The sequence below is a fragment of the Equus quagga genome, chromosome 1 (genome assembly GCF_021613505.1).
Source record: "Equus quagga isolate Etosha38 chromosome 1, UCLA_HA_Equagga_1.0, whole genome shotgun sequence".
Classification (NCBI taxonomy): Eukaryota; Metazoa; Chordata; class Mammalia; order Perissodactyla; family Equidae; genus Equus; species Equus quagga.
This window is the reverse complement of record NC_060267.1, coordinates 53195205-53266675: the sequence shown is the minus strand read 5'-3', so window position 1 is coordinate 53266675 and position 71471 is coordinate 53195205. Positions and strand designations below refer to the sequence as shown.

Below are 71471 nucleotides of genomic sequence, written 5' to 3'. Positions count from 1 at the left end.
TTGACATGTGAGTGAATAATTATGATACCACCAAACTGGTGGCCTATAGGAGAAATATATAAATGCTAGGGACACACATATGTACCTTTACACCAACATGTGCAGAACCTATCCCTTGCCCTTTCTGAAAATATTCTCATGACAGACCTTTGCAAGTAATCTACTTCCACATATCAGTGAAGTTGTACATGTTCATAGTCATGATCTTGATTTCTCCTGTATGAACAGATCCCCACCACACAATCACGAACACATCCTGAGGACTTAAATTCTCCCCTTTACCTCTCCCAAATTCATGAGTGTAACACTAGGATTCAGAGATTTCTCAGAGCTGGAAGGCCTTAGAGATCTTCTTATCCACAACCTTCAGTTGCAGATGAGGGCACTGCAGCTCAGAGAGGGTAAGTGGTTTATCTGAAGCCATCCAGATAAAGTCTTATTAATTTAAATTTTCCTGTTGCTTTGACTAAGCACCTGCTCCCTAGTTTCCAAAACACCGAGGGACGTGGGTGATTCTGGCTCTTGGAAGATATTTCCCTTCTTAGTTGAGAAAGGTCCAAGTTCTGTTCTGCTAACTCCAAGATAGAATTAAATCTGGCTAAGCCAAGAGGAGAACCAGATCTGGCCAGGAAGAGGCAGAGTGGACACAAAGTCTTCTCTGATTGATGGAGACACATCAGGGGACAGAAATGAAACTTCTTCTGAACTAAAGCTGCTGCTCAGCTGCATTCAAGAATCATGAAATATACAAACTGGAAGGGACCTTCAGGCCACTTTGTTCAACCTCTTACTTTATAGGTTCCCACATGTGCAGAAAACCAGAGGTGGTAGCAGGACTGGGACTAGAATTCAAGTTTCCCAAAGATAATCCAATGTTCCTTGCACTGCGTGACACAGATGGAGCCTGTGGGATTTTCCCTGGTACCACATGGGTGGCCTGGGATTCAGGCAATAGTCTAACCATTGTAGTAGTAATGAGATGAGGGTGGGAGTTGAGCAAGTGCCCGGTGCAGTCCAGAAAGTTCTCCCCAGGAGTCAGCCGTGAGCTGGGAATGGGTATCCTGGGGCCCCAGTGTCAGGGAAGCTCCAGAGCCCATAGCTCTGCTCCTTACTCCTGGCCTGGCTTCTGCAGGTCCTGCATGACCACATTGCCTACCGCTACGAGGTTCTGGAGATGATCGGGAAAGGGTCCTTTGGACAGGTGGCCAAGTGCTTGGATCACAAAAATAATGAGTTGGTGGCCTTGAAAATCATCAGGAACAAGAAGAGGTGTGGCTTAGCAGATGGCATAGACTATAGAGGAGGGACCACACGACTCTGGCCCCTTCGTAATGCCTCCCCTTCCTGAGTCTGCCTCTTCCTCTGATCTTCTTCTTCTTTTTCCTCTTTCCCTCTCTCTGTCTGATTCAATGACAGAACAAAGAGGAAGCAAGAGTATGGAATGTTTAGTGCTTTCTGCCACCCTAGACAGTCTTGGGGTCATGGGGAGGGGCTGAGGAAATGGGCTAACTGCTGCAGCACGACATGGCACCCTTGTCTTCTGTCCTCATTTCCTGTCTTCCTTGCCATTCTCCAATCACTTCAGATTTCACCACCAGGCCCTGATGGAGCTGAAGATCTTGGAAGCTCTCCGAAGGAAGGACAAAGACAACGCCTACAATGTGGTACACATGAAGGACTTTTTCTACTTCCGCAATCACCTCTGCATCACCTTTGAACTCCTGGGGTCAGCTGCTTTTTCTTTTTAATTCATTTTCTTCGGGAAAGTTGCTTAAGTGACAGGAGAGAATCCTGGAGGCAAGAACACTAGATTTTTCTGGATGTGAACGTTTAATGACTAGAATGGATACACAGCCACCTAGTTATCTAGAAAGCCCAAGAATAATGAGGCTGGGACCAAGAGCTGCCCACCTCACCCATGTGTCAGTCACGCCTGTCCTCTGCCGGCATACAGGATGTGCTGCCTAGGTTCCGGGTGCTGAACTGGCTGACATAACAAAACCAAGGCCTCTGCCCTTGAGAGCTAAACTGAAATATGTTGAAAATGGGTTTCCTTTGCTACCATGTCCCACTCGCTGGCTTTACAACTGTATGATGCAGAGGCTGGAACCCAAGGGAACAGGCAGCTGGCTGCTCAGAGAGAGAAAGGGCTTTGATTTTGAGCAAATAAGGACAGGAACAGGTATTTTTGGTAAGAGAGCAGAACCTGACTGAAATAGATTGGCATCACCTGTTTAAACGTTGGAGCTGAAAGAGCATGCTAATTTGATGCAATTAAATAAAATTTTCTGTCTGAGAAGACCATCTGATGCAATTTAAATAAAACTAGAAACCCAGAATGCATTTAGCAAAAGCGAATAATCAGGGATGAGCTCTCAGAAACCCAGTGTTGTTGGCTTCACTGAGCTGGTAGCTTGGTGCTCTCATGACACCATCGCTGATGGTGAAATTCTAAGAACTGGCTAAATTTGAATCAGAAAGTTAACATCCTCCTCACTATCTCTGATGATTGCAAAATGTGGTTAATTTTCCAATATGTGGAGGTGAATTATCTTTCTTGCAGCAAGATGGACATCCCAGGCTGCCTTTCTTGGCCATTAATCTTAGTGCAGTTAGGCTGTCACTGTATTAAAAGAGCTTTGAGAGGTCAGGAGAGGCAAGTGTGTGGAGGGAGAATTCAAAGGCAGAGAAGCTGGGAAGTTGTCCAGGGTCACACAGCTAGTCAGGATGAGGCCAGAGCCACGTCTCACATCTCCACTGTATCCCTCAAGAGTGAATGGCTTCCTCAATAATGCCAGAGCTAGAGAAAGCTCAGCAATGGAAGAATAGGAGGGATGGGGAAGAGACTGATGCGCAGTTGCTCCTGGATTGTGCCCTTCCTTCCTCTCCCCATTTCACAGAAGCCACAGGCTAGCAGCCCCTGGATAAGTTTTCCTTTTTAAAATGCTTTGCATTAGTTTCCAACATCTGTAAGTCATCAGATTTCACATAAGATAGCTGGCTTTTATATATTGCAGGCTTTTAGGATGATCTGGCAAGAGCAAGCCCTCATCCCTGCAAGATGACAGTTAGGTGGGACCAAGAGCCAGGTTGGATTTAGATAGGGTAGGGCTTCTCCATTTGCCTCAGTCCCATCTGTCCATTGTCTTGCTCCCTTACCCATCAGTAACTTGATATCTTTAGACAGCCTCCTCAGGCCTGGGTGGGAGTGGCTGCTTGGTGGAGTGACTGGTGGACTTCTGTAGCCTTCCCTAGGGCTTGAAGAACTATGAATATTCTGGAAGTCTGGTCCAACTTCTTAACACCCACATGCATAATGAAGTGATTAAATGACCCTGTCACATAGGAAACGAGGGGACATCTGAGAGGCCAACACAGTTGGGCTTCACCCTGGGTCCGCCATGAATCAATGGGAAAGTTGAGTTGATAGGACACAGAAGCCCTGCCTCCTGATCTGACACTTGCCTACTACCACCTCGGGGAAACCAGGTGGTATGGGAGTGTTTGCAGGTTCAAACTCAGCTTTACACTTTTTACATGATACACATCACTCTCTCTCTCTTTCCTAGAATCAATTTGTACGAGTTGATGAAGAATAACAGATTTCAAGGCTTCAGTCTGTCAGTGGTTCGGCGCTTCACCCTCTCTGTTTTGAAGTGTTTACAAATGCTTTATGTAGAGAAAATCATTCACTGCGACCTCAAGCCTGTGAGTACAACCTCTGTCCTGCCAGGAGAGCTGTTCCCCACCTGCAAAAACTGTTTGCCTCGTTCCATTCCCCAGTGGTAACTGGGCAGCCATCATGGCCCAGGCTCCAGGGTGAAACCAAACAGTCATGTTTATAGGTTGTGTAAAGCAAGTGAGGTACAGGAAAGACTAAGGCAGGGATATTGGGGCAATAACCAGTGATGTGGTGTCATTGAGGCAGACAGAAACAGGAAGGTTTGAGGGCTTTCCTATGCGGGGTGAGTGGTTGGGGTCTTGAGCATCAAGATGTGTAGTGAGAAGTCCTGGGCATGTAGGTTTGCCCTTTTTGCCATCTCAGTGAGAAAATCAACAGTAGCTGTAGTCCATAGGAGTTCAACATTGGGGCCGACATTCTCCCCTTTCTGCTCTGCAGAGACATGTGTCTTGCAGGGGGATGGAGCACTATTGTGCTAAGTCCTCATTATATCTACTGTACTCTGAGTTGGTCCTAGGGCACAGCAAGTCCATGACCACTTCCTCTACTCCAAATATATGTACCCTTCCTACCTGTCCTGCTAGTATTCTGAATGTAGCTCCATTATTGCACTGATTGCTTTGTGTAGGAATTGTTTCTTTATCTGTATCCACCACTGGACTACAAGCTTCCTTGAGATTAGGAACCATGTCCTCTCACCATTTTATTCCCAGGACCTAACATGGTACCTGGCAATATTTATGGGAGGCAATAAGTAAATGCTTGTTAGATGAGTTAATGATTGCAAATGTGAGGAATACAGAGAGGTAGCTAGGGAAAAAGTATAAGGGTATGAAGATATGGAGCCAGGAGCTGGTTCCAAAAACAACCCTCACAGATATGTAAATATCCCTTAACTTTTCCTCATTCCCTTCTCCTCACTCCCCAAAATGGATATAACAAATTTTTTTCAAAAACATGCAACTTATTAGGTAAATTTGGGATATTTTTGCAATGAAAGATTATCAAGATAAAGATGTTCTCTCAGGGCTGACTAGTAGAGCCTCACAAGGATAGTGGTACATTGATTTAGTCTCCACATTCAAGTTCCTAATCCTGTTTTGCAGCCACAAAGGGTCAACACCATGGTCTTTGGGCTTCAGGGACTGACTCTCATCAAGGAAATCCATAAGATACTTGGTAGCCAAAATATCAGGTGATAGATTTCCTTGAGAAATAGATCAAGTAGACTGGAATAGACACACAACCGGGAGAGTGTTCGGTGAGTCTGTGTTCAAGAACCAGGGAGTTATTCTTATGGATTTTAACGGTTAGTATCCACGAGCTGTGATGGTCTGATGCATCCATCCCTCTGTAGAGCTATTTCTGCCAATACGATGGGAAGGCCTTTCCACTGGGCTAGGGACACACTAGAAAGTCTTACTCTTTTAAGACTTTTGCTGATCATACTCTTTCAGTAAACACAAATATTCTTTAGAAAAGGTGCTATGGACTAAATTTGTACTTTCTTAGTTTGTGGTGCCAGAGGCTTTACATCAGGACTGCTATGCCATATCTAGAATATTCAGGGATTCAGTAAGCAATCAATTTGTCTGATATTCATAATAAGTAATTCATCTGATAGCGAGATTCTTGAAAACATGATTAGGACTTTAATCTTCCAGCCCTGGGAAGTACACTCTCATGCTCTGAGAGGAGCGTTCAGGAGGTCTTCCTTCTTATCATGACTCTACTGGAACACCTGGTTTCACGTTTTCCCTAAAGTCAGCATAAGGATCACAAACTCCAATCAAATCATTGCCTCTTTTGGGTCCTCTACTGTCATAGCAGTCTGTTGGTGAGGCATTTAATGGCAACATCAAATTCAGTCAATAATCTTTCTAAGGCCTTATGCAAGCAAGGCATAGAACCAGGTGCCAAGGAAGATAAAAAGAACCCACAATCTTCAGGAGTTACACAATCTATGTGGGGAAAGAGATAAAATCTGCAAAAGAATTACTGCAAAGCAGCAAATATTGGGTCCAAACAATAGGGACAGACCACAAGTCAAATGGGAAGTCAGAGGATGGGGAGAACAATGGGGTTTGGAGAAGAAGTGGGAGGAGTCCACCTGCAGGTGATTGCTTTTTGAACTGGGTCCTGGAGAATGGCAGCATTTAGGTAAATAGAGAGCCTAGGGCAACATTATTAAAACTTGACATATATCTTTCTTCTTCTCTCTAGGAGAATATAGTGTTATACCAAAAGGGCCAAGTCTCTGTTAAAGTTATTGACTTTGGATCAAGCTGTTATGAACACCAGAAAGGTAGGCCCCGTTCCAATCCCTTTGTCTGAATTTTCCTGCTGCGATTTCTTTCCCTTACTGAAACAAATGCTTCACACATAGGTCACCTGGGTTCTAGCCTGGCCTCAGTGACAATAATGGCTGTGGATTTGAACAAGTGTGACTTTGAATAAAGTTCTTAACTTCTCTGAGCCTAAGTTTCCTCATCTACAAAATGAGAAAGTCGGACTCAAATACCGTTAAGGGTTCTTTGCAGCTCTCATATTCTGTGGATTTGGAATTTCCCAAGAGCACTGGGTCCCCAAACTAACTAGATGGGCGTCAGAATCACTTGAGGCCTCTGAAGTTGTAGCTTCCAGGGCCTCTTCTCAGATGTACCAAATTTAAATTTCTGGGGGAGTACCCAGGAGTCTGCACTTTAGAAAACATAGCCATTCTATGGTTTGGAATTCACTGCCCTAGCTTCTCTAGGTTTTATACTTTGTTCAGGCTACAATCTAGAAAGCAGCCCTGGGGTACATTTGCACAACCTGCAATGAACTTGATTTAATAGGCTCTTCTTTTGGCTTTTATCATTTGGTGTTGAGAACATGTACCGTTCAATAAACATTTATTGAGTATTTGCTTTGTGTCAATCATTATCCTGGGTTCCAGGAACAAAAAATGAACACTTTTTGTCCTCAGATTGCCTATAGTCCAATGGAAGAGACAGAAAAATAAAAATATACCATGATAGATACAATGATTAGAGATATATACAGCTTGTGTTACGGGACCGTCCTTCATGTTGGCAGGGGGTGTCACAGGAAGCCTCCTGAGGCTGAAGAAAAGACTACTACATGGATCTTTCCAAATATTCTGCAGCACCGCTTTTGAAGACATATGTCCTTTATCTTTTATGTCTGGATCCCGTAAGAAATTCCAGCTAGGATATAATGTGCCTCCCCCAAAGAACTCATACATTTGCTCTTCTCAGATAGGAAAGGTGTGTAACTTGTAACCTATTAATTAGCATTTATCTTGGCTGCTGGGATGCTCAGAACTGAATTTTTAATTATCTTATTCTTGTTTCTGATCGCCATTTCCCCATTTATATATATTTTGACCTCCCTCTGTCTTTACTTTAATCATGAGACAATATAGAGTATGGATACTAGTCACAAACTGCTTGGCTTCAAAGCCCAGCTCTGCCGCTTATAGCTGAGTGACCTTGACAATTTATTTAATCTCTGTATGCCTCAGTTTCCTCATTTTAAAACGGGGACAATAATAATAGCTGCTTCATAGCGTTGTTGTAGGGAGTGAAAGAGTTCATCTGTGTAAAGCACTTGGAATTCTGCCTGGTGCATGTTAAGCATTATGTAAGTATTGGTCAAATCCATCTTTTAAAACTACCGTGTGTATATGTTCTTCGATTGGAAAGTGGCTAAAATCCATTTTAGAAGCAGGCAGGTATAAAAGTCATTTTTATTAACACTTTATTTTGTTTTAAATCACAAAATTATTACATCCTACTGTAACCAATTCAAACAACAGAGAAGTGATTATGGAAGCCTTGCCCCACCCCCATAGAGGGAAGCACCAATAGCAGCATGTGGAAATAACTATAATATCCCATTTCTCCAAACTTAGCCTCCTCATGTTGTAAAATCTAGGCTCCTTGCAATACTACCTTCTACATATCCTCTTCTGCTTAGATTCCTTGAGCTTTTCTTCCTATATATTATACAATTCACATAATATATTGAATATACCTTTTTAAATTATGCGTTTTGCCTGCTTCTTTTCCCATTTTGATACTCCTCCTTTCCCAAATCATGATACTTTCAGAAAATGTCTACCCAAAATTAATCTGACAGTTTGAAAACTTAACTTTATATTAGTCTTATTTTTTTTTTTAAGTTAGCTGACTTAAATTTATTTCCCTAGAACAATGCCTGCTTTAGAGTTCTTGGTCAGTAAAGTGAGGATAATAACACCTCCATGGTAATCAGGTTGCGGTGAGGATTTGATGAGATTAGATATGTAATGTGATTCATAAGTACTGGTCAGTTGTCTCTCCTGCCAAGCAGAGTGAGGATGTGTGGGAGAGTCTCGATTACCGTCCACCCTCACCTGAGAAGGTGTCCTGGAGCAGGCTGCTCTGGAGGGGAGAAGGGCTTCCTACGTGAGCTTTCTCTTTCTTTCCCTGCAGTGTACACCTACATCCAAAGCCGCTTCTACCGATCTCCGGAGGTGATTCTGGGCCACCCCTACAACATGGCCATTGATATGTGGAGCCTGGGCTGCATCATGGCGGAGTTGTACATGGGCTACCCCCTGTTTCCTGGGGAGGATGAAGTGGAGCAGCTGGCCTGCATCATGGAGGTGAGGGAGGGCCTGGCGTGCCGCTGAGGTGCTGCAGGAGAGCGAGCTTGCACTCTCCAACGGGGGGCTGCCTCAGACTCGCCGTAGGGCAGTGGCCTGTACACTTTTTTTTGGGTGGGCAGTTCCCTAAAAGTATTTTTGAAATTTTGTACCCTCTTGTACACTTTGAGTTGACGTCTAGCATTTTTATCATAAATTTAAATAGCTGCAAAGAATGGAATTTCTAGCATAATGTAAATAGTGAAATCTTAAAATAAAACTGTTATATCAGAATTTCAAATATATTCAAAAGAATCTAAAAGCCAGAGTGACACAACACTCACTGACGCTGTGTATTGCTTGGTCATTACCTACTATCTTAACTTTCTGGGAAAAACATCAATATCTCCCTTTAACAAGGCTTTACCAGGACTCATCACATGATTATTTATTATATATATTATTATTTTACTTAAAGGCATCTTGTTATGGAGCTAAATTAGACAAAATAGGAGAAAATAACCACCCCAAAAATTGGAAATTTCACATTTTAGGATTTTCCCAGTGAACAAAGACATTTTGACTGTGAACAAAGATCTATCTGTATTATCTATCTACCTATCTATCTATCTATATCGATCTATCTATCCCAAATTTCTGTTTTCTATATTGTCTCAGAGTTATAGATGGTCATAGAGATATGCATACTCTTGAGAATTATTAAATATGGATAGTTTCATTTCACGATTGAAACTGATAATAAAGTGTTAAAATAATTTAGGTAATAATAGCTATACATGGTAGCTATGGTGGAAGGAACATTGGCCTGGGAATCGGTAAACCGGGAATCTAGTCCTGGCTCTTTCTCCTTGGCACATCCCTTCCCTGCTCCAGAGCTCTGTAAGATGAGGGGATCAGAGTACATGGCTTCTAAGGTTGATGATGACGGATGATTTAATGAAGCATCTCTGAACTACTCCTGCTTCCAGTACCAAGGAGAATGGGGAGTACGGGATCTGAGTTGTGATTCCTACTATCCCAGAACTGATTCAGCTTCCTCCTGATCTTGGTGTCAATGGGGTTGAGGAGGAGGAGGATCCTGAGGAGTAGGAGAGCCAGCCTGTACATGGATATGGCTGGGAACCCAGCTGCAAGGATAGGTGACCCAGGGCTGAGGGTTAGGCCTATAGTTTCTCTATCTCTGTGCACCCCTCTAGGTTGCAGTGGGGAAAGGCAAACAAATAAGTTGTGTGCTTTTCTTTCAAGAAGGCATTTTGTCATGTGGTGGTCTAATGGTGTCCATCTGGTGATTTCCATCTTTTTCCTTTCCTCCCTTCCCAGTGTTCCGAACTGGGGTATGTCGTTCCTTAGGTCAGGGGTGGTCAGCATGTACACTGGTTTGCTCACTCTGACAGTGAGATCTGGCTGCCATAAAGGGTGGCCTACCTCTAGTTTGTCCTGATGCCTATGTAGAATAGCGTGGCCGGTATTGATGCTCAGGATGCTGAAATAGTCCTGAACTAGGAGTCATAAGACCCAGGCTCTGGGCCTGCTCTGCTACTGGCTTGATATTGTCACTTAATATTCCTGGGTCCTTATCTATAGCAGGCAAAGTTTGTCCCACCCAGCTGTAACAATCTTTGAATATGTGACTCCATGAGTGAACCAACTGCATTGTACTTGTTGAAGGTCCTGGGCCTGCCGCCAGCCCGCTTCATTCAGAAAGCCTCCAGGAGACAGACATTCTTTGGTAAGTCCCCAGGTCTAACTCCTTTTTTCCCATTGTGGCTGATGATGTGTCACAGGCCTTGAAGACATCTCCCATACCTTAAATCCCGTTATGCTCTTCCCCTGACCCCATCCCAAAGGGCAAGCTGTGATTAGGAGTTTCTTTCAGGAAAGTACAAAGATGCTGAGAAGCGGTACCAGGTGGCATGAGGGAGAGAAGATGGGAGAGTCACATTGGGAATGAGGTCTTTTAGTGAAAATGTGCAGGAACATGAGAATGACCAGTTTCCTGCCCAGATCTGTCAGCCGATCTTGAAACCTTAAAACATTATAACTATACCCTCTCCTGTAAGTTCTCCCCAACTCCCAAGCAGCTTGCGCCCTCACACAATGCACTGTGGAGGGAATTCAAAGAGCAGAAGCTTTTTTCAAGAATAGTGGAAAATTCCATTGCTACATTCTATCATTAGTGGAGCATCATTCTTTCCTGCTCAAATTTTCTTAATCTTCCAGACGCTTACTATCCCAGGTTCATTGCAACTTTGGTATAAAATAGGTAAGCAAAGACTGTCAGAACAGTTGTGCTGTAGATGTGTTGTAGCTTGCCGATTATGTGTAGGATATCTGCCAAATTGCAGGGATTAAGCCTCATCCATGGCCCCAAGCTGCCCCCACATCGCAGTTCCCAGGCTCTGGGTTTTATGATCCTCTGCCTTTCTAGTCGAGTGGTGCTATACAAGATGGACAGGTGGATCAACAAGATCCAGATGAGACAGCATTTCCAGGGCATTATGCACTAAAAAGATGAAGTCAATCCCAGATCTAAAATCCCTCTGAAGAACCACAAGAAGCTAAGAGATTCTCATGCAGAAAAAGCCATAGTGGCCCAAAGATCAGCCAAGTGGAGGAAAACTAGATATAAGGGAAAGGGGACTCCACAGATAGGGACTCCATGCCATCTGAAATGACATTTCTGACTAGCCATTGCCATCAGCTTAGTTGTAGGCTAATACTGGCTATAGCATCCCAATCATTCCTAGCCCTCCCACCTCTTATTTTCACCCAAGAATGTCCTCAAAATGGGTAGGCAAATCACTTAATTTCTCTCCATAACTTGCCTAATCAATAGGAGTGTCAAAAATACCCTCATGGGGCCTCCTACTCAACAAAAGGGAGTCGTGTTGATGGTCAGTTGGTATGTGCTGGTTCAGCCATGTGGGGGTTAAAATGTAGTCTGCTCCTCTCCCATTGGTAAAATACCACAGCCCTGAGCCCCTGCCACAGCCACTGGTCCCTGGCCCCTCTCCCAGGGCTCTTCGGACTCCTCATGCTCCAGAAACTGAAAGTTTAAGGTCTGGCTAGCAGAGGTCCTCCATGATCCTACTTCAGTGTCAAGGTTCTCATACATTCTGACCGTCCCATGCATTTCCAATGGTTAAATCTTTTAAATGTCACCTTATAGTCATGGCTGGAGCTTTGAAGACCTTGCCTCTGAGCAGGGCAGTGTTCTGGTTGCCTTAGAACAGCGCCCACACACTAACACTTCTTCCAGAGCAGTCTGACAGCAGGCAGAGGATCTTGCTGACCTGCTGGTATAACTTGTACATGGGGCAATGGAACTGGCCTTTTGACCCCAAATATACTTTTCCCGTCCACCAACTATAATTCATCCTTTTGGATTGCAAAGGATTTGGGGAAAGAAAGGTAAGGATATTGGTGTTCCCTCCTGCAAGACAAAGACACTGTGGGAAGAGTTACTTCTTAAGCCTATAACGTTGAATTCAAGAGATAGTATGTGGGTGGGGAGTAAAAGGAAGGAAATATAGGGCATCTTGGTGAGAGGGTACCAAATACATACACATATCCATTTCAAGGAGAACCTGATTTTTACCATCAGCACTAGACTTTAGATTGGTGCTGTGGTTTTGGTAGCAACATCCACATGTCTTCACTTCTACATGAGGAAGGACTTTATTGGGAGCTGCATCTCTTCAGTGTTTCCCGAACTTTATCTGATTATAAGAATAATTTCGCTGCTTAGCAAAAATGTTAAATCCCATGATCCCCCGTATAACCTATGATATAGTAGGTTTGTGGTGGGACTCATGATTCTATGTTTTTTTTTTTTCAAATTTTTATTGAGTTAATGATAAGTTACAATCTTGTGAAATTTCAGTTGTACATTATTGTTTGTCAGTCGTGTTGTAGGTGCACCCCTTCACCCTTTGTACCCACCCCCCATGATTCTATGTTTTTAGCAAAAGCTCCTTGTGATTCTTATGATTAGGTGAGTTTGGGAAATACTGTGTCCACCTAAATTATTGGCTCTCCCTTCCCCAGCTTTGGGCTGCCAACAGCACCTCAACCCCAGCCACTCCTAGTTAACACCCGTAATTGGAGCAAAGTGATGTTTCCTCAAGGTAGTAAGATACTATGTGCTCTAGGCAGCAAGAAAGAGATGGAGAGAATAATTAGATATTGGGGAGGGCCAGAGGGGTGAGAAAAACTTGTACAAGAAAAACAATTACATAACAATGACTTTAGGAGCTATGTTATTTATAAGCCTGTGAGCCAGATTCTTCTTTGGTGATTTGTTAAAAGAGAAGTAGGATAAGGTGGGAGCACTGGTGCCACAGTCGAAAAGGAAGTGAGGATTTGTATGAGTTCACAAGATGTATACTCTATGCAATACCCCAACCCATTTTTATCCATATAAATAAATAGATACCCACGTGTGTATACGCACATACACATATGCACATTCATGGTCTTGTCCAGGAATTCAGTAAGAACGCATGTTCTTTTGGAGGCCCTACAAATTATATTGATTACAAAAGTAACAGAAGCACTTCATTTGCACCTTCCAGAATGTCCATTACATGAACCCCACTGAGTATGGTGAGAATTCAGTTTAATGTGTAAACTTATACACACACACACCCATTTACTTGAACATTTACAAGGTGTGAGCATAAGTGATGAACTTTCCTGAACACACACACCAGAACCTAGGTGTCCAAATGAGTGGTCTCACCTTCAAAGCATCGCACGAAGCATGCTTGGCAAACCTTTGGAGCTGTCTTCAGGGCTTCTTTTCAGACATGGCAAGTCATGCATTTGGTGAGGGCTTTAATCAGTGGAAATGGCCGAAGAAAGTCATTTTCGAGCTGTGTCTTAAGCAAGCAATCAAATTTGATCATTTCAATTATGGAAAAAATTTTGATTTGATTATAAGGAAGTAATGAGATTAATTTGCTTTTGTGGCTTGTAAATGAGCTCTGAAAGCAAATCATTCTCTTAAAATGACTTTCTTGTTATACCCCATGGGTATCCCAAATTCTCACATTATTGAGATAGTGGGAAAGGAGCAAGGGCATAGATAATCCAACAATGGACCATATCCTTTTTGTTCAGAGCCGAATGTTTTCATCATGTCAGATTTATTACTATTAATTATTATTATTATCATTATCATTAACCTTATCATTTAACCTTAGTTAATGTTAAACCATTTAAACTATTTGATTGATTCAGGGAGGAGGTGGTGGGAAGGAGGCTCAGAACATACTGAATTAGGAGGGGAGATTGTTTATAAAAGTTAATTGCATCCATTGAACAATCTACATGTGGTTATTTCAACTGACTGGGGCTGTGGGTGTGTTCGTGGGTTTGGGAGGGGGCAGTGTGGACAGAGAGTGAGAGAGCTGCAAAGACCACTCCAAGAAGCAGCATGGTTGAGTGAACAGCTGTGATATGACCAGTGAACATTTACACCTGGAACTAAACACAGAATGTTGTATCTCTAAAGATTCCAAAGGTTTTCCTAAACATATAACCAACAACAGGGGGAAAAAAAGATACCCGGATTCCAAGGATCTTACGACGGTGCTGAAAACCTACGACACCACCTTCCTGGACTTTCTCAGAAGGTGTTTAGTGTGAGTTTGCTGGGGTGTCTTTGCCTCTGGATTTCCTCTTAAATACTGTAGTTTCTCACATGTGTGCTGGTGAAAGTCTGGGCCTGGGAGGCAGTTGTAAAAACAATAATTAATACTGAACATAGAGCTTTAGAGTCTACAAAATGCTTTCTCATCCCTTGCTTCATCAGCTTACCTGTGTTATTGGCAGGGCAGACGATTTGCTCCATTTTGAGTTATGGAGGCTGGGGCTAAAAGGGATTAAATGACTTGCCCTGGATTACAGTGTGTGGGTAGAGCTTGCTTTCTTCTTGGCCTCAACTTACCTGGCATTGAGGTTGTAGCAAGTCCTAAATGTCTTCTGCTTCCGTGAATTGAAGACAGTCTCTTTGATGTGCTTGTTGTAACTGTTTTCGTAGACATCCAGTGTAAGCTGGTTTCGGGGCCCTGCCTCATTCCCCTAGGTTGAGAGCCTAAATCCTCTTAGATTAGGGAATTAGGGAAAGGATGAGCTATAAACCATTTATTATGTACAACTTTTTAGAATCTATATGCTTATGTTGTAGAAATTAGGTTCCGTATTTCGGTCAAGTCATAGTGAAAAAAGAACAGCACATAAAGCACCCAGAACAGTGTGTAGTTTCGAAGGTGTTTAGAAAATGTGAGCTATTGTCACTGTTTTTAAAGAGGTTTGGTAAGTGGCAACTAGATTAGCCATGTGATATTTGGCAAGTCTCTCTCTGGGCCTCAGTTTTCTTTTCTGTAAAATGGGATATCCCTAAGGTCCCTTCTAGCTGTGTCAGTTAGATAATTGCTTCGTATTTTTTGAAGACCATATCTTTATATTCTCTGATTCTTCTGGTGGAATGGAGTAGCTTGAGCAAACTACTCTTGTGGCATTTGTGCACTCTGGAATATAGGTACTAGCTCCGAGGATAAACCATCAGGTACTGCTAAAAGTTTTCCCAGCTAGGAGGTCATGCTATTTGTCTGAAAAATGGAAATAGGGAAGGATCCTGTGCCCCATCCTTCCCCTCACCCCACCGCAGCCCTTGCTGAGGCTCTGGAAGGAATGCTCATTAACAAATGACAGAAACTCACTACCGAGACAGAGGTGAGTTATTCAGAAACCCCAACCATCCAGAATACAGCTCAGAACCAAGAAAAAATTATTTTCTTTTTTAGTGCAAAGAGCTAGTTGCTCACAACTTGCAAAAGGCAGTCAAGCTAATGGGGCCTGTTACCTCATCACTCCATATTTTGCTAACTAGCAAATCTCTGGACTGAGAGACTAAAAGTTTTGAGTCAGATTTAAGAGGGGTAAATGTCAAGCCCTGTGTCTAGGCTTTGTAGACTAACTCTAGAAGTTCAGGAGAGGGGAGATGTAGTTTAACAGCAGTTCATTTGACAAAGAACTGGGAGCTTGAGTTATTTATGGCCTTGATGAGTCTAGAATATCCATGCCATCTACCTGCATTTAGAAGCTAGTCCCAGCATGGACACCAGTTAGACAACAGCTGAAATGTCCTATCTTGGAAGGTGGCAACCATATGATCTGATCAATAGTTAGTAGTGATGTGAATGTTTTCAGGTAGTTAAAGGATTATGACATAAAAGGCGGATTAGTTGTCTCATCCTGTATAGTGCTAATGGGTAGAATTAAGACCTGGGTCAAAGTTACTAGATAAAAGTTCCTGGGAAGTGAATTTTGGCTCAATACAAATGAAGAACTTTTAAAGAATTGGGGTTTTTCAAAATTGGAATAGGTGGTTCTGTGAGTTAATGCCTTGTCGCTCAATCACTCAAGAATGGCAGAATGACTCCATGTTGGGGGTTCTATCAAATGTATTTTTTTACTGTGTTAAAAGTTTGGCTGGATTATATCTAAGTCCCCTTAGAATTTTAATATTCTAGCATTCTGTAATATTATTTGTGATATATTTGGAGGTCCAAATTCCGTAGTCTGGGAATTGAAATTAAGCATCTCTTTGTTTTGATGTTCTTAGTTTACTGAACTCGAAATACCATTGGTTAAGATTTTCTATAAAATTCTTGTAAGAGAATTTCTAGGAACTCTAGAAGACTTGGGCTCTAAGATATTCCTTGGCTTGTCATATACATTTTCTAAAAAGATTATTTCCAAAAGTTGCTTCCAGTTACTTTAAAATTATATGTCAAAATCTCTATTCTATGATATCTTTGAGTTATAACATGGCTTAAATGCATCTTTCAAAAATGAACCATTTTTGTTATACCTTACTAAGGTTCTTTGTTGGGATCTTTGAAAATGTTTTATTATTGAAAAGGGAAGTAAAACAATAACCCACGTGGGGCTTTGTTGGTATGTAGATGGGAGCCTTCTCTTCGCATGACCCCTGACCAGGCCGTCAAGCATGCTTGGATTCATGAGTCACGGAACCGCAAACCACGGGCCAGGCCCCAGACCCTGAGGAGACCAGGTCTCTATTTCCCCTTCCCCAGGAAGGACAAGGTTCAAGGGCATCATCACTTGGACAAAAAAGGTACAGCCCCTCAAATAACCTGTTCTAGTCCCATAGTCCAGAGGGTCAAGTATCTCTGGAGGATTGCATGTCAATTTCTGTGAACTCAACCTTGGATAACTCTTCCTGGCTACTTTGCTACTAGCCTACCATTTCTTACTTTGGGACTTTTCCTCTGTCAGGAAACTTGGTTCTAGCTGAATTCACCTCTTTTTTGCCCCCTTATCGCTAGGATTTTCCATTTTTTTCCTTTTTTCAACTCACTTTCTCCTCCTTTTCTTTCGCTGTGTCCTCCACTGCATGCCCTATAATTATCTCTTGAATTATTATCAGACAGAGTATGGCATTATGAAAATATCTTTTATATGCAATATAGCCTAGTGGTTATGTACATGGTCACTGGAGTCTTATTACTTGGGATTAAATTCTGGCTCTGCCATTTACCAGGTATGGGCCCTTGGGCAACTTAGTTAACCTCTCCGTGTCTCGGTTTCCCCATTTATGAGAATAAGAATGATGTCTTGTTCTCTATGGTTGCTGAAAGGATCAAATGAATTAGTAAAGTGCTTAGAATAATGCCTAGCACATAGAATGTGCTTTACAAATGAACTGGTTTTGTATCATTACAACCAGGATTTCCTCAAAATGATTTGCAGCCTGATGGACAGTTAGAATATAATTCACATTGAACACTTGTTCCTTCTGTCCCCTCTCTTCTTTGGCAGATGTGATCATCAAAGAAGGGACTATGGACAAAATAAAAGATGTCACCACTAGGCAGATTCAGAATTGGGGTGATCAGCAGGGTTCTCTCCAGCAAGGAGCTGAAGTTGTCCAGCTGCCTCATGTAGCAGAAGGTTCCAGAAAGCCAGAGGCAGTTCTTGGGCCAAAGGAGTCTAAGACTTCCACAGGACAACAAAGCAAAAACTCCTCCTCCAAGAACACGAACACTTTACCACCTATTGTATGACCTTCACTGAGGGTGTGTCCTGTTCCTTTCCACCAATGATTTGTATTAGAAACGGCACGTATATTGTACAATACTTCAGATTGTTGTTTTTTAATGCATAAAGGTTTGTTTTAAAAAAAAACTCTATTCACATGGCCAACTGGCATGATTCCTCTTATGAGGGATGGGGGAGGATGTCCTTGCACCTACACTGCCTCCTGGTGCCCTCAACCAGAGAAAACATGGGTGTGTGTATGTGGGGGGGGGGGGGTGGTGTGTTAAATACTCAGTGTTATAGCATCACTCATAGAACTCTAAATGAAAGAAAAAACTTTTTCTTCTTGCTCAAGACAGCTGATCTACGTTAGTCAAGATTCTTGTTTGAAAATGACAGAAGCTGAATTTAAACTAGTGTAAACAACAAGGGACATTTATTGGTTTACGTAATTAGAGACTCAAGAGGGGTATGTGAGTTTCAGGCACAGCAGGATCTAGGAATTCACACAAGTTCACAGGGCGCAGACTCCCTCTCCATCTATTAGCCTTGCTTCTTTTTATGGTTAATTTCATTTTGAAGCTAAGCTCTGCCCAGAAGTTAAGATGACCATTAAATCCAATCAAAAGATGCCATCTTCCTTGCTGGAAGGAAAGTCTCAGAAATGATTGGACTTGAACCAATCACTATGTTTGAGATATTGCCGTCCTCTGATTGGCCAGCGTGGGTCACAAGTCCACATTATGATGGTGGTGGTGGTAGCACCATAATTAATGCTTCTCTAGGACCACATGGAGTAGGGGATGCAGGGTTTCCCAAAAGAAAGGCAGTTGAGTAAACAGCAGGATGTGTTCACTCACGTCCATTTACTTAATTTACTTACTTGCCTTTCTCAGTCTTTATCTACATGAATATATAATATGGTTGTAATCATAGTACAGATAAAATTTTATAAGCCGCTTAAGATCATACATCATAAACGACAAGGAAAACATACGTGGCTTCATAGTTTTCATCTTAATCACTGTGTAATATTCCCTGAAGGAAGATACCAGCTAATGGGAACTATGGGTTTGGATGAGATCACCCAGGGAAGAGGATACAGAGTGAGAACAGAGGAGGGTCAAGAGAAAGTCCTAGGGAAGAAAAATTTGTAAGGGGTTGAGAGAGTTGAGCAGAGCCCTCAAGAAACATAGAAACCCAAGCAGGAGGAAGTTTCTAGAAGGAATAAAAGGATCAAGAATATAAAATTCCATGGAAAGGTCAGAATAAGGACAGAAAATGCTTCTTAAGTGGGTGATATGGACATTAAGTCAGAGCAGTGTCATAACAGGTGACTAGTCCCAGGTCCCATAGCTGGAAACGTTCAGAGCTGGCAACAGAACTTTTTTGACACCAACTGTCTTCAACCATGAATATGGTTGAGGTGGACAGAGACAGGACAAGGAGCCAAGTCCTTGATATCATAATTAGAATGATTCAGTTTGGATATTAGAAAATATTTCCTGATTTGCATGGTTATAAAAGGCTGCAGAGAATTCTTGATAAATTGTGGCTTATTTTTAGGGAACACTTTAAAGCAGGGGAGCTGTTAAATGTTGAATCGCTATGTTGTACATTCAGAACTAACGTATGTGTCAATTATATTTCAATAAAAAAATAATGAAGCAGGGGAGCTGCAAGTTGTGGCACAGGTAGGGGGACACATAGGGAACAGGCTGAATGACCTTTGTAGAGCCTCTCAGTCCAGCATTAGTTTTCTTCTGCTACCCATCTGATTATTTTTTCATTCCTGAGATTTCTTTATTTTACTGTCCCATTGAATCACAAGAAAACCAAACACATAGAGCCCTTTAATTGTAATTTTTTAATTTTAAGCCCTTGCTTGCATGGACAGGAAAATCTGCAAAATCCAGTGACTAGCATAAGATGACATGTCTTTGATGTGAGTCGTATGAAGATAATGTTAGGGCTCTGAGAGGATATGGACAGGGGAGCTGTGGAAGTGAGAAGGAAGGGAGGGGACAAGGTTTGGGCCTGTTGCTGGAAGAGGGGAAAGCAGTGGGTGGGCACTGATCACAGGTTCACCATCAGCCAGTCCAGCAGCTGCAGCCGTGTAACATTTCCCACCGCCTCATCCAGCTGTCGCTCCTTTTCGTAGCGCAGGACTGACTGCAGAACCTCACCTACGCTGCGTCCTTTGTCCACGGCGGCAGCCGAAAGCTGGAGTAGCTGTGGAAAGGAGAGAAAGCAGTAGTGGAGGAGCAGAGCATCGCATGGCAGGCTGGAGAGGGGCTGCCAAGGCTGCAAAGAGGCCAGGCGGACTTTGGTAAACTGTAGCAAGAGTGACTCAAGGTAGATGTTGAGAAGATTTCCATAAGTGTAAAGCTTGCTGGCTTGTTTGACAGAAGAAAGTAAGTTATATCACCCGCACTTTAAACAAGAGATGTTAACATCTACCTCTCCATGATACGGAAAATATGATTTCCCACTGACTAAAATTTTCCTGCTTCTGTGGGTGTTGGTCAATGATGTTCTTGCTCTGAGAATTGTAAAGTCTTTAACTTCACTGTAATATCATAAAACAGTCTCTATCATTGTCTCAAGACCAACAAGGGCAGGAGAGAAAAAGCCAAAGGACGAATGTGGATGTTGCTTTCCATGCCCCTTAGAGCAGAGAACCCTAGAATATTAGAGCAGGAAGGCAGCTCAAAGATCCATTCAGCCCCATGAAAATGGTGCCCGGAGAGGTGAACAGACTTGTCACTCATACGGTGCTAGAACTCAGCAGAGGCAAAATTCATCCCTAGGACCCTGAACCCTATGTTTAGTTCTCTTTACAAGCACAAAATGAAAAAAATTAGCCCAAACAACCCTTCTAATATGAACACAGTACTTTGCCATTTATCTGGAATCTTAGTGGCAACAAACTGAAGTAACCAGATTTTTATTTTGTGCATTCCGCACCTGCCTCTGTGAGAAAGAGTCAAAGGGCAAATACACAGGACGAATATCAGGAGCTTTTTCAGAAGGAGAAATTTCCATGCAAGAGACTAGAGTACATATGGATACTCTTGAAACCAGTGGAAAGACAGTTTCAGCAAAGAGAAGATATACAGAACCACAAAAAGGAAATTTACAACTAAAAAATCCAAAATCCAAAATGAAAATTTAATGGTGGGCTAAATAGAATGGAGATGAGAGAGGAAAGTCAGTAAACTTGAAGACAGATCAAAAGAAATTAGCTACACCAAACAGCATAAAAGATTGATTAAACCTCTTTCAAAAAAGAGTGAAAAATAGCTCAGTGGCCCGCAAGACAATATTGAAAGGTTTTACATTTATGCCATCAGAAACCTGGAGGGAGAGGAGAGAAAGGGTGTTGCAGAAAAAATACTTGAAGTAATAGAAGAAAGCTTCTCCAATTTGCCAAAAGACATAACTGACAGATTCAAGAAGCTTAGTGATCCTAAAATAAGATAACCTCAAAGAAATTCACTTCAAGACCTGTCATAATCAAATTGCTGAAAACTAAAGAAAAAGAAAAAATCTAAAAGCAGCCATAGAAAAAGGGTGCATTGTTTATGAGGGAACGACAATTTGAATGACAGCAGATTTCTCATCAGAAAGCTAGAGGTCAGAAGGAAGCGGCACAACATTTTTTAAGCACTAAAAAAAAGAACTGTCAAACTAGAATTCTACATCTAGTAAAAATACACTTCAGGAATGAAGGTAAAATAAAGAATTTTTCAGATTAAAGAAAACTAAGAGAATTCATGGCTAGAAAATGTGTTCTATTTCTTCTTTGGACAGAAGAAAAGTAGGAAATGTCAGGAATGAATGAAGAACAACAGAAACAGTAAAAATCTCAGTATAAATAATAAACTATTCTCCTAAGTTCTTTAAAATGTGTTTTATGGTTGAAAGCAAAAATAACATTGTCTAAGGGTTTTTTCAATGTATGTGGATTAAATACATAAAATAACTACAACATAAGAGGGAAGGGTAAGGGGGCCCATATGGTAGTAAGATTTCTAGATTCCCATTGAAGTGGTAACTACTGATTCTACACAGACTCTGAAGACTAAACTATGTGTATTGTAATCTCTAGAGAAACCACTAAAAAAACTCTACATAAAGAGATATAGTCAAAAGATAATAGAAAAAAACACAATAGATAAATTAGGGTGGAATGCTAAAAAATGTTTAAATAATCCAAAAGGTGGCAACGAAGGGAAAAACAGGAAGAAAAAATAGGATAAACCAAGCAAATATTAAAATAGTACACCTAAATCCAAACATATTAATAATTGCACTAAATGTAAATAATCTAAACACATCAATTGTCAGAATGGGCAAAAAACCCCATGAGCCAACTATATGCTGCCTACAGAAAAACTCACTTCAAAGGATATAGGTAGGTTAAAAGTAAAATTCTGGAAAAAGATCCACCACAAAAATACCAATCAAAAGAAAAGTTGAACCTCAACATTTATGGTCAATTGATTTTTTATAAAGAGGACAGATAATTCAAAAGGGCCAGGTATCCATTTTCTTCTCAACAAATGACGCTGAGACAACTGTACATCCACATGCAAGAGAATGAATTTAGGCCCCTACCTCACATCATACACAAAAGTTAATCAAAATGGATCACAGACGTAAGTATGAGAGCTGAAATTATCAAACATTTAGAAGAAAATAAAGAAGAAAGTCTTCATGACCTTGGGTTAGGTCTGGGTTTCTCAGTCCGGCACTGCTGACCTTACGGGCCAGATCATCTTTTGTTGTGGGGCTGTCCTGTACAGTGTAGGATGTTTAGCAGCATTCTTGGCTTCTAGCGTACTAGGCTCCAGTAGCAGCTCTCCTCCCAGTTGTGACGAGAAAAATATGTCTCCAGACCTTGCAAATGTCCCTTGGGGGCAAAACTACCTCCAGTTGAGAACAACTGGGCCACTGGGTTAAGCGAAGATTTATTAGATTTAACACCAAAAGCACAAGCAGTAAAAGCAAAAAATGCTGTTAGATTTTATCATTAAAAACTTTTGCTCTTCAAAAGTTTCCATTAAGTAAAAAGACAAGCCACAGACTGAGAAAAAATATTTGCAAATCATATCTGATAAAGGACCTGTATCCAGAATACATAAAAAAATTCTTGTAACTTTATAACAAGAAGAAAGCAATCCAGCCAAAATATGGGCAAAAGATTTGGTTGACAACTCACCAAAGAATGTGTATGAATGGCTAATGAGCACATAAAAAGATATTCAATATCCTTATTCATTTTAGTGTATGTATGTCAAATTAAATCCACAATTAGATACCACTATAAGAGCTATAATTTTAAAAAAAGAATAATGTTGATGAGAATGTGGAGACACTTAAACCCACCTAAGTTGCTGGTGAAGGTAAAATTGTACAACCATTTTGGAAAACAGTTTGGAAGTTTCTTAAGATGTTATACTTACATAAATGCAGCAATTCCACTCCTCTTACGCGAAAGAAATGAAAACATATGCCCACACAAAAGCTTGTCTGTGAATGTTCACAGTAGCATTATTCATGATAGCAAAAAAGTGGCAACAATCCAGATGTTCATTAACTGGTAAATAGATAAACAAAATATGGTAAATCCATATAATGAAGGACTATTCAGCGGTAAAAAGGAATGAACTACTGATGTATACTTCAATGTGGATAAATCTCAAAAGCGTGAAGAGCCAGATGCAAAAGACTACAAATTTTATGACTCCATAAGATAAAATGTCAGAAAGGCAAATCTATGACAGAAAGCAGATTAATGGTTGCCTGTGACTTGGGGCAGAAACTGAGAAACGTAGCCTAGAAAATTCTGAGATAGAGAAATAAGGAATTTCCAGACCTACCAGATATCAAAACATATTACAGAATTATAGTAATTAAAACAGTATGCTATTAAAACAGTATGAGTAGATGAATAATTCAATTTTCCTTCAGTGAGCAGTTCCAAGGCCTACGTTGAGAGGAACAAAGAGATGGAAGGCACACTTACCTTTGTCAGCAATAACAGTGATAAGTTGATTTCACATCTGCCTTACTTTTTAGTCTCACTTCTTAGAGTCAGAACTTACGGTGAGGGGAAGCAGGGTGTTATTTATTGAATCCCTTTAAATCCCAAACACCACCTAGAAACCAGCTAAGACATCAATGACAGGTTTGAACAGGTCGTAAATCTTGATCCTTCGCCCCCTATGCCCCTCGACACATTCTCATGATGCTCCCCAGCTGCTCCTTCTCATTCTTTGGGTAATGCTGTCCTATCCAAAGTTCAGCCTCAAGCCCAGACCTTAATATGATTCTTTGACCAAGTCTGTTGGAGGTTCCTCATCTGTGCATTCACACCAATGCACACAGAAAAAAGAATCAGACTCAATTTATCCCTAATATATATATTATACATATAAATCAAATTTTATATATATAATATATATACATGATTTACCCCTCTTTTTTCCCTTTGATATACCTTTTACTGGGCAAAATCTAATTTTAGTTCATCCATCATCTCTGTCACGAGCCATGATCTTCAAATTCTTACTTTCCCCATTCTACCCTTCTTGTGGCTATCTTCTCATTCAGAAGGAAAAGAGAACTTAAAACCCTAATTAACTCTTAATAAATCTTTCCAGATTCCTCTGACTCTACTTCCTTACCTTCTCCTGGATTCCTTCATCATCACCAGCAAAGTACAAAATAGGGACATTGAGCTCAGAGGCAGCTACCCATTGAAGTACGGCTTGGAGTTGCTTGTTCTGAACCGTGTCAGTTAGGTTATGATTGCTGACAATGACTTTGGGTGCTGCACATTCTTCAGGGGGCTGTCCTGATCCTCTCAATTCATTATGGATAGCTTGATAGGCATTCTGTACAAGAGCCTCTGCTGTCTCTGTGCCCTTGGCTGGTAAACACGCATATAAACTATCTGGGAGGGCTGAAGTTGGCTTGCTGGCATCCCCAGACTTATCGTCTCCCAGCTCTGCCAAGGGAGAGTCACAGGACTTGGCAATAATGAGACACAACTTCATCACTGAGTCCGTCAGATGTTCTATCATCTGCCCATTCATGTGACCATCTAGTTGGTTGACAACCATCTTGGTCAAGCCAGCAAAGGGACCACCAGCCTCATCGTCTTCACTTAATTTGATGGAAGAAGGTGTTACAGGTCTTTCACACTGGCGGCCATCTCCTTCCCTAATTGGCTGTTCTGGCACCTTGACTTCAGAGCTATGGTCACTCTTGAAAATGGTCTCACTAAGTAAATTCCGGATAAAGTTGAAGAAAACGCTCTTTAGATCCTTCTTTTCTGCTTCTTCTTGGTCACCTCCCAAGTGGATTCTGGGCTCATCAGAAACTTCAGGGGACTTGTTGATGGGAAAATTGGTGCTGCCAGCAGCTTCGAGGAAGCTCTGCGGATCCATGCTTCCTCCCTGAGCCAGGTGGTATTGAATCAGAAGTAAGGCAGATATGAGCAGGTCCTTGGCCCAGGAGCCTGAATCGCACATAAAATTCTCAAGTTTCTCTGGGTCATGCATAGGGGGGATGAAGTTGCAAGTATCCAGAGGATATCCCAGGAGACTCTCTGGTGTAGGCTGACACTGTTCGTTGGGAGCTGCAAATGTTGCTTGCTGTAAACTTGGAAATTTTCCTTCTCTTTGCTGATTTTTATGCCACAAGGTCAGTCCCTCTTTGATAAGGTGTTCTCCCAGAGTTTTGGCACAAGTCTTCTCGTCCTCTGGTTTGGATGCAGGACAGAACATTTTTTCTCTCAATTTACCTTCAGATTTCATTGTTGCAAAATTTACATTTCTGTTTTTAGGGTCACCCATTCCTTTCATGGAGACAAGGGAAAAACTCTCAGCCTTGTCCTTGGTTTTCCTGATATTCTCAGGAGGTCTCTTGGTAAATATCACAGTGTATAGCTTACCCAGCATGGCATCCATGATATCTGTGGCCTTCTGGCTACCCTGAGAGAAGAGACTTCTTTTCACAGCTGATACAAAGTCTGAGTCAGTCATGAGGGTCCCTGTGACACTGTGGAGGTTCTTCATGAAGGAGTCAATGAGATCTGAGACCACCTTTTTCGCATGCTTGATTAGTACCTTCTTTAGCAGGATAGTGATGATGGTTGTGTCCTTGACTTGGATCCTCAGTGTCTTCATGATAGAGACCATCATGTCAGATACCACACTGTTAGCATAGGTCATGATCCCTTGACTAACAGAAGCTGTAAAGTCATCAGGCCTTTCTTGCCCTCTGAACATCTTTCTCTCCGCTGGTAAAGACCTTCCACCCTCTTTAGTATCACCCTCATTACGAGATTCAAACACTTCCTTATAGAAGAAAGACTTCTTAGAAGCAGGCTTGTCATCTGGACCCTTGCTTTCCTTGGAGCTCTCTTTAATCTTCAAAGTGGTCTTGTATTTCAAATTTGGGGAACTCTGTAACAATCCTGAGGCTCTGTCACCAGAGCCAGGAACTCTATCTGAGGTACCATTCTTGGAACATGCAGCGACGGTCTTATTCACCAGCTCTGATGCCACTGTACTCAGGCTTTTGTTGGGTGTGGGGTCATCCCCCATGTACAAAGACTGATGGATGCACTTGTTTTCAGAGCCATCGATCGTCTCATTGATCTCCTTGCGGGCCATGGCTATGACTAGATTTGTGAGGCGGTTAGCATAGAAGGAAACTTCATCTACTGAACTCGTATTACCAGTTTGGGCACTGGGACCCTGGGAAGCGTTGTCTCTGTGAGTCATCTCAAAATGCAATCTCCCTGGACTGCCCTTGTTGGTGGTGTTATAATAGTCCACAAAGAAACCCTTGCGTGGGTCTCCTGAGATGGTCATTTCCCCACCAAGTGATGATTCTCCAGCCTTGAACCTAGCATCTTGGAACCCTGCTGTACTTCTTTCCAGGTCTCTGCGGAGCCAGCTGAGCACTCTTACAGGATCAGTTGACGCATCCTTAAAAACAGACAAGGATTCATCTGAGTATAACAAAGTAAAGATATGGGGATATTCAGGATAACCTCAAAGGTCAGTTACAAAAATGGTCGCCTCTCTCAAGCCTTAACTACTTCAGCATCACTATAAAAGTAACCAACATTTAGGGGCTGGCCCCATGGCCGAGTGGTTAAGTTCGCGCGCTCCGCTGCAGGCGGCCCAGTGTTTCGTTGGTTCGAATCCTGGGCGCGGACATGGCACTGCTCATCAGACCACGCTGGGGCGGCGTCCCATATGCCACAACTAGAAGGACCCACAACGAAGAATACACAACTATGTACCGGGGGGCTTTGGGGAGAAAAAGGAAAAAAAATAAAAAAATCTTTAAAAAAAAAAAAGTAACCAACATTTATTGAGCGTTTACTATGTATTGGGCACTGTTTCAAGTATTTCAAGTATCTCTTTTAATATTATTCTCACACTTAAATGTTAGCTCTCTTATTATCCACACTTAACAAAGGAGGAAGTTGAAGAACTGAGAGATTAAGTTAGTTACTTATTTAAGATTATACAGCTAATCATTGATGGAGAAGGAATTCCAACCCAGGCAGTCTGACTCCAGAGCGCATGCTCTCGGCTACTCCACTATATTGCATCTAACAGCACATATCCCTAAGATCTGAGTTACCGGCTACATAGCAGAGTTAGCATTTGAACTGAATCAGTTTTTTCTTGTATTGATATTAACAGCTATTTCCTATGGTTTAATGGTTTTTATTTGGGTCTCTTATTACAAGTATAGTTTTCAAAAAATTAGAAAATTCAAGCACAATTGTGCACAATTAATCACTTTGTCGGGCTACACAAGAACAATCTTGATATGCTACATGGCTTCCAGTGGATTATTTGACGTCACTTGGGTTAACAATCCGATTTATAATTGAGGAGTTAATATCTGTGGACACTTTATTAGTTTTGAGTGAATACAGATTCTTTGGTGGACACTAGCTGTGGTAAGCACATGCACTGTAATCTATAATCTTCGCTTGAACATAGGCTAAAATAAAAATGAATGTGAAAGCATCCTATTGAATATCAAATGTGAAGGATCATTGTAATTATTGGAGTTATGTCTACCTGGGGATGAGCACAAGTATTGCCCATCTTTAAAGAATAATTTGGTATTTAATTACCAAGTGTCATATAGTTACAAGCTACTATTTGTTAGATGCTCATGTTTGCCAGACACTGTGCTAAGTGCTTTACAAACATTACTTCATTTAATCCTCATACATACCCTGTAAAGTGGGTATTACTCTTCCAGTTTCACAGGTGTGAAAACTGAGGCTTAGAGAAGTCAAATACATTGGCTGGCATCTCACAGCTGCTACACTATGGGGGCTAGTATTCAAACCCAGTTCTCACTCTAAAGCCTGTGCTCTCCACCTCTGCACTATGCTACTATGTGTTGATGACTTGGAAAGAAGAGACAGGCAGTTGTACAAGTCCTTTACAGGGCCAGTTTAAGCTGCTTGTGTGCCACAGAGCTTGGTTCAAAGTCTTCCTAAATGGTTCTCCTAATTTGAATAATAGCTCCCATAGGGAAAATTGGTGCTTCAATGGAAAACTGTGCATAATCTATAGCACACCCTTCCACGTCTTCTGATTCTCTTGGAGCTATTTTACAACTCTGTACACTGTAGATAACTGATAGCAATGCAACATAATTCTTGTCCATACACATGTTAATTCTGACCAGGGAAGGTTCAGCTGACCTCCTTTCCCACTGTGGAAAAGGTCAGTTTTGCCTCCATTTGCACATTTACCTCAATATTCCTGATCTAGGTACGTGTCTTCTTCTGTTTGAGTCTCCTTTGAACCACCTCAGTTCCTTGTTAATCATTAAATAAAATCTTTAACATGAATTTATTTATTTATTTATTTTGGTGAGGAAGATTGGGCCTGAGCTAATATCTGTGCCAATCTTCCTCCATTTTATGTGGGATGCTGCCACAGCATGGCTTGATGAGCAGTGCTAGGTCCGTGCCTGGGATCCAAACCTGTGAACCCTGCGCCACCAAAGTGGCGTGCACGAGGTTAACCCATATGCCACCAGGCCAGCCCAAAGTTTATTTTTATATGCATATGAGAGTAGTTATTTCACCGTTCTCTGAAAATGATCTTTTAATAGTTTGTGAAGTGTTTGCCAAGATGTCCAACAGATTCACCTCATGGAGGTAAATGTTGTCATGAGAGAAGTATGCCAGCTGAGTCTTTTCTTGGCTCCCAGAGGTGAATCCAAAGTGGCAATAGAACTTTGTAGACATTCTGTTTTATTAGTTTTAATTTCCTTCTCTACTAATTTCGCTTTTGGTTTTCATTTGGGTTCCTTTATGGCCAGTAATCTTTGGTGTCACCAATGATTGAGAATTTGGTTTTATTGTCTGACCATTTGGTGATCCCTTTAATGGATTAATGGTTTATAGAGATCTATTCTCTGTTGGGTGAGAGACAATAGAAAATTAGCTTTACTAGTATTTTTTGCCCATCTTAAGCTCAAATCAATTAAGAATTTTGTGCCCACTTGGAGGGAGTGATCTGATCTCTGGACAAGCGAGTTTTGTGTTTTTGTGTTTATTTTAGATACATGACTGAAAGTTTATTATTATTATTATTCCTGAGACAGAATTGACATATAACATTATGTTAGTTTCAGGTGTACAAATGTTTCAATATTTGTATATATTGTAAAATGATCACCACAGTAAGTCTAGCTAACATCCATCCGCACACATAGTTCAAATTTTTTCTTGTGATGATAACTTTTAAGATTTATTCTCTTAGGAACTTTCAAATATACAATACAGTATTGTTCACTATAGTCACTAGGCTGTCCATTACATCCTCAGCACTTACTTATTTTATAACTAGGAGTTTGTACCTTTTGACCACCTTCACTCATCTCAACCACTCCCACATCCTCTGCCTCTGGCAGCCACCCATCTGTTCTCTGTATCTATGAGTTACTATTATTATTTTTTAATATTCTACATATGAGTGAGATCGTATAGTATTGGTCTTTCTCTGTGACTTATTTCACTTAGCATAATGCCTTCAAGGTCCATCCATGTTATTGCAAATTACAAGATTTCCTTCCTTTTTTGTGGCTGAATAATAGTCCATATATATGTACCACATTTTCTTTATTCATTCATCCATCAATGGACATTGATGCTTAGGTTGCTTCTGTGTCTTGGCTATTGTAAATCCTGCTGCAATGAACATAGATGTTCAGATATCTCTTTGAGATAGTGATTTTGTTTTCTTTGGATATATACCTGGAAGTAGAATTGCTGGATCATATGGTAATTGTTATTTTATTTAAAATCATTTCCTCATATTATAGTGATTAAGATTAAATGTGACAATATCAACAAAATTATTTGTATACTTAAAGTGGTATATATAAGGTAAATAATACTTCTTAAACATTTCAAACAAAGATTAGACTTCAGAAGAGATAAGAGAAGAGTAAGAGAACTCAGTAAGCTTTATCTTTAAGGTAATGCAGTGAAACATGGCTAACGAGCTGTGAGAGTACTAGGGAATAAAACCTGACTTCTACATGAATGAGGAAGGAGTGCTTTGGGTGAGAAGAGAAGTGCTGGAAGAGAGCATGGCTAGGGATGTGAACTGTGATTCACTCCCATCAGATCAGGTGGGAGGTGTGGGGCAACCACTGAGTTTCTGTAATGAATCTTTTAAGAGGTTATTTTTCTGAACCAAAGATCAATAACAAATGGGAAATTCTATTTGGATAAAATTCAGCTTTAAGAAGAAGTTTTAGGAAAGAAAGTTGCCTATATGCATGTCTGAGAAATGGAGAGACAAAAAGTGATGCAGCCAGAGCAAAGACAGCATTCAAGAATGGAAAATCAGCTTTCAATCCAATGGAATGTACAAACTATCCAATGTACCAACTATCCAGCAGGAGGACAACCCGATGGCCCTCTGTTGCACAGGTGATTTAGGGGAGATGAATGATGTTTAACACAAACTACCTGTATAATTCAATGTGTATATAGTGTCTGTGTACAACATGCTCTACTAGATACTGTGGGATGTATAGAGGTGAAAGAAATACGATCCTTGCCTTCTGGGAGCAAACAGTCTACTATAGAGACAAAACATGAACACAAATATTATTAAATACTATGTTATCAGTGCTATAAAATAATAAAAAGAGATATATTCCAGGCCTGGAAGTGATAAACATCATGTCTACCCATATTCCATTTGTCTTTGTGTTTTGAATGTTCGATTATAATGGGTCTGAGTGTGGGTCTCTTTGAATTTATCTCACTGGAGTTGGTTGAACTTCTTGGATGTTTATATTCATGTATTTCATCAGATTTTGTAAGTTTTCAGCCATGATTTCTTCAAGGATTCTCTCTGCCCCTTTCTCTTTCTCTTCTCCTACTGGGACTCCCATAATGCATATGTTTTTATGCTTGGTGATGTCCCACAGGTCCCTTTGGCTCTGTTCACTTTTCATCAATCTTTTTTATCCTGTTCCTTAGACTTGATAATTTCCATTGTCCTATCTTCAAGTTTGCTGATTCTTCTGCCTGCTCAAATTTGCCTTTGAATAACTCCAGTGAATTTTTATTTCAGTTATTGCTCTTTTCAGCTTCAGAATTGCTTTTAGGTTATCTTTAAGGTTTTCTATGTGTTTATTGATATTTCCACCTTGTTCATACAATGTTCAATGTTTTATTGTCTTTATCCACATCTTTTCTTTAGTTCTTTGAGCATCTTTAAGACAGCTGTTTTATAGTCTTTGTCTAGTAATCTGCCATCAGGTCATTTTCAGAGACAGTATTTATTTATTTATTTTCCTTTGAATGGGCCATATTTCCCCATTTCTTTGTATGCCTTGTGACTTTTTGTTTAAAACTGCACATTTGAATTTAATGGCTTAAAGTTTAGAATTGAGGCCGTCAGCTGTCTATCAGTGTTTGTATCACTATGTGTCTATCATTCAGAAAAGCATCAAGTGTAAGTAATATTGTCTTCCTACCTCTACATGGTGTTAATATGTTAGATTATAAAGTCTCAAAAGATCTCTATTCCGATTGGAAAAAGTATTCTTATAGAACATAACTCAGAAATATTTTAGGAACCTAACTTCACATAAGTTAGATAAATCTTTGGTAAACAAGATTAGTTTAATAATTTTGTTTTAATAAATATAGCTATGCTTTTCTGATTTACTAGTTTTAAGTATAATACAATTGCACATTTTTATTTTATTTTGATATGCTCTTCATAAACTTAGGCAAGTTATACAGATCCAATAAGCTAGTATTACTTCTGCTTAATGTTAAGGTCATGAAAAATATAAATTTGTGTTTAATCAAATTGAATACCAGCAATTATGTTTTATAGTATGTCAGCTTGATGATAAATTTCCGACATCTTTATATAATTTAAAACACTGGACTGGTATAAAATTGAATTAACTAATGGATATTTATTGTATACTTAGATCATTTCTAAGTAAGACACAGTACTGAAGGCTAACCATAGTTTATATGCTTTTGCTTCTTATTTTTTATTACTATAGAGAGGCTATATCTTTGGATCTGTTAATGAATGTGTTCATTTGTGCCACTTAGATTGTATAAGGGATGTGTGTGGCTGTAGAAATCTGTCTTATGTGTGTCATGAGCTCTGTTTCTGCACTTCAGCTGGTGTGTGACAGCTCACAATTATATACTTCCGCTTCCCTGGTTTTCTTTGTGAAACAGAAAGAATAGAAAGCACTTTGGTTAAAAGTTATGATTAATATAAGTGGTTGAAACTAGATTTAGGAAGAATAGTTCCAGACAAATCCAATTGTGTACATGTTCGTTTTTCTAGGGACTGCAGTGCAACTTGGAGGAGAGAGTTTCTTAGTCTTGGCTTCCTAGTCTCAGGATAGCAAATAATGAAAGGCCTTTAAAAGTCCAATCTGGGATTCTTCATGAAAACTTCCAGTAGAGCAAATTTAAGGCCTATCCAGTTGCGCACCTATGTAAATAATCAGACCAAATCTGATGAGACTAGCCTTATTTTGTGATCAAAAGTTATCTTATTTTGGGATATTTTATCAAAATACAGGCAACTGAAGGGGAAAAAACTTTGTGCTTCACTAGAAAACTGCATTGCCTATAGTCCATAGTCTATAGACTAAGCATTGTTTACAGCCTTCCACGTAATCTGATTCTGATTCTATGGGAGCTATTTTACAACTCTGTAAGCTGTAGATATTTGATAGTAATGTGAAAGAATTCTACATGTCTATAGACACGTAAATTCCGTCCAGTGGAGGTTCAGCTGACTTCCTTCCCACTGTGGAAGAGGCCAGTTTTGCCTCTATTTGCATATTAATTTCAACATTCCTGATCTATAAATATACCTTTAATTTTTTGCTGAGGAAGATTTGCCCTGAGCTAACATCTGTGCCAATCTTTCTCTACTTTGTATGTGAGATGCCTCCACAGCATGGCTGATGAGTGGAATAGGTCCATGCTCGGGATCTGAACTAGCAAACTTGGGCCTCTGAAGCAGAGTGCATGGAACTTTAATCTCTCAGCCACAGGGCCAGCCCCTGAATATATCTTTTTAAAATTCTCCTTTGAACTGATTGTAACACCTCACCAATTTTATCATTAATGAATTAAATAAAATCTTTAACATGCATTCACTTTCATATCTGATTGAGAGTCTTGATTTTACCCTTTCTTGAAAATTATCCCTTAATATTACCTATTTATTTACAGTAGGTACACTATATGCAAATAGTAATGTTTCCATAATTGGACTGTAATATGTACAGAAAAGTCTTATAATACAGATATGGGGTATATTTTTTTATTTAAAAAGTTCTTTTCACAGAACACTAAAAAAAATCCAAGCCTACGGCATAGCAGAGAGCTTTATGATGGAGTCTAAAGAGTTGTATTAGCTTGCTGTGTTTATGGGTTTTTATTGTCTATGGTTTTTAAACCTCAAATGTATACATCCTATGTCCATTATTCCACTCAATCCAGAAGAATTTTGTAGAAGTGGTTGATGAAGCCACAGTGACCGAAAAACTAACCACATTTCTTTTTCTATCAATGCAGTCTACAATCAAACATCCTTATCTTCCGAACCCCTTTGCCCTTTTGCAATCTTTAGCTCTTTCTCTTCTTATGCATTAGTATCCTGAGCAATTGGGGAAGGCAGGTACCAAATTATTTTTGAGTCTTAATTAAGGCCAGGGAAGATTTTTATGTCTGTGAAGGAGAATATTAAAAAGGTTAAGGGGGTGAATTTTCTCTCCTCAGCAATCTTCTGCTTTGGTAGCTTAGTTTTAAGTCAACATATATACTGCCAGTCCTATTCTTCTTCATGTCTAACTCGATTAAACATTATAAAATTTTCTCTGATCACCTCCCACTTAAATGATCCATTCTTTAAACACCTATAGCAATTATTGTCCAGAAAATCCATTTGGCAATTACCATGAACTTCTTATAGTTAGGGTCCATCAGTTATTTAGAGTTTTAAAATTATATTTGTACTTTCACATGTGTATTTATTCTTTCCCCAAATGAATGGTAAAGTCTACGAGGGCAGAAATTATTTTGTTCTTTTCTGCATCCCCCAGAGTGCTTCTCACTTAGTGAAAAATCAAGAAATTTTTGTTATTTGATTTAATATTGAAACTCTTCTGTTTTTTGTTTTTCTAAATGAAAGGGCAGAGATAAATCAAAGACCTAGGGGAAACTCTTTTGGCTGGCACTTACTCCAGTAATCAGATATTTATTATCTGTATATGTTCATGTCTTATGTAGTTTTGTTAACGTTTTCTCTCTTAGGCTGTATAAAGATAGACCAAACAGATTTTGGATATAGAAGATGAGTCACATAACATTACATGTAAGTAGGTGTTTGATAAATGTTAGTACTAAGAATGAAGATTACAGTAGTGATTCCACTAGATTATGAGATCCTTAAAAGGAGAGAATTCTGCCTGTTTTTACATCTTTGACTCTATGACTTAGCACAGTGTCTGTCCTGGTTATCCATTATTGTGTCTCAACTCCAAGTCCACCTTTCTTTGTCTTGCTTTGTGACACTGGACCTGGACTCTTTGAATATTTCGCTTTTGGCAGCTGGCTTTGTTGATAGAGGGCACTGAAAGTACACTGCATGGTCATGGCAGAAGGAAAGTGCTTTGTCTCTGGCCCTCCTGCGCCCTCTGGCAAGTGTCTTCAGCACCAGTATGCTGCATGTTCCTATGGCAGCCACACTCGCTTCAGAGAAGTGAAGCAACCTTGGTTGAGGGAGAGGGAACTTTTGTGAGTTCCTAGTTTCTTCCTTGTTTGCTCTCTCTTTCAGCCCAGGGGTAGTAGCTGCTTTCTGCATTTGCTACTTTTGGAACTCTTCTAGGCTTTTAGTAGTTAACTTAGCTGCCTACCCTTTACTAAACAATTTTTAATATTAAATTACTGGTGTGATTTCCATCTTCTGACTGGACCCTGACTTAACAGTGCCTGATACTAAGCATACTCAATAAATATTTGTTGAATGATGAAGGCAGAATAGCAATATTACTTAGATGAAAGTTTATAGTTCTGAGAATTTTGAGGCATCCTACATTTCAGAAAAGAGTATCTGTGAACTTTGGAGACATTTCTGTTTGAAATCCAATGCCTTTCTGTTTGACAATTAAACAAAATTAATGACAATATATAGTATTTTCATTAATTACAGCATATTTCTCCTACTACATGCAAAATTAGGGGAATTTTTTCCAAAAAATCATAGATGGGATTTTTTTGTTCTAAAGCAGTTCACTTTTTCCCCAAGAATTACATCTTCAAAAATAAGAGGTGGGTGGTGGTAGTGGAGAGAATAAGGCTACTCTTAATGGTACCACAATATTCCTAACCCAGTATTTATAAGGAGGCTGACCCTTACCAATCTCCAGTCTTGAGGTTGGCTATCTCCAGGTGAATAGACATCAACTTTGCATACTCCATTTTGGCTTTGTAACCAGTCAACCCTATCTGACATCTGGAAGTTGAAAAAAATGAGAAACAGTCATCAAAAGGGCAAGTTATACGAGAGTAAGGAGAAATAAGGTAAATGGCTCAGGTGTGGAAAATAGGAGCAATGCTTCCAATAGAGACCTATCCCAAGAGCTACTTCAGACCCACTTGGTTCTGGGTATCTCTATCCTCAGCTCTCCACTGCAGAAAGATTTCTTAAACATATGTATCTCTAGTGCTGAGGCCAGTGGCTGGTATTTACCAGAGGTGCTTCCTACAGATTTGTTCATGAGTGAATCTGAGCAACCACGTCCTGCTCTTTGTCTCCTTGCTTGGCAGCCCTTCCATATGTTGGATTTTCAGTAGATGCTCAAAACTCAGTATGATCAAAATAGAATGAATTTACTTCTCCCTTGCCTGTTCTTGTCCCACTAACTTATTTTTAAAGTAATATATGCTTTATTTTTAATTAATTTCTAGAGCACTAACTTACTTATATTAGCAGGAGGTCTAATAGCTCTCCCTTAAGACTAATTCCTCCTCCAATTAGCCAAGGATCCTGGGGGAATTCTCAGTCTCCATGGCTCAGCCAAACTTCTGAATGCCAAGAGAAGAGAGATGTCACGTGCACCATCCAACTGGCCTCTGTCCGTGGATGCAGGGATGCCCTTGCAGATGTTGATTCTTTCATAACTCTCCCAACACTTTTGCCCTGTTCCCTAAACTCTGTAATGCTGCCACCATCTACTTGGTTTTCCAAGCCAGAAGGCTGCTATTCATTTTAGTTGTCTTCTTCCATCCACCCCAAGCTTCCCTCCAGTTACTATTTCTTTCTTCTCTCATTTGTAGCCATTTTTCTTGAAAGAATTGCTTATACTTGCTGCTTATTATAGACATTGCCTCACCTCACAACTGAGCATCAGAGTCCCTATTCCATATGCTCCTTTGGCCTTTGGACTTAGTCTCATCCACTTTCCCCAGCACTGCATCTTATTTGGTAGTCTTTGGAAACATGGCTAATTATCACAATATTTATCCACTGATAATCTGTAAGTAGGAGAACCTTCTCTTTGCCCTCTTTTTCCATGCCAGACTTCCACTACCATGCTTCCACACTGAGGTTTCCCTTCTTTAGTTATAAACTTTGTTTATATCTATACTTCTCAATAAGTGAGGTGGAACAAGATGGCCAATTTTCCTTCCCAAGCGTCCCTAAACATCTTTGTGAGACAGACATAATATTCACACTTTGATTCCAACAAAATACTGGTTTAAAGCTTTGTTATAACAAAGACCAAAAGTTTATACTAATTTTTTAGAGTGAAATTATGTTTTACAAAGGATTGCTTGAAATAAATGGAGCATTATAAGGGGTTGAATATCTGGTTAATTGGAAATAATTGTTTTAAAGGACTTTGGGCTGTGGTGGGGATAGACATCCTCCCTCAAAATAAAACAAACACAAATCAAACAAAGGTTGCACACATGATTTAAATTTATTTATAAGTGCATATATTATTTTTATTCTATAGAATATTATGGGGAATTATTAAAAAGAAAATATAAGATCCTTTAGGAGTTCCTTGTTCTTTCCCCCACAAGGATTCGTACTCATTTTCATACTCGATCACTAACTCAGATGACTGTGCTGGGGAAAGTTTCTTTTACTCATCCTGATACTGTAATATGATCAATTCCTCGGGTAAGCAATGAGTTCTGTGGGTAATCTCCCCCTGATTAGACCTTAGAATCACCCAGAGAATTGTTTAAAATATTGAATCTGAGATACCACCCAACAGAGAATCTTATTTCAAGGTTTTGGGGTGGGGAAACTCAGGCATTGAATTTCTTAAAAACTCCCTGGGTGATTCTAATTTACATCTAGAATTAAGAGTCCCTGGGCCTGGGCTTATCTGGAGAGATCTTCTCTGAGAAAGACTGGTCAGCTCCAGAAAGATAATTATTTAAAAATTTTCTCTGAGATTTCCTAACCTTCTTTGGTATCTTATTTTAATGTTATTCCTTTAACCCTAACAAGGAAGCTCTTAATATCTACGAAGTTAAACCCTGTATTGTCCCTCAGCAGCTCACTGTTATATTGTTCTTATGCTTGAATCATTATCATGAAGAAAGGAATAGATGGTACTATTACTTGGCCAAAGAGTGAGAAGACCTGGAAACAGGTTGTCCCAGACTGTTGACAGTGAAAGTAAGAGCCAGAAACCTATGTCTCTCTTTTTTTTTTTTTTTTAAGATTTTATTTGTTTCCCTTTTCTCCCCACAGCCCCCTGGTACATAGTTGTATATTCTTTGTTGTGGGTCCTTCTAATTGTGGCATGTAGGACGCTGCCTCAGCGCGGTTTGATGAGCAGTGCCATGTCCGTGCCCAGGATTCGAACCAACGAAACACTGGGCCGCCTGCAGCAGAGCGTGCGAACTTAACCACTCGACCACTGGGCCAGCCCCCAGAAACCTATGTCTCTTAATCTCCAGTTTATATTTCATCCTAATGAATTACTTCTAATAGAAAATAATAAAATCAATAGGATTTACTGACTTATTTAAACTATATAGCACAACCAAAAAGTAATGATGAGGGGCCTGCCCTGTGGTGTAGTGATTAAATTCGGCACACTCCACTTCAGCAGCCTGGGTCTGCAGGTTCAGATCCCGGGCATGGACCTACACTGCTCATCAGTCATGCTGTGCCGGTGACCCACATATAAAGTGGAGGATGATTGTCACAGATATTAGCTCAGGGCTAATCTTCCTCAGCAAAGAAAAAAAAAGTAATGAAAATTAATTAGAAAAAGTAGGGAAGTTATGTGATCACTTACTCTTACTGAGGACAGGTTCTGACATACGAGAAAAGCTCTTGATTAATTTGCTGTTGTCTTCACTATCCCTAAGTTTACCCACCCCTCCTGCCATGTAATATATGGAATCTGCAATGGAAAGACACAAACAAAAATGACTAATTTTACATATGAATCCTATTGCTTTTATCACCAAATAGTGTTTTGACTTATTCATTATTTTTCACATGTAGTACACAAACGAGGAGCACAAAATGACATTCAAATTTAAAGTCCAGATCTTATTCTTGGTGTAGTCAGATGGTCCCTAAATGGCAAAAAATGTTTCACCTTCTGGTCAATCATTTCTGAAGTGACTATTGTTATTCTCCCCTTTCAAACTATTGATATATAGGCTTATTTAACAATGAGGAAAGTGAAAGATTTTAGCTTAATCTCAAACTTGCTTGAATAGGAAGTCAGAAGATAAGTAGCTAGAATGGAGAATAAATGCCCTGAACTCGTGGATCTCAAAACACTTTGTAAGAATTCCTTTGAAGACTTGAGAGAAATATGTACCCTCTTGTTATAAAGGGAATTCATAATTAATATTAAAACCAGCTTCCAGATCAATTATCTTCCGTATGCTACCTCTACTAAGACATTTAAATAGAAGACTTTAAGGCATTGTGCTCTCATCTTGGAATATCTACCCAGCCCCCTAATAGCCCCCTGACTCTTACTTCATAGCCTGGGTCAAAGATTATCCTATCCATGAAATAGATGGTAAATATCTAATTGAATGAGATTTCTCCCTCATTTAAGTGTCCACCTTATTTTGTTTCAACCTTTACATCATATCTAGTATTTTAATTGCTCATGTATATTTCATCTCGTTTATTAGATGGCTTCATGAGGGTAGATGCATTTTCTTGCTCATTTGGGTATCCCTCAAAAAGCTAGTATCTTAAAGCTGGTGCTTAATAATTGTCAGCTGAAAGAATGAATACATGAATACTGCCTATTTCTAATTCTAGGTACTTCAATTTTTCTTTCTTTCTTAAGTTGGAGAATCTTAAAACAAAAAAGAAATGGCTTGCTCAGTTTGCCCCGGTGGTAAGCTGTACATTCAGGCTCTCTTGAAGCTTGGCTCCTTGGGGGACAAATTCACCACAGAGCCTTACCCGAGGTGTAAACACTTATGCAATGATTGTTAACAGTCCTCTTCCTATCCCAACAACACAAATAAATGAACAGCTCAAAACTGCTCTGGTACTTCTTCCATAAACCGAAAGTACATTCATTAGTCAAATCTACCAGCAAACACTTCCACTTACATATGTCCTAACATTTTCATTCTATTTCTATGTCTTCTGCACGTTTATCTGTATCTGTGAAGCTTGCTTTAGACTTTAAACTCACTAAACTGTCCTAGCTAATAGTATATATAAAGAGGTACTTGAATACCTTTTGGTGATAATGATATGTAGGTGTCTTAATCTCTATATATTTCCTATAATGAAATGGAAAAGAGGGAAGGAAAATCTAAAGAGTTGAATGGAGCCAATGAATGGATAAATTTCTTAACTTAAAAGTTGGTGAATAATATCCTGGAGTTGGGGTGGAAAATGAAAGAAAAAAAGGAGGCTTTGTGATATCTATTAAATTTGATGAAGAAAGAATGCTAAGGATATACAAAGTAAAGATAAATGGACCTTAGAAGCCACTTATTCTAACATTCTCATTTTACAGATTAGAAAATTGAGGCCCAGAAAGGGAATATTAAAACAAGTGAACGTAGTCCTTTAAATATTACAGCTCTGAAGGTTAACATCCTGGAGGCTGTGAAATTTTTCTATGGCCAATAGAGGGATCCTGTGGCCAGTACAAAGACTGATCCAAAATCTTCCTTAAAAATGTCAATATGATATAATAGTAACTGAGGAGTAGTGCCAATCACGAATGCCAGCCAGGGAGGGCATCAACTCAGGAGTTCAGTTACGGTTGCTGCATCCTAGACCAGAGCTCCATCGCAAGACATTTTCTCCTGTATTTATCATAAGCAAGAGGCTCCTCTTTGCTCAAGGTTCCTAAACTTACAGAAAAGCTCAAATTACAGGCAGCATAAATGAAGGACTTGTGGGGTTGATATATATCTGATCAAGTTTCGAAGTTTATTCAACCAGGTTTTATTACTAGTTTTAAAAAGGAAGAATATATTCTATTATACCTATTCCCGTTTTCTCTCTCACTCTCTTTCTCTTAAGTGTCTGGTGCATTGTAGGCAATAAATTTGGTTGTTGATGAAATTAATCTCAATCGATTTTGTTTAAATAAGGACCAGAAGTGTGTGTGTGCGTATCCCAGTGACCACTTGCTGTTAAGCTTTCCTGTGAATCTCCTCTATTTTCACTTTCCCTTAATAACAGCTTCGCCCTCTAGCGCTCCATTAGCACCGACACCTTCTCCCCACAGCTATATATAACTTGCCTTTTCCCAGTTCTCTGTTGTCTAGCCAAAACTTCAGAAATAATAGAGGATGAAAGGGGATGAGAATCAGTACTCAGAGCTCTATCAGTCTGATTTTGCTATCAGAGCACTGGAAAGAAAAAAGCTTTTGGAATAGCCACGTAATGAAGAGGAAAAGTCAGCAGATAGCCAAGCTTCCAGTCTCATCTTCAAACTCGGAAGCAGGGAGTAACACCCCCTCATTTCCCCAAAACGATGCCCACGGAGATCTGGCCAATCTACAACAAAATTCAAACTTCAGCAGTAAAGACAGGTAGGTTTAGCTGTAATGCTGCTAAAGGAGAGGCTCATTTATCTCCAGAAGACTCTTATGTAAAATTAAAATTGAGTGGGCAAAGAGGGAGGCTGAGTTGAACAGTAAAAGTTACTCATCACTTGTCACTGAATTCTCCCTTTTAACCACAGAGGATCAGAAAATGGGCTGTTTCATCAGTCCAGTGGAATCTCCTACCTCTGTAGCACTGGAATAGTGAACCACAGAAGACTCCAGAATATACTTTGAAAGTCAATGAAGATGTTCGTGCTCAGCTCAAGATCTTGTTTCCTCCCCCAGCCTTCCATGTACCTCCTCCTTGTTGGGACTGGAGAGTGACATCAGAATCACACTGGTGATATCATCGTCTCTATAGCAACCATGGTGAGGCTACCAGAAATTGAGTCCTCAAAGGACAAAGGGAGGGGTGAAGAAACACTCCAGGTCTCTGATGCTTAGTTTGGAAGCACTGGGCTTGCTTTCTCCGGATTAATTTTCTTAAGTGTCTAATTTAGGTAAGGAATATGGGAGGGGGAAATTTCGCCAGTGGATTCCACTTAAAACAACAGAGTAAGTATTATGTATTAACAAATCTAGATGGGTGCAGAGAGCAAGAAATAAAAGAATTGAGAGTCTACTAAATTTTTTATGCAAAGCCCATGGAATCACTTCGTTTTGTGGGATCCACTCTGGATTCTTCTTAATCACAAGCATCCTACCTTTTGTAAAAAAAAAAAAAAAAAACTGGGGATATTTTGCCTCAACTGACCATCTCTGGGTTATAATTCATCTTAGGTGTCAGAGATGCAGTAACACTAACCCATCCTCCGCAATGCCTCACCCTGAGGAACTGTACCGGAATAAATGAGACCAAGAGGCATTTGGTTGGCAATGTCTAGGCTTGAGGAGAACTTTACTGCCAGTACATTCTATTCGGCAATGTACCTTAAGTACTATTAATGAATGATTAAATATAGGACTAATACATAGTTTCCCTGAAGCAAAAAGAATCTCTGACCAAGGCCATAAGATTAAAATTGTTAATGAATTTCAAAAGTGACTGATTTATTACAGGATTCCTTCAATGAGGTTATTTATGTATTGATGATCTTTTATGTTAGGTCTCAGTTTCTTCCTCTTTAAAATAAAAAAATTGGGCTTGCTGTGTTCTTACAATCCCTTCCAGCTCTAACAGTCTATGATTTTGATACTGCAGTGGTATTTGAATAAACTACAGGTACAGCAGTCTCCCTTATCCTTGGTTTTGCTTTCCATGGTTTCAGGTGCCTGTGGTCAATGGCAGTCCGAAAATATTAAATAGAAAATTCAAAAAATAAACAATTCATAGTTTTAAATTGTGCATCGTTCTGAGTACATCATGAAATCTTGCACCACCCTGCTCTGTCTCGCCCTGGACGTTAATCATCCCTTTGTCCACTGTATCCACGCTGTATGTGCTCCCCGCCCTTAGCCACTTAGTAGCTAAGTTATCAGATCGCCTGTCATGGTCTTTCAGTGCTGGTGTTCAAGTAACTCTTACTTTACTTAATAATGGCCCCAAAGTGCAATAGTGGTGATGCTGGCAATTCGGTTATGCTAAAAAGATGCCCTAAAGTGCTTCCTTTAAGTGAAAAGGTGAAAGTTCTCAACTTAGTAAGGAAAGCAAAAAAATCATATGCTGAGGTTGCTAAGATCTACAGTAAGAGCAAATCTTCTGTGAAATCGTGAAGAAGGAAGAAGAAATTCGTGCTAGTTTTGCTGTTGCACCTCCAACTGCAACATTTATGGCCACAGCGCATGGCAAGTGCTCAGTTAAGATGGAAAAGGCATTATATTTGTATAAGTATTTTGAGAGAGATCACATTCACATAACTTTTATTACAGTATATTCTTATAGTCGTTCTATTTTATTATTAGTTATTGTTGTTAATCTCTCACTGCTTAATTTATAAATTAAACTGTGTCTCAGAAGTGCATGTATAGGAGAGAATACAGTGTATACAGAGTTTGGTACTCCGTGGTTTCAGGCCTCCCCTGGGGGTCTTGGATCGTGGCTATCCCCCGTGGATACGGGAGGACTGCTGGACACACTGACAGCACTTTGCAGTTGACCAAGCACCTTCACTCCCTTATGTCATCTGATCCTCACAATAATCTTTTGAAGTAACAGGGCAGGTATTATTTTCCCTGGTAGACAGGCGTACAAGCTTGCCCAGGTCACAACTATTAACGGGTAGAACTAGGACTGGATGGAACATTCTGAGTTTCAACTCGGTGCTCTTTCAACTATACCATGCCACCCTGAAACTAATATTGAGAACATGAGGCAGTGTTTGACTTGGACATGTAAAATAACCTAATCGGCAAGGTGACGCAGGTGTTAGGAGGCTGCTGATGATAATGAAGCCCGTCAATTTATCTGAACCAAGAAAGTATGTTTATGTTCACACCGACCCCAGAATCAAATAGCAAATTTTAAGTGCCTAGTGAACATAGGATGAGACCAAGAAACATAAGACAATATAGCATTATTAAACTGATAAAATTTCTTCAAGAGTTTCTTAACTCTTCCAATTCAGTTCGGTAGGTGGCACGTGAGTAAACAGTAGGGGTGGAGTGGAGTGGGAACAGCCAATCCGACATGGCCAATAATAGGTAATCTCTACTCACTACAGTTCTTTTGTCCACTCCAGCAAGGCACACTCCTTTCTTCCCGAAAACAAAAAGCACTGAAAGAATTACCATGTCTAGAAAGATCCCCCAAAGTAGTTTGTTTTCTGATAAGCCCAAGGTAGATGTCTCAGGCCAGGTTGCTGGTTGCTGTCTCCTACTCAGGGATCTTGAGAGGTTGACCAAAATGAACTATTTAATAATGCAAGGGTTCAGCCTAATCTTTTTGGAATCTCCTCAGGCTCTAGATACTTCTTTCTAGGACAATGCAGATTCTCAAAGGGGTCCACAGTTGAAAAAAATTACAAACCATTGCTCTAGAGAGCCATCTTGAGTTTCTTCTTACAAAAATGTACACATGGCACCAGGCTCACTAAGTTTTACATAACATTTGAGGAGGGTCACGGACTTGCTCAAGTCCACTCATGAATCGCACTGCCAGTTAAGAATCGCTGTATTCATATATGAGGTGGTGATACGTAATAGGAGTAACAGACAGACAGATGCAATGATGACCACCTTGGAGAAGACCTCAGAGAAGTCTTCTCTCCAAAGGAGGTCATTTGCAAGCAGAGACTTGAGCTGGTGGAGTCATCCGAGTGAGCATGTCAGGAAAAGGGAACACCAAGAGCAAAGGCCCCGAAGAGGGAGGGTGCCTGGCGAGCTCGACGTGCACATCCTCATTTCTACTTCTCTTCCTCGCTTTCTTGTACACCCTCTCCCCTGGGTCCCGGTTCTCTCCTTAAGGAACTTCCCGAGTTCAGGGGCCACGCCCTCACCCTCCCCGGGTTTCATCAAGGCTGCCCTCTCTGACATTTTCAGGGAACAATGAACCGAGAGTGAGCAGAGCTGGGCTCCTGCAGCTCGGGTTCTGCCATTTCGTACGCCCTTGAGTCAGTTACTGGCTGACTCTGAACTTCAGGTTCCTCGGCAACGAGATTATCTTTACGGTCCATTCCAGATCTGGAATTCCGACCCCAAGAGTCCCTTCTTTCTATTTCCCTTCTTCCTCGTCTCCTTCCCTTTCCCCGGCTTCCGCCTTGCAGTGTCTCTACCGGCAGCTCTCTCGGTCGCCGCACTCTAGCCGACTCTCTGACCCACCTCTCCTTTTCCCGGTGAGCGCCTGCGCAGACAGACGTAGACGATTACTTTTGACCCAGCTTAGCAGCCGTAGTCGGCCGGAGAGCCGGCGGTGGGGGATTGTGGGAGAAGATGGCGGCCACCGTTCACCCCAGGATTGTCCGGGCCCTGCCAATGTCACGTAAGTGTCACCAGGAACAGCTGCCTCCGATTGCGATTCCGAGAGTGGGATCTACAGTTCGGATAGTGGCGCCGTGCTGCAGCGGCCACGCCGTCTCCCTGGGCGCCTTGGTCTTTCTGGGTCCGGAGCTGCTGCTGCAGTTTTTGCAGTGAGCTCCCCCGCTCACATATCAAATTGTGCGCTTGGAACGGGGTCTGCGCTGAGAGGACGTGAGCAACGGCAAGGGGAGAAAGTGGGGGGACTTGTGAAGGATCGAGAGAATCGGAGTTCTGACAGGGTTGTAGGGTTTGGGGTTATGCTAAATATATGTGTGTGGCGGGCAGGGGGTGGGGGGCGCGTGGGATCTGAAAGGAATGGAGAAAAGTGGAGAGAACGTTCTTCATGGATTGACTTTATGACCTTGTGCAAACCCTTAATTGTTCTCGACTTCAGATTCTTCCTGGCACAATGGAAATGATAATACCACAACGTGAAAGAGTTCCTGAAAAGATTAAATGAAGTAATAGATATGAAAGCACTTTGTAAATCAAAAGCATCTCTACAGATGTGGAGTGCGTTGGGTCGAGGCGCTGGGGCCTGGGGAGCGAGGGTGGAGAAGAATCAGGAGCTTGGCGGAAAGGAAAGGGAAGAAGAGGAAAAGATAGCTTAGGATTTGTCTAAGAGTTGTTCATGTTGCGTTTTATTCTTATTGGATCTGCTGTCATGGTCCTTAAATTGAGAACCTACATTTGCTCTTCCGCTCACCAAGAGAGGCTAGAAAAGCAATTTGAGTTTTTGAGCAGAGGAACATAAGGAATAAAGAATATTACTCTCCTGATGATGTTCATAATAAATAGAGGAAATGGAGAGGCTGGAGCCAAAGAGGGTAGTAACTTCTATTTGTTGAGCACCTACTGTGTGTGAGGCACTGTGACAGGTCCTTGCCCTTGTATTACTAATTCTCATAGCAACCCTCTAAAAAGTTTAGCTCCGTGAGGCCAGGGACTTTTTTACTGCGCTAGCCACAGTTTCTAGGATAATGCTTGGCCCATAATCATTGAAAAAACAAATAACCATGTGGGCTTAGTGTAACATTACCTCTGAAGAATTTTGAAGTAATAATAAATGAAGGCAAGTATTATTCATGGAATGCTTAATGAGTGCTAGGTAACGTGCTAAATGCTTTTCGTGCATTTACTCTAATCCTTGTAACAATCTTGTGAGGTATTAATTCTTTGACTCTACTAATTCTTCCCATTTCATTGATTCTGTCCTTCATTACATACTCTTACTTCCTTACTCATCGTTCTAATCATTCCCTTTCATACATTCTCAAATCCCCAGCCTGTCTGCCTTTGTCGTTTAAAAAACCCCAACACTGATGAAACCAAGCTTTCCACTAGTTCCTGCCTGCCCGTGAGCAGTGGAGAGGACGGAGCCAGGGAACACTCCAGACTAACTAACCGGCCTTATTTTAAATTCATGAATAGAAATCTGAAGAGATTTTCAGCACTACGTTTTCCTAGGAAATTCACTTTCCCTTTCTCCATAATGATTATTTAATATCACCAGTCTCCTAAAACTTCTAACATGTGCTTCTGTCTCATTCTCAGCTGTAGAAAGAAATCAAAGGAATCAGATGGGAATGGTCTCTTTTTCCCCCTAGAAATCTAATGGCTAACCGGTGGTAATTCTCTGCCTTCCCTCCTGATGCAGTGGGTGAGCTCCTCCTGTTCTGATCGAAGGCCAGTTCCTTCACTTTGCATTCGATCCCACCCTCTCTTACCTATTCATTCCCTCTCCTGAGTCATTTATTTTTCCCCTCTATTGCGTCATTTCCATTGGCATATAAAAATGTTATAATATCTCATATTAAAAAAAAAATTTCCTTGTCCTCGTTTTCCTCTAATCCCGTTTTTCTTTGTCCCTTTGTACATCCTATCTCTTTTTTTGGCAGGGGAGGATTCCCCCTGAGCTAATATCTGTTGTCAGTCTTCCTCTTTTTGCTTGAGTAAGGTTGTCCCTGAGGTAACATCTGTGCCAGTCTTCCTCTGTTGTGTACATGAGTTGCTGCCACAGCATGGCTAATGAGTGGTATAGATCACGCCCGGGGTCCAGACCCATGAACCCAGCTCACTGAGGCACAGTGCGCTGAACTCACCCACTACGCCACGGGGCCGGCCCGTTGAGAAGGATTTTTGATCCTCCTCTTACCACTCTTGCCTCACATTCTCCCTTTTGCCCGCTCTAGTCAGGCTTCCATTCAGTGGAATAAAAATACGTAAAATTCTCTTGTTAAGGCCGTTTAGAAGCAACGTTTTCTAGATCCTGTGGTTCTCTGTCATCCTACTTCACTTTTCAGCAGCATCTCGTAGAGTTAACTACTCTCCATCAGTCACTTTCTTCATCTGGCCTCTGGATACCATTTTCTTATCTCTGTCAGCTGCTTTTCATTCTCCTTTGCTGGCTCTTTGGGCTAGTCACTTAACATCTCTGAGCCTTAGTTTCTTCATCTGTAAATTGGCAATAGAGATAGCATTTAAATAAGATAATACCTATGACTCACTTCGAACAATGCCAGGTGCCTTTGTAAGTTTAGCTGTTATTATGATGGTATTATTTTTGTGTTATTATGTGTCTGATCGGCAATGTTTGTTTTTAATCTCCGGTTTCAGTAACTATTTGGTAAGCTAGGCTTTTTCTCCAGTTCTATACTTTTGGAGAGGGAAAAACACTGGTTTCTGGGCAGAGTGCCGCTGGAAAGTCATCCCTGGAAAACAGACACAGACTGACTTTCTTACTCACTTACTTACCTACTTTTGATGATTTTCATTAGTTTGATATTAAGTTTGAGCTTCATTCTTTTTTTGAAAAATGTTCTCTACTAACTCCCCTTGGGCTCCAATCCTTATCATCAACTTTTTCATTCATCATCAGGTTCAGAGTCTGTTCCGGGTAAGTCTTTTGCTGTTCCCTGCACAGGGCGTCTTCATTCCCACCTCTATGTTGCTATATGTGTTATATGTTTCACATGAAAATCTGTTCTTTCTGTTATTACTCATTAAAACCTTTCTCAAGACACTTTATCTAGGAATCTTTTCTCATGATTATCTAACGTGTTGTCCCCCTTACTTTGCATTCTCTCAGTTTGTTTTACTGTGGAGTTTATATTCTCTTAATTTGTTACTGTTTACTGTTTTTTAAATGTGATTTATCTCCCTAGGTAAATTATATCCTATGGGGCAGGGAGTTTACTTTCTCACTTTTGTATATTCTATCCTATGGATTCTTTGTTGTAATAGTTTGTGTTTATTATTGCTGCTGGCACTTGAATTATAACTTTCAATTTAAAAGTTAAATTTAAACTTCAACCTCAGTGAATGAAAATACTGATAGCAAAATGACGTCACAGGTTTCTAGGAAAAGAAGCTCTTTGTATTCGTAGTCACTTTTATATTAACATTTGCCATTTTTGTGTCTTCTGGGGTTTTGTTTAAGGTTCTTCTCTTACTGCAATAGTCACATCCGTGTTTCACGGGCCCCCCCAGCGCCAGCTTCATCATGCACTCATTCCTCATGGGAAAGGTGGGCGCTCCTCAGTCAGTGGGGTCGTGGCCACTGTGTTTGGAGCAACAGGATTCCTGGGCCGATATGTGGTCAATCACCTCGGTGAGTGAAGTCCCTGAGTGTAATACACTCCGACGCCATTTATTAGGGTTGCCTAAGGAGAACCCTGAGCTTTGTTTTCATTTTAACAGTGTTACAAGTTACTCTTATCTTGGATTTATGTAATTTTGGTCTGCTGTGCATTCTGAGCACATCCATACTTTCTATATAGGACGTTAAAACGAGAATAGGGACTCTGAAAAGATACGGCATCTCTAACATGGCAAAATATGCTTTTTGCTAAACATAGTATCAATTCACATATTATACTAGAGTTCAAATATTTACCAGATCACTGTTGTATAATGTATCCATATTATTATGTTAACATTGATCCTTGTTTCAATCCATTCTTTTTCAGGACGTATGGGGTCACAGGTGATCGTACCCTATCGATGTGATACGTATGACACCATGCACCTTCGTCCCATGGGTGACCTGGGCCAGATTATCTTTCTGGTAAGAGCCTGTATTACTTATTATTGGAGTTGACAGATGTAAATTACTAAGGTCATTTTTAGGAGGGAAAGTCATATAATGAAGTAGCACTTTCCCCCCAGAGTGGACCAAGGGCATCTGCCATTCACAGGGCAATGTTGTAAACTTTAGTCTCGCCGTCGGTAAGTTTCTTCTGTAAAGGACCAGATAGTAAATATTTTAGGCTTTGCAGGTTGTAGGGTCTTTGTCACGATTACTCAACAATCCTCTTGTAGCCCCAGAGCAGCCATGGACAACGTATAAATAAATGGGAGTGGCTGTGTTCCAGTAAAACTTTATTTACAAAGTTACACTGCAGGCTAGATTGGCCTGTAGGCCATAGCTTGCCGACCCCTGCTCTAGACCTGCCCTGTCCAGTGTGCTAGCCAGTAGCCGCATGTGGCTGTTGAGCACTTGAATGTGACTGGTCTAGATTGAGATGTGTGGAAGTGCAAAATACACACCCGATTTCAAAGCCTTAGTACGAAGAAAATAATATTCAATATATTCTTAATAACTTTTCACATTTATTACATTGAATAAATTACATATTGGGTTAAATAAAGTATATTATTAAAATGAATTTCACCTATTTCTTTTTATTCTTTTAAATGTGGCTAGTAGAAAGTTCAGAATTACATACGTGCCTCATGTTATGTTTCTCTTGGACAATACTCCTAAGACAGAGAAAATCACAAATAGGGTGTTTTATAATTTGGTTTGCTTGGCATAGACTTAACTTAGAGCGATCCTTCCTGAGGATCCCTGTTGTTATTTTTTAATCTGCAGGTTCTTCCTTGAGGCCACAAGTTGCCAGTGGGCCGAGGCAGGGGGAGCAGAGGAAGGGAGACCCTTCAGGGGAGTCATTAGAAATGTGTGGGCCCTTTTGTTTGTCGCGGTGATTGGAAGCAGCACAGGGTGATTAGGTAGGGCCGGGGATGCTGCACGTCCTACAGTGGGTCCTGCGGTGCACAGGACAGGCTTTCTCCACAGAGCGTTGTGCTGCCACTGTGCCTGCAGGGCTCCTGGGGAGAACCGGTGCGGATTTCCCTGCTGTAGTCTGTTTGAAACTGCTGTCTGAATGGCCACTGGTTTACCAACCTCAATGTGCCCCGTAGGCCCCACCCCTGGGAATTTTGTTTCCTTTTGATTCCTTCTCCCCAGGCATCGCTCTTGGGCCATTCGTGCAGTTATACCTCAAGCTCTTCAACTCTGAGTCTTCTTGCACTCTTCCTCTCCCACCCTTACCATCTTTTCTGAAAAAGACTTTTTAGCTCCTTATATGTCAAGCTGCTTCTTTTGTTGAGTATGTCGCTCACTGTGCTGCAGATTTTGTGTATATTTCACTTAATCTTCATGGCCACCCCGTGAGGTAGGTTGCGTTTTCAGATTTTACATGGAGGTTGGAGAGATCATTTGTACACAGTTAGTAAGTGGCAAACTGGAACTTGCGTTCCTGTCTGACTCCAAAGCTGTTATTCTGTACCGTCTCCTGTAGCCCACTCACCATCATCAGTTGTAACTGGCTCCTCCTGCTGAGGGCTTCATGTTGTTCTCGAATCTGAAATAAGAGAGTAGTTGTGAATGTTTCCAATTTAACGTTAGCCTTTAAGAGCCATTCCTCCTATCTTCAGTCTGTCACTGATTGCTGCTCAAAATGAAAAGTCAGTTTACCTCCCAAATGATCCTTGGTTCTTTGGCTACCTTTCAGGAAGGCAGACTTGATTACTGGATTCCTTTACACACTTGTCGGGGGCAGTTGGGTAGACACAAATTGATATGCCCCGTTAAAAATGAATAGTGTCTTTTCTAGTTCTGTCATTTGATTCCCTGAATAAAATGTACTTTGGACTGTTTGTCTCCAGAAGAGTCAGAGAATCAGCAGGGAGTTTGAGACCTCACGATGATTTCTGTTGTAATAAATGGAGCCTGTGTGAAGTGGTGCCGTGTTCTGACTATAACAGATGGCCCGTTTTGAAACTTGCTGGTTGGGGGCTACAGAAGTGTACATTGCCGGGGGGCGTCCCTTATGATTTCATCTGACTGGCTACTGCTATTGTAGGAGTGGAATGGGAGAAACAAAGATTCTATCCGAAGAGCAGTGGAGCACAGCAACGTGGTCATCAATCTCGTTGGGCGAGAATGGGAAACCAAGTAAGTCTTTCTCTCTAGTTTCTTCTTTGCGTAAGCTGTCTTAGGGTTCAGTAGACATTCACTGGGCCCCTAATATGCCAGGCACTGTAGTTGTGACGTTTTCAGTTAGTCCATCAATAAGCCTTGACTGAATGACCCTTTACATGCCCTGTGGCCCTCCTTAGGGGATTTAGTTGGCAGTGAGTCTGGTATAAGTAAGCAGTGTGATGAGCTGCCCGTAACAAGCCAGTATGGATTGTGTCAGTGTGTCTGGTGTCACTAACTTGACAAAACCACCAGTGCTGGTCCTGTGCTTGGATCTGTCCAGCTGGGAGGAGGTAAGGAAGGAGGATTTTCCCTGTTCTGTTCAACAAGCCGAACGCTGGTTTTCCTCGAGGAGACAAAATTCTGGATCTGTTCTCCACATTGTTAATCAAAGATGGCATGACTACTGGTTCGAACAGTTCTTTTTAGCCTTTGTGTGGGTTGTTTATCCACAAATACTGTTTTTATCCTGTAGTTCTATGACATTTTGTTCACACCTCTTTTTTAGCAGATAGGACTTTTTAAAGTTTGACTTAGTTTTTTTGTGTGTGTCTGCCTCATCATATATTTTAAGTTCTGTGATGGCTTGGAGGGTCTTGTTCAACTTTCTGTCCTCCGTAGTGACTAATACAGTGCCTTGTACGGAGGGAGCGTGTAGTTAATGTTATTGGCTAAAATTGGTGACTGATTTTGTAGTTTCTCTTTTTTCCCCTAAGAGAAACAAAGGCCTGGGGGTAAGAAGTGATTACCCTTCTCGCCCTCAACACTTCTCCCCTCCCCACCCAACCAGTGCGGCCAGATGTTTTTCAGAGGCCTCAGGTTATAACTTAGTGTAAGCTATATATTATGTACAGTAATGATGAGGAGCAGGCCTGTAAAATTGAAAAAAAACGTTACTTTTGACTTTGGGTTAAATCAGTGCTCTTTAAAAGTTTAACTATTATGAATTCCAGCAATAATATGAAAACCAGCTGATCACAGAAAGCTTTGAAATCCTGAGTCAGGTGTTCTTAACTGATCCCTATTTTTTTCTTCTAGGAATTTCGATTTTGAGGATGTTTTTGTGAAGATTCCCCTAGCAATTGCTCAAGTGTCCAAGGAAGCTGGAGTTGAAAAATTCATTCATGTTTCCCATCTGAATGCTGATATTAAAAGCTCTTCTAGATATCTGAGAAATAAGGTAATGAATTGATTTGGGAAGTGATTCACAGAGCTAGAGTTTCTTGGCCCCTTTGAAACATGAGTTAAATCAGAAGAGTTTCTCACTGAAATGTCCAGAATTAGAAGAGGTTCTAATTCTCCATATCCAGAATTAGATTTGTGGGATGTGTGTCTGTGCGTCTGTGTGTTCTGACATTTTGGTCGAGTGCCTTCTGTTTGCAGGGACATATGCTAAGGAGCTTCAGAGATGGATAGAGCCAGCCCTGATGGGCTAGTGGTTAAAGTTTGGCACGCTCTGCTTTGGCAGCCCAGGTTTGGTTGCCGGGTGCAGAACCACACCACTCGTCTGTCAGCAGCCATGCTGTGGCACACTGTGGCAGTGGTGGCTCACGTAGAAGAGCTAGAATGACTTACAACTAGAATATACAGCTATGTACTCGGGCTTCGGGGAGGAGGGAACAAATAGAGAGGAAGATTGGCAACAGATGTTAGCTCAGGGTGAATCTTTCCCAGAAAAAAAAAAGAAAATATATGTATATGTAACATATAATATAAATTATATATTATATTTATATTTTATATATATTATTAAAAAAAAGATGGATACACCATATTATTACCTGCTCTCAGAGGCTTAAAGTTTCTTGGGACATAATAGAATTACACAGTAAACATCATAAAAGGTAGAGTATGATTCTGCCAAGAGTTGTATCTGCGTCTCCTACCAAGGGTAAAGGACCATCTTTCTTTGTCAAACCCCTTGCACAGTCATGGTCTTACGCCACTCTTGAAGAAGTGCTGTGAAGGCTGAGGATGACAGAGAGAAATATTTGCTGGGGAAAATGGCTAGTCACATAGTATTTAGGCTTCTTGTCCTTCTAGAAACCCCATTATGGTCTCGGTTGTACCTAGGGATTAGCACTCTGCTTTGGAATCAGTCTGTAACCTGAAATGTCTCTATTGTTAGGGACTCAGAAAGGACTGCATGTCTGGGACTGCCTGTAGCATTTGGCTTCTGCACAGTGAGCCTGCTTTGAGTCAGACTGATAAGGACCGCAGAGTGCCTTGACAATGGCTCCAACTTTTTGATCCACTGTTTTCTTTTATTGAACAAACTATTTATTAAGTGCCTACTGTGTGCTACATATTGTGTTAGGTACTGGGGATATAGTAGTGAATAAAACAGAGGTGGTCTTAGCCCATCTCAAGTTTCTATCCATTGAGAAAAATACTTCCAGATGCACCAGACGTTGCAGAATAGCAGACTGTGCCACAGGAGCATATAATGGGGGGAGAGGGCATCTGTCACTTAGGAGCGTTTAATCACTAGCATCAGAAAATGCAGTGTAAATTGGCTTAAACATGACGGGAATTTATAGGCTCATGTATCTGAAAAATCCAGCAGTAGGACCTTAGCCACACTGGTGCCAAGGTTCATCTGGACTTCAGCTTTGTTTCTCTGTGATTCTTTCAGCTCTTTCTTTTTGGGTAAGCTTTGATTCTCGTAGTCACACCTGGTCACAGAACTGGCTGAGTATGTCCAGACCTCACCGTTTCATACTACTTTGGAGAGAGAGAGCACACGCTGAGCCTGCCTCAGCCCTAGCTTCATGAATCATCTGAATTTGTGATCGCTTAGAGGGGATGGTGGGGTCAGTCAGTGGTGAGAGGGAGGGAAGAGTCAGAGACGTCCGGCCTCTGGCTTACACCCCTGAGGGGATGGTGGTACTGTTGAATAAGGTGAGAAATGCTTGGGACACTAGGCTTTAGGGCAGTGGTTCTTAGCCTTAGCTGCACATTACAGTCACTGAGGGAGCTTTGAAAAATCTTGATGCCCAGGCTGCACCCAGACCAATTAAAATAGAATCTCTGGGGATAGAGCTTGGGCATCAGTATTTGTAAACTCTCCTTAGGTAATTCCAAGCTACAGCAGAGATGGAGACGTGCTGTTTATGGAGAATGGAAGAAGATGATCCAGTTGGGGACTTGGTTACATTTCAGGTGCATGTCAATCACAGGGTAACGGTGATGAATGGAGTTTATGATCCTGGAGCTCAGAAGAGAGGTCTGGGTTGGAGATATAAATTAGGGAGTCACCAGCATTTGTTGTTAACTGAAGCAATGGCAGAGCCCAGTGAGGACGTGTAGGTTGAGAAGAGAGCTTTGGACTAGACCAGAGGAGTACCGATGATCAGTGGTCTGGTAGGTGAAGAGGCACCTGCAGAAAATAAAACAAGCAAAAAGACAGAGAGAGTGGATGCAGTGAGCTAGAAGGGAAGCCAGCAGAGTACGAGGTTACGGACACCAAGGGAAGACAGTGTCCGCTGAGGGAGTAGCTACTTACCAGAATGCCATTGAGAAGCCAAGTAAGGTGAGAACTGTAGAGTCACCTTGGATCTACTGACGTGGAGGTCATTGGTGATCTTAGCAAGAATAGTTTGAGAGCGAGTGTAGGGAAGGAATCCGGAATACAGGTGAGTGAAGAGAGCAGGAGCAGAGGCATGGGGACAATAAGGGCAGGAAGCATTTTGAAGTGATTTGGTAAGAGGATCAGGGTCAGAAAGCTGGAGGGGCATGTGGAGTTGGAAATTTCTTTTTCTTTTAAAGTAGAGGATCTTGATATTGTTTAAATGCTGATAGGAAGGTGCTGGTGAAGAGAGTGAGACTGAAGATATGGGAGAGAGTAAACTGGGCCGGTTGCTGAGAAAGTGAGAGGAGGTGAGCTCTGAAGCAGTGGAGGTGGCCCTGCTCCTCTGTCGTGGGAAGAAAGGATGGTTGGTTCATGCACCTGAGTGTGGATTTAGTGGCGGGAACTTGGGGTGGTTTTTTCTGCTGCTATATTTTCTCTTTGAATTAGAAGGTGAGGTCATTTACTGGAAGGAAGAGGAAAAAGTAAGGGTGAAATTTGAAAGAACAGAATATGTTTGAAATTGTCATATGGGAGAGTAAACTAATTAGAAGAAAACTCTATTTCTGGAAAATGTTGAGGGCCCAGTTAAAATTGGTAACATGAATTTATAGTGGTACCAATTTATGATTTTTATTTATTTTCCTCCAGCTCTGAAGGCAACAGGAGTGCATGGCTCAAAGAAGAAGGCTAATGGGGTTCCTGTAGGATTGGGATTTTGCCCCATGGGTGGAGTAAGGGACAAGGGGACAAGTGGTTTACAGTATTGGTAAGAGAGTGATTGAAAAGGGAGGCTAGAAAAGTTCTACTCTGATTTTTCTCCTTTCTTCTGCGTAAGCTTCTGTCGAATAAATATGGGAAGAAACCTAACCAGAACTATAAGAGGCAGGGCATTTTTATGTGTTATTTTAAAAAAAATTTCTGTGTAATTGAGTTTTATGAATACTACAATTGCTTTAATCTGGAGGAAAATATGACCTTTGAAATACAAGTAGTATCGTGACAGTGGGACAAATGGAAGCTTCGTTCACTCGTCTCAGAACTGTGTTTGGTTGCTTGTTTAGGCTGTTGGAGAGAAAGAAGTGAGGAATGCATTTCCGGAAGCGACTATCATAAAGCCAGCGGACATCTTTGGAAGAGAAGATCGATTCCTCAATCATTTTGCAAGTACGTGTTCTTAACGGTGGAGAGAGGATGGGGTTAACAGGTTGAAGTTAGCACAAGCTCATGGTGTTCTCTGTCATGATGGACTGAGGTTATATTTTTTCTCCCCAGTTGCCTTTTCCTCCCCAAGGGTTATGTTTGTCTAGTCAACATGCTCCTTCTCATGATCGTCGTTACTGGATATCAAAGGAGGGACTTAGATGCGCGGAAAGAGCACGGACTTGGAGTCAGAGGCCTGAGTTTGAATTTTGGCCCCAAGACTAACTAGTTCTGTGACTTTGGGAGGTCTGTGGGAGGCAGCTTCCTCCTCTGTTAATGTGGATGTCTTGATGTCTCCCTCAAGCGTGGTGTGGTAGTTGATGAAGTAGCCTGCGATACAGCAGCTGCACGCAGTAAAAGCTGCAGTGTTGGCTCCGTTAATGCTTTTCCTCGGAAGCCCCTGTTTGTTTACTGCAGTCTCACTTTTAGTCTGGTAGCCAAGTCACTTAGATACTGATTTCAGAGACGAAAAGGTAGCATCGTACTTGGTCAGACACATTTCATAGGTCTTCCTTGTTAACAGCAATTTCTGTGGAATGGGATTAGATGTGGAATAAGTATTAGTTTGGTCATTGCTAAACTAAAACTAGTCAGTTGGTCTGTAAACTGCTTTCATAGGCTGGGAAATGTTTTATGTTTACTCTCATGCTTTTTGTTTGTTTATTTACTAATTAAACTTGGCAGAGAAAATCAGTGTTCTTGACTAAGTGAAGAGATTTTGAGATTTTAGGGGTGAAAAACTGATCTTTTGTGACTGGCTTGTTTCACGTGCATGATGTCCTCAGGGTGTATCTGGGTTGTGGCGTGTGACAGGATTTCCTTCCTTTTTAAGGCTGAATGATATTCCATTGTGTGTGTAGACCACATTTATCTGTTCATCTGTCAGCGGACCCGTGGCTTGCTTCCAGCCTCTGGCTGTTGTGAATAATGCCGCTGTGAACATGGTTGTGCATGTATCTCTTCCAGACCCTGCTTCCAGGGACACCCAGAAGTAGAGTTGCTGGATCATATGGTGGTTCTATTTTTAATTTTTTGAAGAACTTCCATACTGTTTTCCATAGTGGCTGTACCAGTTTACCTTTCCACCAAGAGTGCACAGGGTTCTAGTTTTTTCATATCGTTGCCAACTCTTGTTATTTTCTGTTTTTTTTATAGTAGTCATCCTAATGGGTGTGAGGTAATATCTCTTGGTTTTGCCCTAATGATTAGTGATGTTGAGCATCTTTTCCTGTGCTTATTGGACATTTGTATATCTTATTTGGAGAAATGTCTGTTCACATCCTTTGCTCACTTTTTTTTTTTTAAAGATTTTATTTTTTTCCTTTTTCTCCCCAAAGCCCCCTGGTACATAGTTGTATATTCTTCATTGTGGGTCCTTCTAGCTGTGGCATGTGGGACGCTGCCTCAGCGTGGTTTGACAAGCAGTGCCATGTCCGCGCCCAGGACTCGAACCAACGAAACACTGGGCCACCTGCAGCGGAGTGCACGAACTCAACCACTTGGCCACGGGGCCAGCCCCCCTTTGCTCACTTTTTAATTGGGTTGTTTGTTTTTTGTTATTGTTGAATTGTGGGAGTTCTTTATATATTCTGGATATTAGCCCCTTATCAGGTATATGATTTACAGATATTTTCTCCCATTCCATACGCTGCCTTTTCACTCTGTTAATTTGGGACTTTGATGCACAGAAGTTTTAAATTTTGATGTAACCTAATTTATCTATTTTTACTTTTGTTGCCTATACTTTAGGTGTCTTATCTAAGAAATCATTGTTAAATCCAATATCTTGAAGCATTTCCTCTATGTTTTTTTTTGAGGATTTCGTAATTTTAGCTCTTGCCTTTAGGTCTTTGATCCATTTTAAGTTAATTTTTCTATATGGTGTAAATTAAGGGTCTAACTTCATTCTTTTATATGTGGATATACAGTCTTGCCAGGACCATTTGTTGAAAAGACTGTCATTTCCCCATTGAATGGTCTTGGCACTCCATCAATAATAATCTGACCATATGTACGTGGGTTATTTCTGTCTATTCTACTCCACTGGTCTGTCTGTTTTTATACCACTGTTTTGATCACTGTACCCTGTTCTGATTACTGTAGCTTTGTAATAAGTTTTGAAACCAGGAAGAGTGAGAGACCTTCAACTTTGCTTTCTTTTTCAGGATTGTTTTGGCTATTTGGGATCCCTTAAGATTCCATGTGAATTTTAGGATGGAGTTTTCTCTATTTCTGCATGAAACACCATTGGGATTTTGATAGGGATTTCATTCAATCTGTAGACTGCTTTGTGTAGTGTTGACATCCTAACAATATTAAGTGTTCCAATCCTCGGACATGGGGTGTCTTTCCATTTGTTTGTGTCTTTAAATTTCTTTCAGGAGTGTCTTGAAGTTCTCAGTGTGCAAGTCTTTAGCTCAAGGTAGTTAAATTTATTCCTAAGTATTTTATTCTTTCTGATGCTCTTATAAGTTAAACTTTTAAAAATTCTTTTAAAAAACTCTTTTTACTTTTACATTTAACCTACTTGGGATTTGTTTTGGTTTGTGGTGAGATCTAAGCCATTTCTTTCTGTTTGTTTTTCAAAGAGTAGAATGATTGTCTCAGCACCATTTCCCACATACTTGTGGTACTGCGTTCATCATATACCAAACTCCTGTTTTTATCAGCATGGTTTTCTGGGTTACCTATGCTCTGTCACTGACGCATTGATTCCTGTGTTCCTCCTTAGAATGGGGTGCCATTAGAGCCCAGTGTTGGGAGTGGCCATGCATTTAGCATTGTAGAGCAGAAGATAAGTAGCCAAGGCCTTTTTACTTTCCATGTTTCCATGTCTGAAAAACAAATGGCTGCTCCTTCTAAGATCATTAGCTTCCTCAGAGTCAGCTACATTTGTTTCATTATTTCTCTTATGCAAAATGATTATGTTAACCTGGAGCATCTTATAGCAGCTTAGGCCTTCTAATAGTTTTGTTTGTTCTGCCAGATATTCGCTCGTTTGGTGGTGTACCTCTTATTTCCTTGGGCAAGAAGACAGTGAAACAACCAGTATATGTAAGTACTATGGATGAAGGGGCTTTTGCTAAATCCAGATTCAGGCGATCAGTTTTCTGGTTTCATCCTAATTCTGTAACTCCAGCATTTTCCTCTTGGTCAACTCGCTTCGACTGGTTGCCTCTCAGTTTACCTAAGAGGTGCATGTATTCTCTGTGTCTTCACTGCTTCATTCACTTAAGAAAAATGTATTGAACTCTTAGACACACCGTACGGGTCACTGGGGATACAGAGCTGTTAACTGGACAGACACAGATTGCTGTCCTCAAGTTGGTCTCCGTTAGAGACAGGGCAGTGAAGCAATTAGCATGCAGGGTGATGAGTGCTGCGATGGGAAGAGGGTTTTAAGTAATTGCATCAGAGGGACACCTGATTCTGACTTGAGGGTCAGGGAAGGCCTCCTAGAGGAAATGACATCTAAGGTGAGACCTTACAGATGACCAACAGCAAGTCAGATGAAGAGGGATGGGAAGGGCATTCTGTGCAGAGGAAGCAGTGTGTATATGGGCCCAGAGGTGAGAGAGCAGTGTTGGATTCCGAATGATGTTGAACTGGGGTTTCTCAGCTGTGGCACTATTGAAATTTTGGGCCAGATAATTCTTTGTTCTAGGAGGTGCTGTAGAATGTATAGCAGTGTTCCTGGCCTCTAGCCACCAGATGGCAGTACATCTCCTCCCATTCCCCCATTGTGACAACTAAAAATGTCTCCAGGTATTTGCCAAATGTCCCCTGGGGGCCAAAATCCCCCCAAGCTGAAAAAGTGGGGTCTAAAACCATGTAAAATTACTGTCTTGAAATTCAGATGGTAGAACATTGGCAGTTCCACGTGGTCAAGCCTAGTGGTGTGTGGTGTCTTAGAACAGAGTGGGGAGGAGTGGCCAAGGGTGAGATGGGAGAGAGTGGGCAAAAGCACCTCAGAAGGGCCCAACAGCCCTCTGAAGACAGATGCATTCTGACGAGAGAGAATATGTAAGTGAACCTTCCAGTGTGGAGATCATCTGAGCTCTTGAGAAGTGGGTTCTGTAGAGGCTTTCTGAAAAGAGACGATGCCGCTATTTTCATTTGATCATGTTTTTTTGGTTGTGCTTGATGTGGCTTTCCTTCCTTCCTCTCTCTCTCCCTTTCTCTCTTCCTTTCTCTCCTCCATCTCTCTCTGTTTCTCTGTTTGAACAATTACTTGAACATGTGTTATAATTTCTTATAGGTTGTGGACGTATCCAAAGGAATTATTAATGCAATTAAGGACCCAAATGCCAGAGGGAAGACTTTTGTCTTTGTTGGGTAGGTGGCTAGAACTTGCCTTTAAAATTGTGCTACCTCTTAAAATGAAAGAATGATAATGATTTACAACAACAGTAATTTCTAAATGTGTCGCTAACACATTTGTTCGTTGTATTGTTACAATGCCTTTCTTCAACTGTATTTATTCCAGAAACCCTACTCCCTTAGCCCCGAGACCAGTGTGTCTCAAAGAGCTGTCTAAAGGCCGCCATTGTCAGAATCTCCTGAATCGTTTATATTAAATCAGGATTTGAGGGAGCCTAGAAATCTGCTTTAATAAATGACTCTTCTGTCCCCACAGTCTGAGAGCCACTGCCCTAGGCTGTTACGTATACTTAGTCCAGTGATCCCCAAGGATGGTTTCCTCCTACTCCAGTGATGTTTTTAATATATGAAAGGATATTACTATAAATTCTGAAACACAATTTACTTTTAGGGAGTAAGTATAATTGCAAAATCAAATTAATTTTGATACAGTATCTCAGTGCCTCTAAAAGATTCCAGATGGCTGGTTTAGGGTACAGTTGTTCATGCCGTGCAATTTATTTGATGCTCTCTTTGTTGAAATTTGCTCTCGGGAAAAATGGGGCACAGTTAAGCTATGTGACGTAACCAAAATTATTAAATCATGTTACAGCTATGTTTAGGACCTTTTTACTGAATTAAACTAAGACTAAAAAACTGAGACTCAGCCTGCAAGTTGGAAAGTACCAAGTCCACTTGATAGTTGGCCCAGGACCTTGTCATTAGTGAAGCAACCTAACAACACACGACGTTCCGTGAAAGGTGGGGGTCTGATTCAACGATAAGTGATAGCCTAATTCGTAAGAAATAGTTGCTTCTAGAGAAAAGATGGGCCAGACCTGGAGGTCTAGTGGTTAAGACTCCACACTTTCAATCCTGGGGCTCCGGTTTGTTTCCCAGTCAAGGAACCGTACCACCTGATGGTTGTTGTATTGTCACGGCTGCGTGTTGCTGTGATGCTGAAAGCTCCACCACTGGTGTTTCAAATAGCAGCAGGGTCACCCATGGTGGACAGGTTTCAATGGAGCTTCCAGACTAGACAGACTAGGAAGAAGGACCTGGCCACCCACTTCTGAAAAAATTGGCCGCAAAAACTCTGTGAATAGCAGCAAAACATTGTCTGATGTAGCGCCGGGAGATAAGAGGATGGCGCAGAATGACTGGACAGGTTCCGCTCTGCTGGACACAGGGGAGCTGGGAGTTGGAATCCACTCTATGGCATTAACGACAACAAAAAGAAAAGACACTTTTCTTTCTAAGCCGGGAGGCAGAGTATACATTCCCAGGATTATGAATTCATATATTGTGTTTTATCATTATTATTATAAATTTAGTTAGTAAGTTTTTTTTACAGTGCAAAAAACTATGGTGTGTTTATGTCAACTAGCTGCTACAAGATGTATGTTTCTCTTCGACTTCCCAATTCGGTACATTAGCATGTAATCAGTTATGTACTCTAGGAAAACTACAAAAAAAAAAGTGTTCAACACAGGTTCCATAAAACACTAGACTCAGAAGATGTGAGGGTCTGGTCGAGAGGTCCTTAGACCAGGATTCCAAGGAACAGATGAGCAGAAATGGCTTTACAGACTTTGCTTCCTGCTCAGTGGACATGGCTCTGCGATGAGTTAGCCGTTGTCCTCGTGACCTGTGTCCAGCCACTGCAGTCCCTTTGCCAGGTGGCAGTCAGTCATACTTGTTTGGTAGAGATGGGAACAGTAATGCTAGACGTGGCAGTGTAGGCATTTTTCCTTGTGAAATTGTAGATATGCATCTACACTTCTCTTTTTGTCTCTTCAGCCCCAGGGGACAACTGCTTATTTCCCTGACATTTTGAGGCTAAGGCAGCGGCATAAGACCTTAATTTTGCTCCTAGGTTTTTCACAGTCATTAATTATAGGATGTTGGTCCAGCCTGTCATTCATTCCTTAAATGCTTATTGATACACACACATACACAAAACTATGAGAACCAGTAACAAGTTCAGCAAGGTCACAAGGTACAAGATCAATATATAAAAATCAGTTTCCGTATATTAGCAAATGAACAATCTAGCAAATGAACAATCTGAAAATAAAGTTAAAATAATTTTGTTCAGAATAGCATCAAAAAGAATAAAATATTTAGGTATAAATTTAACAAAAGAAGTACAAGACCTGTATACTGAAAATTACAAAACATTGCTGAAGGAAATTAAAGATGTAAATAAATGGAAAGACATCTTATGTATATGGATTGGAGGAGTCAATATTGTTAAAATGGCAATTTTCCCCAAATTGATCTATATGTTCAACTCAGTCCTATCAAAATTCCAGCAGAATTTTTTGCAGAAATTGACAAATTAATTCTAAATTTATATGGAAATGCAAAAGACCCACAATAGCCAAAATCATTTTGACAAAGAATAAAGGGAGAGCACATAAGCTTGCCAATTTCAGAACTTTCTCCAAAGCTGCGGTTATTAAGACAGTGTGGTCCTGGCATAAGAAGAGACATATAGATCACTTAAACAGAATTGATAGTCTAGAAATCAACCTCTACCGATGACTGTTTTTTGACAAAGGTGCTGTGACACCTCAGTGGGGAAAGGAGTCTTTTCAACAAATAGAACAGAGAAATCCACATGCAAAAAAATGCACTTAGGCCCTTTCATCACACCATACATGAAAAAATTAACTCAGAATAGATCAAAGACCTCAATGCAAGGGTTAAAACTAGAAAACTTTTTGAAGAACAGTAAAAAATCTTTTAGATCTTGGGTTAGGCAAAGTTTATTAGATATGGCATCAAAAGCATACTTCATAAAAGAAAAAATTAATAATTTAGACTTCATCAAAGTTAAAAACTTTTGTACTTCAAAAGACACTAGCAAGAAAAATGATGAAAAGGGGCCAGCTCTGTGGCCGAGTGGTTAAGTTTGCGCGCTCCGCTGCAGGCGGCCCAGTGATTTGTTGGTTCGGATCCTGGGCGCGGACATGGCACTGCTCGTCAGGCCACGTTGAGGCGGCGTCCCACATGCCACAACTAGAGGGACCTGCAACTTAGATATACAACTATGTATCGGGGGGTTTGGGAAATAAAGCAGAAAAAAAAAAAGAAGATTGGCAACAGTTGTTAGCCCACGTGCCAATCCTAGAAAAAAAAAAAAGGAAAAATGATGAAAAGACAAGTGAGGAGATGGTCAGCTAAAGGGCAGGATGGGGTGGGTCAGAGAAGTCTGTGGAAAATGTGAGGACGGCGGAGAAGATGGGGAGTGTTCCCTGGGAGGACAGGAAGAGAGCCCTTCCCGGGAGCACAGGATTGCAGGCAGAACTGAGGCTTCCGCCGAAGTTGCTGAAGCCGGTTAGCCTGGTTGTATTTTCTCTACACCTCCATCTTGCTGGGGCTTCGGGCGCAAAGAATGCAGGTACTTGGGTTAATCAGAGTAGGGGTTTTGCTGCACTAGTATAGTAAGAGGGGCGCGGGGGACAAGGTTTTACAGAGGAATGACTACAGTGCTGAACCATGAAATCTAAGCTGGGAAGGACGTAGGCTTCAGTGTACCTTTCTCTGTGAGCGGGACACGTAAAGGGGTCTTTGAGTCACAGTTCATGGAATGCACAGTGCTTTGGAACAGCTGAAGAGCAGGTGTATTCCATAGAATTAGTTCACCCGTGATCCCAGAATTGCTGTCAGCGTCAAGACGACAGGTTGTTCTTTGGCATAGCATGTATTATATGCCCTGCACTGATCCTTACAGATCCTTCTGGAAATCGAAGGAAGCTTTTTGAGGGCTTTGTCTCATATTTCCCTCGGCTGACATTTTCATGGGGTTTCTTTGGTTTTTGTTTTGTTTTGTTTTTGGTGACAATGTCAGAATGATGAAGTTCTCGCTGAGTTACCTGCATCCAGCTCTCAGCTGTCACAGGCTTTCTGAGGCAACAGGGAGTAGGAAACTAGGCGAAGAGATTTCAGAATGTATTGTAAGTGATAATTAAAGCTAGGTTAATGTGGTCCAAAACTGCTGGATCACTGGACTAGAACAGAAGTCCAGAAACAGTCTCAAATACATGGAAGAATGTAGTGTGTGCTCAGGGTGACCTTCCAAAATGTGACGAAAGGGTAGATAATTCAGTAAGTGGTGTTACATCTTTAGATCAATACAGAAATATGTTGTAGAAGGAACTTGTTTTATGGTTTAAACAACTTAAAAACATTAGACAAAATGTGTGGACATTAATGTCACTGGTGCCCATAGAGGGATTTTCTAAATGTAAAACCAACTATAAAGTAAAAGAAATCAGTAGTTTTCATTAAATGAAATGTTTAAATTTTCTTATTGCCACAAAACACTTAAACATTAAAAAGCAAAATGCAGACAATAAAAGATATTTCCAACTATATCATTAAAATAGAAAGAATTTTTACAATTCCCTCTTATAGGCAGAGACTCCAGGAGGAAAGAGAGAAAAGAAAGAAGTGTAAATGGCCAAAAATATATGAAGAAAAAAATTAATCTCTAGCCTAAAGGTAATGCTAATTAAAATGTTGAGGTACCTTTTTTACCTGGCAGACTGGCAAGATTTGTTTTGCTTATTTTTTGTGACTAAACTCATTTTTGGTGAGAGGCTACTATCATTTTAGGTAAATTAGTAAACCTTTTGGAAGGTAGTTTGGAAGTATTCAGTAAAAGTCTTAAAATTTCAAAATATACTTTGAGCCAGTTCCACTTCTAGAATGTATTATAAATATATAGTTATGGATAAGTAAAAATATTTACTACAAGAATGTTCATTAAAGCATTATTTTATAAAAGAAAAAAAGAAAAATTAAATATTAAATAGAGCTGGGTATTGGTAAAACAGTTATGATTACATGCAGTGCAATACATGCAACCATTAAACATGCACTAGAGTATTTAATGGCATAGGAGCTGATGGGGGTTTAATATTAGATGAAGCAGACATTACGGAATAGGATGACCTATGTAATCTTATATTTATAAACATGAAAAATGTGTATATGTAAGCGGATGAGGAGGATATATGTTAAATATATTAACTTTATCTTTGGTGGGATTGTGGGTGATTTTTCTTTATGCTAATCTGTATTTACTGTAATGCATATGTGTTTCCCTTTTCATAAGAAAAATGTTATTTTATTAAATTAAAAAAGAAAATCTGTGAGGAAGAAACAATTTAAAGTATGAATTTTCTTTTTGTAGGCCCAATCGGTACGTGCTTTTTGACCTGGTGCAGTATGTCTATGCTGTGGCTCACAGACCCTTCCTCCCATACCCTCTGCCACATTTTGCCTATCGGTAAGTGAAGTACTTCTTTCTGTGCCTTCTGAGTAGAGCTAACTCGAAACGTTTGTCCATGATGCTGTTGCTTAGGGTTACAGGGAGTGTGTGTGTTACAGTGAAGTCTCTGAGACTCTTAACTAGGAGGTGCCCCTGATGTCTTGATGTTGGTTGTCTAGGAAAGAACCAGAGGTGTCTGAGAAAGCGAAATGTAGATCAGTGTGGATGAGAAAAACGGTGTGTGTTGAGAGGTTAGATTTGCAACTCTTCAAATTCTCCAATTAAAAACTACTCTGTTTTAATTGGGAGAAGTGTCTTTCTTGGAGGTTGTATCTCTCTTTCAGACCACTCACCCAGAAGTGGGCAAGGGACCCTTCTTTATTAGACCAGTCTGATGGTGTAGTTGTGGAAAGGAGCCAGTTCACTCAGACTTGGCCTGCGGTTGCCTTACCTTCTTTCCCTGCTCCTAGGTTCGCTTCCTGCCTTTGTAGGCTTAGAATCTCGGAATTGTCATGTGACACCCTAGTGGTCTGGTCACGGAGATTTTCACATCCAGTTTGCCCGAGGTTGACTTATAAACCAACATGGCAGTTCACTCCTTCGTTCGTCTGTTCATTCATTCATTCAACAGGTACTTACTGATTGCCCGCTGAGTCTTAGGCAGTGTGCTAGGGACTCGTGATGTTACAGTAAACCCTCAGAAAGCTAATGATCTAACAGAGGTACCAGAAAAATCGACAGTCGGAATGCAGTGTGAGAGTGTTTGTGGAGAGTGTTCTCTTTGTCAGGCTGTCTGCTTCATCCTCATTTAATACGCACGGTGACTGGAGCAGGTGGGAAGTGTCAGAGCGAGTGAGAGGGGCAGAGCATGAGGAGTACCTCCAGTTAGAGGACTAGCAGAGGAGGGGAGCTTGATGGTGGGGGCTGAAAAGAGTAGTCAGACAGTTCAGTGCAAAAGGAGGAGAATTTGGGAGCCTAGCGAGCAGAGGGCGGGGCTGTCTGAGGGAGGGAAGGAGCGCTTAAGAAGGGAGCCCGCTGATGGTTCACACCTGTACTTCCAGCACTTAGAACAGTGCTTGGCACACAGTAGGCACTCTGTTAATGTTTGTGGAAGGAAGTGGCACAGAAAAGTCAACTAAGATAGAGGACTGGAAAGCATCCACTGGAGTTAGCGGCGAGGTCATTGGTGACAGCGGCTTCAGTGCACTGGAGGGGCGTAGACCAGGTTGCAGGGAGCTGCGGTCTTGCATAAAATCGCCTAAAATTGAGAGTTATAGTGGAGTTGGCATGTGCGCATGGTGTGGCCCACTGAGGACACTGAAAATAGACCCTGGAAGTGATCTCTTAGCGCAGGAGCAGAGTGCAGAGAAGTGAAGGTTTGTTAGGGGTGTTTTTATTAAGCTGTGTGAGCCCAATAAGGTGCCTTTGTCTGCCAGTGGAACAGGTTGTCTAGAATCTGAGGTTTTATGTGTTCCTGGAGAAGTTCTGACCAATCTTCAGCTTCCTCTTTCCTGTTTTTGCACCATATGTTAGAATATTGCTTTTCAGGTTTTTGAAAAGCTGTGGAGCCTTGTGTTCAATGCATTTTTTTGGGAGGGGAGACATTAGCCCTGAGCCAACATCTGCTGCCAGTCCTCCTCTTTTTGCTGAGGAAGACTGGCCCTGAGCTAACATCCGTGCCCATCGTCCTCTACTTTATATGTGGGACGCCTGCCACAGCATGGTTTGCCAAGTGGTGCCATGCCCACACCTGGGATCTGAACTGGCGAACCCCGGGCCACCGAAGCGGAATGTGCGAACTTAACTGCTGCGCCACCGGGCCGGCCTCTGAATGACTTTTTACATAAAGGCCCACCTGGTAAATCAGATGAAAGCAGAACTGGTCTGGCGGCAGTGATGGGTGATACTCAGAGCACGTACTCCCAACCTTTGCCCCCAGTCCTCTGTGGGGACCCCAAGGAATTCCTAGGGTACCTCAGATGCTGGCCTAAATCCTGCTACCCTGGGGATATTAAGACAGGAACTGGACGACAGATAAGGAGAACCCTCCATTTTCACTGGAGTGAAGAGATGGCGTTAAGCAAGACAGTAGCCCCTCTCGTCTGGTTTCGTATTTGCTTCCTGATTTGAATCACAGATCTTAGGCTCTTTTAGTTCCCTTGGGGCCCCTGCTTTGAAGGCTTCCAGTTGCTGTCCTACACACTGCTCAGCTCGCCCTGCCTCCTTAACGGGAATATTTGAATGTCTGAGGCTTAAGTTCGATTGAATTTCACAGCCTTCACTGAATGTTGCGTCATTTTTGTTTGTTTTGTTGTTGGTGGTGGCTTCACTTTAGTTTAGAGTTTTGAGGATATGTTGTCTCTGGAGAACAGTTGTTGCCGGCAATTCCAGTGGGCAGGCTGGGTCAGCCTGGAAGGAAAGGTGGCCTCTCGGGAGCTGATGCCAGGATGTTGCTATTTTCTTAAAGAAAAATTGAGTGGACTCCTGCCTCGACAGCAGCCTCTCTTGCTGCGGGTCTTCAGGCTAGCTGGAATATGGGGCATAGGGACACTTACCACGTGTGCCGTCTGTCTTCCTTTTTCCAGATTGGTGGCACGACTCTTTGAAATGAGTCCGTTTGAGCCCTGGACAACGAGGGATAAGGTGGAGCGGGTGAGTGTGTGTGGGGTGAGCGGCGGCCCCGGGTGGATGCTGGGAGAGAGGTGCTGAGACAGAGAAGGAAGAAGGGGCTTTTCTTGGCTGGCTCGCCTGGGTTAGTCTGCTCTTGTCTGTCTGTTCTCCTGTCTGAGGTCGGCCCCTCCACTGTGCACCGAAACTCAGCCTCTCTCAGCCTGCTCCAGGGTGTGGTTTCCCGTTATCCTCTTTCTGACATTATCAGGTTTGCTTTCTCTGCTCGGTCATTCCCATCAGCATACAGACATGCCTAGAGAGCTCCATTTTTTAAGGGCAAAACCCTCCCTTCCCCCAACTCTCTGTTAGCCGAGGCCCTGTTTATCTGTGTCTCTTTGTGTCATCGCCTCAGAACTGCTGTCTGTACGTGCTATTGACAGTTTCCTACCTCATTCTTTCTTTAGCCCACTCCATTCAGGCTTTTATTCCCATATCACCCCTAAAACTGCTCTTTTCAAGGTCAGCTTCGCCGAATCCAGTAGTCAGTTCTCTGACCTCATCTCACCCTGTGTGTGAACAGCATTTGTCACAGGGGCCCCTTCTCTCGTGAGACCCTGAATTCCCACCTGTTTTCTGACCGTCTCCACATCCTCTCACTTTTCCTCCTCTCATGAGGCCATGCTCTTGAGTCTCCTTTCCTGGTTCACCCTCCTCTTCTTAATCTCTAAATTTTGGAGAACCTAAAGGCTCTGTCCTCGGCCCTTTTCTGTCTTTGCTCATTCTCTAAATGACCCTCACCTCAGCCTGTGCTGCAGCTGCCGTCTGTAAGCTCATGGCTGTGATTTTCCCTCCAGCCCTGAATTGCCCCCCGCCCCCGCTACAGACTCTTACATCTATTTAGGTGTGTTATAGCCATCTGAAACATAACACGTCCTTAAATAGAATTGCAAACTAGCCTCTCATCTCAATTGATATCACTATCCTCTCTGGTGCTCAAGCCAGAAATCTAGGAATCCCCCTTAATTTCTCCCTTTCCCTTAGCAGTGTGGATCTAAACCAGCACCGTCCACCCCTGACGCATGTGGTTTGTGCTCCCCACTCTAGACTTACCCTCTCACATCTCACCGAGCGCAGATAGTGCTCTCGTGGACAGTGCCGGGGACCTTTGAGCTGATATTTGCTGACCTTGTTTTTTTGCCTTAAACTCTTTTTCTATGGTCTACTTTCAGTGAGTTCCAGGAATCAACATCTGCCACACCTCCTTTGAAAACAGTTAGGTCTTGGTGCTGGGGCTCAGGCCAGCTTGAGTGTCCGGGCGTTTGCTAGGCTGGCATGCTGTGTTCTTGGCCGGCTCTCAGCGCTCTCTGTGCTTCTTTGTTTCTTCAAAGGTTCACATCACAGACATGATGTTGCCTCACCTGCCCGGCCTGGAGGACCTTGGTATTCAGGCCACACCCCTGGAGCTCAAGGCCATTGAGGTGCTGCGGCGTCATCGCACTTACCGCTGGCTGTCTTCTGAAGTTGAAGATGTGAAGCCAGCCAAGACTGTCAACATTTAGTGGTCCCTGAGCTGCCCTTGGTGTTTAGTGCCATTCAGGTCACCTGGCTAGTGGCCAGCCACTTTCATCAGAGAATCTTGTACATAGTGAATAAGATCCCTCTATTAAAACATCTGAGGTTAAATTCTGCAACTGTGTTTTCTTTCTTGATTTGTAAAATGAGAGATTCAGCCATTCAGAACTGGAGCCTAATTATCTCTATATATTTAATAATGACATATATATCATTTATTCTCTGAAATGCTGAGGATTTGAATTTCTCTATGTCAGGCCACTTCTAGCATATGTTCTGGAAGACAAGATGTCTTTTTAATGTCAAAATACTATGAAGACCTCAAGTGATATGTGGTTGTCTTTGAGTATCCGTTAATTGAGAAGATATATAATGTCCCATAACTAATCTGAATTTATTCACGCTTAAGGTATTTTATTAAATTTACCTTAAAGACATCTACATGCATTTTGAAAATAGTGTATACATGTAGAAACATGGTCTGTAGACATGGGTTCTCAACTACTGGCAGCAGTCTCCTAGTCCTGTGCTCGGATCTGAACTACCTGAGGCCTCTATGCCCTGCTGTTAGGACACCATCCGGACGATTTCAGATGCGTGGGTGTAGACCTGTGCGCAGCAGGTGCCACAGCTTCATTAAGGCCGATGCTTAGAAATTAGGGCTTTTTATGTAAGGCAGTATTGCAACCAAGATCCCAATGAGCAGTTGGCTTAGTGTTGGCAAATCCCTCAGTACAGTGCGATTAAACACTCCCATAGTTTGTGGGGAAGCCAACACACCACCCTCCTGGGTGAGCCCAGGTTGGTCACCGATTCCCCTGCAATCAGCCCATTGATCTGTAGGATGGGAATGTCAGTGAAAACCCTGTTCAGTGTGGGAATGCCTGTCTCATCCTTACCGAGTGAGGCACCTGGATGTTGAAGGGGAGTCCTCCACCTGCCCTTCCGTAATGCTCCAGAATCTATTGTCCCAAAATGGACAGAAGTGTGCTGTTCAAAGTGTGGTCCATGGACCAGCAGTATCAGCATCATTGGGAGCTTTTTAGAAATGCAGAATGCCAGGCCCTACCCCAGACCTGTTGAGTCAGGATCCACATTTTAAAAAGGTCTCTCAGGGCTGGCCTGGTGGTACAGTGGTTTAGTTTGCATATTCCACTTTGGCAGCCCAGGATTCACCAGTTCAGATCCCAGGTGTGGACCTAGACACCACTTGTCAAACCATGCTGTGGCAGGTGTCCCACATATAAAGCAAAGGAAGATGGGCACAGCTGTTAGTTCAGGGCTAGTCTTCCTCAGCAAAAAGAGGAGAATTGGTGGCAAATGTTAGCTCAGGGATAATCTTCCTCAAAAGGAAAAAAAAAAAGGTCTTTGGGAAGAGGCCAGCCCAGTGGCATAGTGGTTAAGTTTGCGTCTCCACTTTGGCAGCCTGTGGTTCACAGGTTCGGATCCCGGGCACAGACCTAGCACTAGTCATCAAGCCATGCTGTGATGGCATCCCACATAAAATAGAGGAAGACTGGCACAGATTTTAGCTCAACATCAAACTTCCTCAAGCAAAAATAGGAAGATTGGTAACAGATGTTAGCTCAGGGCCAGTCTTC

At 41.4% G+C, this 71471-nt stretch overlaps 3 protein-coding genes across 3 annotated transcripts in view; 2 read left to right on the top strand and 1 right to left on the bottom strand.

Moving 5' to 3' along the window:
• The window catches only part of DYRK4 (dual specificity tyrosine phosphorylation regulated kinase 4), a 50728-nt gene extending 33248 nt beyond the window's left edge, over positions 1-17480 (top strand). Inside the window, 9 exon segments of the mRNA XM_046642003.1 lie at positions 1133-1269; positions 1586-1726; positions 3570-3708; positions 5906-5987; positions 8161-8333; positions 10002-10062; positions 13849-13978; positions 16307-16479; positions 17184-17480. Coding sequence (XP_046497959.1) covers positions 1133-1269; positions 1586-1726; positions 3570-3708; positions 5906-5987; positions 8161-8333; positions 10002-10062; positions 13849-13978; positions 16307-16479; positions 17184-17428 — 1281 coding nt within the window. The 3' untranslated portion in view covers positions 17429-17480.
• A 1998-nt stretch (positions 17481-19478) lies between these two features.
• On the bottom strand, positions 19479-35494 carry AKAP3 (A-kinase anchoring protein 3). Its single transcript, XM_046658729.1, has 3 exons — positions 35399-35494; positions 24095-26407; positions 19479-19634 (listed from the first exon to the last, which is right to left on the bottom strand). Exons 1-3 carry the CDS (start codon positions 35492-35494, stop codon positions 19479-19481), a joined length of 2565 nt encoding a protein of 854 aa, XP_046514685.1.
• Positions 35495-44846: 9352 nt separating this feature from the next.
• Positions 44847-69985, top strand: NDUFA9 (NADH:ubiquinone oxidoreductase subunit A9). Its single transcript, XM_046644508.1, has 11 exons — positions 44847-44977; positions 48455-48625; positions 48984-49081; positions 51162-51253; positions 52316-52457; positions 55910-56012; positions 59035-59102; positions 60307-60383; positions 65611-65706; positions 68274-68340; positions 69687-69985. Exons 1-11 carry the CDS (start codon positions 44929-44931, stop codon positions 69855-69857), a joined length of 1134 nt encoding a protein of 377 aa, XP_046500464.1. The 5' UTR covers positions 44847-44928; the 3' UTR covers positions 69858-69985.
• Positions 69986-71471: the final 1486 nt, after the last annotated feature.

What these genes read in the sequence shown, in the direction of transcription:
- AKAP3 (XM_046658729.1), bottom strand. Translation starts at nt 35,494, where the DNA reads ATGTCAGATAGGGTTGACTGGTTACAAAGCCAAAATGGAGTATGCAAA. An exon ending in AACCTCAAGACTGGAGATTG is followed by an intron (nt 26,408 to 35,398) that starts GTAAGGGTCAGC and finishes TCTGTTTTTAAG; the next exon opens with GATGCGTCAACTGATCCTGT. An exon ending in ATGAAGGAATCCAGGAGAAG is followed by an intron (nt 19,635 to 24,094) that starts GTAAGGAAGTAG and finishes TCCTTTCCACAG; the next exon opens with CTACTCCAGCTTTCGGCTGC.
- NDUFA9 (XM_046644508.1), top strand. Translation starts at nt 44,929, where the DNA reads ATGGCGGCCACCGTTCACCCCAGGATTGTCCGGGCCCTGCCAATGTCA. An exon ending in ATATGTGGTCAATCACCTCG is followed by an intron (nt 48,626 to 48,983) that starts GTGAGTGAAGTC and finishes ATTCTTTTTCAG; the next exon opens with GACGTATGGGGTCACAGGTG. An exon ending in AAGACTTTTGTCTTTGTTGG is followed by an intron (nt 60,384 to 65,610) that starts GTAGGTGGCTAG and finishes TTCTTTTTGTAG; the next exon opens with GCCCAATCGGTACGTGCTTT.